This window comes from Malaclemys terrapin, chromosome 1 (assembly GCF_027887155.1).
Source record: "Malaclemys terrapin pileata isolate rMalTer1 chromosome 1, rMalTer1.hap1, whole genome shotgun sequence".
NCBI lineage: Eukaryota > Metazoa > Chordata > Testudines > Emydidae > Malaclemys > Malaclemys terrapin.
The window spans coordinates 351,907,864-351,979,952 of NC_071505.1; the positions used below are offsets into that span (position 1 = coordinate 351,907,864).

The window sequence follows — 72,089 nt, forward strand, 5'->3', positions numbered from 1 at the left end:
GGAGATGGTGTCCAACTCTGAGGCAGAATGGTGTCTCCTGCATGTACCGTATGTTCCCCTGACTTCCTGTATGTGCCAAATGCCTAGGGTTATGGTCGCAGTACAAATACCTAGATGGAGAGACAATGTTAATATGAGACACTACATGCACTACTGGAAGCTGTTCTCAAGGGTGAAGCAGATTTTTCACTCTTCACACATAGAAAAATGACATTTTCACAATTCAGAGAAATAAATTATGAACAACTGACCATACTAATGCCAATTCCATATTTTATGGTGTTCCGTACATTAAGAATTCCTACATATCTTGGTATGGGAAACCTTAATAGGCAGCAGTGGGAAACATGAGTGTGGATACTTGCTATTCATCATTGTTCCTTAATACAATGAAACCCAGGCTAGAGAGTCCATTCTGCAGGGCGTTCCCCATTCACCCTATTGTTCAAAATCTAACAGTGGAAAAGAAACAAAGCTTTGACAAAACATGTACCAGAGGGAAGAATCTAGAAAAAAGCGCAACTAGAAAGAAAACCCAACAAACAAAACCCCAAACAAACCCAACTAGAAACAAACTCAGGGAAAAGACCTGGGCGTCATTGATAGGAGCTCCATGAAAACAGTTACTCATTCACAGCCATGGTGAAAACAAAGACAATGTTTGTATGCCTAAGCAATGGGATGAAGAATAACCTGCTCTGGACACGTGCTCAGTCTCTATGAAGGATATAGTAGATAGAAAGGGGATTTCTGAGACAGGCTATGAGAAAGGGGGAGGCTGCCATATGCGGACAGACTGAAAAGTCTGGGACTGTTTAGTTTAGAGAAGAAACAAAGAAGGGGGTATATGATAGAAGAGAGCCAAATGAAGAAAGAACTGATTACATTCAAATGGACAAACACAGAACAGTTCCCAACCAGTAATATCTATAGACACTTAGTGTTTCAAAAGGGCTAATATTCCCAAAGGAGATGCAAAATAGCAATAAACTGATTGGGAGGAAAAAATTGAAGAGAAAAAAATGAGAATGAAAATTGGGAGTTCTTGAAGAAGAGTTTATTAGATTGACAAAAGGCCACTATTCCACTATCAGAAAGTAGAGAACTTTGGACAAAAACCCAGTTTACCGATAAAGTGAAGGCAGCAATTTGGGAGGGACAGGATGGGAAGCAATATATAACAAATGAGGAAAAGGGAAAATAGAATGAGAAAATAATACAAATTGGAATTTATGAAAATTAATAAGGGATGCTAAAAACATCTTGGAAAAATCCATGGTTTGCAGGTTTAAGGATCACAAAAAGGAGGTTATTAAAGTATATTAAGAAAAAAAGAAATCCTAGAAAAGGTTTAGGCCAACTCTTTGAGGGAGAAACAAAGTTTGTTAATGTTGCAGAAAAGGAGATGTGGTCAAGAAATAGTTGAGTTCTGCATTTGGGAAGAAGCAGTACAAGGTACTCATATCACATGAGGTGATGAAATAGTTTCCAGTCCATTAACAGTCAAACATGGCGATAAACAGCATCTACAATTGAATCTTAGACTTTCAATCACCAGAGTTGTGAACTGACTGATCATGTGCACATCTCACTCGGAACCAGAAGTACACAGTGAGGCAGCTGGAGAGACAAAAGGGAAAAAAAGGGTGGAGTGGGGAAACAAGGCAGTTCTGTGTTAAACGTAAAGTATTCAGTAAAAAGGGGAAGGTTTAAAAAAAAAGATTTTACAAAATTAAGAAAGAATGGAAAAGCTGGTCTAGGATTAGTTAAAAAAAATCATAGGATTATAATTAATGCCGGTCAACAACGTGGTTTATGGAAAACACGTCTTCTCAAATCAACCCAATTTCATCCTTAAATGAGAGTACACTTTTGATTGATCAAGGGAACGAAGCAGATGCAATAGAGTTTGATTTCTGTGAGGCATTTCTTTTAGTAGGGGAAAAAATAAGATAAAAAAATGCACACTATACAATATCAGTAGAGCACATGTAAAGTGGACTAAAAACTGGCTAATTGATAGATCTCAGAAAGCAGTTCAGTATATTCATCAATGATCTCGAAGCAAATGCAGAATCGCTGCAGATAAAATTTACAGATGACCCAAAGATTGGCAGATTGGCAAGCGACAACGATGATCAAAAGGATAGAAGGCAAGCCATATGAGCAAGGGCCGAACCAACCATATGTATTTTGTTTGGAAAAGAGGAGACTGAGCGGGAGATGGGAGCGATCTTCAGATACTTGAAAGGCTGCGATAAGAAAGATGGAGGAAAGTTATTCTCCCTTGCAGCAGAGCACAGGACAACAGGCAGTGGGTTCAAACTCCAGCATAGCAGATTTAGATTATATCTGAGAAAAAACTTCCTAACTGTAACAGGAGGAGAATGGACCAGATGCCTTGAGAGGCTGTGGAAGCCAAAGGTGGCAGGACACCCAATTTTCTGGGCTGGTTTAGACACAACACATCTGCATCTGGGCAGGGGGTCAGTCTAGCTGACGCTTGCATTCCTTTCTAACCCCATAGCTCTATGATTCTATAATGTAAAATCCTAGAGTGGAACAGGTCTTAGTCACACATAAGTTATGAAGCTCGAATCAGGGGTAGCTGGGTAAAATTGAATGGCCTGTGTTATACAGGATGTCAGGCTGGATGATAAAATGGTTCCTTCTGACCTTAAATCATATGAATCTATCAGCAAAGAAAGTAGATCCGGCATTTGTATTTACTCTGTTTCACAACCCACAAACAAGGGAACATTTAATTACATTGAAAATCTGACCATATAACACTGAGAAAAGAAAATTGTCAAAATACTTCATATTTGGCCTGTTGTACTCCTTGCCACTGACATTTTTTTGAGCAAACAGCTTAGCTGAATAGGATTCACAAATGGATCGGCCATTGTAGGTGGTTCTGGGGGCACCCTTCGTTAAATCTGTCTTGCACCTTCAATTAGGAGACCTCATTTTCAGTTGTTTATATGTTTGCAAACTTTAACCATGTGAACTTAAATTTGCAATGCTGGCTGTCTGCTTCTGTCTGAATTGTGTTTTGAAAATTTCAGGCATAACCGTTCAACTGACGTCTCAAATGAACCTAGGAGAGAAGATGTCTTGCCCATGTTGAAAAATTCTTATAGTTATTCCAGTGAGGAGCCCTAGCACCTCCATGCTTTCCAGCAGATAAAATTAAGGTAACTCCTCCCTGACCCCCCGCGTTAAGAGCCAGAGCCCTGAAATGCAAGAGGAGGAGGTAACAATTTCTCTGCATTAACACACAGCTGACTCCTGAGGTCTTTACTCAGTTCTTACTCCACGGAGAATTTTCCCTCAGTGGGGCCTGAGCAAAATACAGGGCCTGTCCTCCGAATTTGGCCTTGTATTGTACATCTACTAACACTTTTCATCACGAAAGATCCACTGTGCCTCTAAAATGGAGCCACCTCAGGGGTTGAGGCCATTGTCAGGGGCAGGTGGGTGTCCACAGAAAGGAATGACATTTTGGACAGTGATAAAGGAGCAAACTCACCCCTGTGGCAAGGACGTTTAATGGCTGTGAAGAACAGAAAGGAAAACAGACCTATTCTCTATCCCATTATGCCCATGTTACACCGGGTTTGTCGAGCAGGTGAGCTCCTCAGCAAGAGATGGGTACCTGGGAATCCTGAGACAGAAGTGTCTTTCCTGGGAATCCCCCTCAGGTAGCCGTGTCCCACACCTCTCTCACCCCACCATCTGCATCAACATCCCATGCCGAAGCCAAACACAGGGTGTGCACCATTTATAATAGAGCTCTGTGCAATCCCAGTGGGGTTCGTTCAGCCTCTAGGGGAGAAGCAGCATCTGGATGTAAACAGGCTGGAGACCGGAGACACTCTAGCCAGTGTCTCTCTTTCCATGTCTGCACTTCTGTGGGTTTTGTCCAGCTTTAGGAGTAAACAGTAATTAACGGACCTTCCCAAAGTGAGATGAAAACTGTGGGGCTCTCCGCGGAGTTAGAGAGGAATTGTCTGCTCTGTGTATTTGTGTATATTTAAAAATTATAGTTGATTAGGAAAAAAACTGGGGATAATAACTTGGCCTCCATAGAGTCTGATACCCTGTAAATGCCGACGATGTGTAGGTAGATAGTAAACAGACAGATCTGCAGACAGATGACTGAGGGGAGACATGAGCACTTTCTGCAGGCAAACGGGGCTGTCGCTAAGACATCAAAGATCAGTAATTCTCATCAAGAACTATCATCATACGGTGCTGCACCTTTCATTGACGGATCCTGAAAACACCTAGCTAGGTAAAGTCCTTATGAACATAGCCCCATTTTACAGATAGGTAAACTCAGGCAAAGGGAGATGTGACTTGGCGAAGGTCCCACAGAGAATGACAGAGAGAACTCATGAGTTCTGACTCACCTACTGTAACAACAACCTCTCCTTCAATAAATGAGCGCATGACAACTGGGAAATGGACTCATTGTCTAGGAGGATTGTTCGTTGGGTGGGTGTGATGGAATTCTGCGGGTGTAACCTGGAACTGGGATACCGCTGAGCCCTCTGGCTTACTAATCTGGGCTCCCTCTCACACTGTGAGGTTATGGGAAACCGCTATCCTCTCCAGGTCTTGCACTTACAGAATCATACACAGACAGGGACACACCCAGCTGCAGTTTCATGAAAGCTTTCACTAGCCACCCATGAACCAACAAGAGAAAGGTCCAGCCAGTTCCCCCCAGCTCCCCAGGCTCTGACCCCAGAGCTGTACTGTCTTGCCCTTCTCAAAAGTCTGACCAGTGTAAGTTTATTACCCAGTCTGCCCCTCTCTCAATGTAGAGAGGACAATGCACCAACTCCATTTCCTGAGGAGATTTCAACAACACTCTGTTTTAGGAATAGATTTTAAGTGACTATAAGTAAGAGCATACTGATCAAGGTTCGTTACCTCAGAAATAAAAAATATTACAATGTATGTTCTATACATTAGACTGAATTTTAATCAATCCGTGTCTCACCCTGATGGTGCAAACATCCCACCAGTCTTCCATACCCCTTCAGCCTGGGACCACAGCCACAGTTCAGTCCTTGTTCCTAAGATGCTTCCACATGTTGAGTTGTGGAGGGAGTGAGACCATGTGGAGGGAACTTCATTTTTAAAGGAAAAGCCCCTCAGCACAATTAGTGGGAAAGTACTGCATAAAATGGAGTCCAGTGTCACATGAGCTGGTCACATGCCCTTGCCTGCTTCGATGAGTCATAGCTGGGGCCATTACCGATATCCTGGCTAGAGTGTTCACAGGAAAGTCGGTCAGGTGCAGATTAACTTCTTCTAAGGCTTATTGTGATTCTTAATGGGCCATTACCCTGAATGGTACATCCACAATGTGCTGGCTAGACTGGACGTAAACTGCATTGTGAATGTTACCCAAGAGCAAACACACTTCAAATACTGGTACTACATCAATATTCATAACTTTTGGTACAAAAATGATACATGCACACAAATAGGGTAATCCTATTCAGCAAATCATAACTTTTCCATTGAAACCTTACATGACATACCTTAGATAAAACACATCATAATCATATCACCTTGGAAAATATGGAGGTACCAGGGTGCAGCTCTGGGGCACAGAATGTCACACCTCCTCCCGTAGTGTTAGACACTGATTTACTGCAGAGGCAGTGTGCCAAGCCCCCTTTAGCTTTTGACCATACAACTCCCAAGTTTTGCAAACATTGCAGTCAAGTATCAGAGGGGTAGCCGTGTAAGTCTGAATCTGTAAAAAGCAACAGAGGGTCCTGTGGCACCTTTAGACTAACAGAAGTATTGGGAGCATAAGCTTTGTGGGTAAGAATCTCACTTCTTCGGATGCAAGTAATGGAAATCTCCAGAGGCAGGTATAAATCAGTGTGGAGATAACGAGGTTAGTTCAATCAGGGAGGGTGAGGTGCTCTGCTAGCAGTAGAGGTGTGAACACCAAAGGAGGAGAAACTGCTTTTGTACTTGAATAGCCATTCACAGTCTTTGTTTAATCCTGATCTGATGGTGTCAAATTTGCAAATGAACTGGAGCTCAGCAGTTTCTCTGTGGAGTCTGGTCCTGAAGTTTTTTTGCTGTAAGATGGCGACCTTTACATCTGCTATTGTGTGGCCAGGGAGGTTGAAGTGTTCTACAGGTTTTTGTATATTGCCATTCCTGATATCTGACTTGTGTCCGTTTATCCTCTTGCGTAGTCACTGTCCAGTTTGGCCAATGTACATAGCAGAGGGGCATGGCTGGCACATGATGGCATATATAACATTGGTGGACATACAGATGAATGACCCGGTGATGTTGCAGCTGATATGGTTAGGTTCTGTGATGGTGTTGCTGGTGTAGATATGTGGGCAGAGTTGGCATCGAGGTTTGTTGCATGGGTTGGTTCCTGAGTTAGAGTTGTTATGGTGCGGTGCGTTTTTGCTGCTGAGAATATGCTTAAGGTTGGTGAGTTGTCTGTGGGGGAGGACTGGCCTCCCTCCCAAGGTCTGTGAAAGTGAGGGATCATTGTCCAGGATGGGTTGTAGATCACTGATGATGCGTTGGAGAGGTTTAAGCTGAGGACTGTAGGTGATAGCCAGTGGAGTTCCGTTGGTTTCTTTTTTGGGCCTGTCTTGTAGCAGGAGGCTTCTGGGTACATGTCTGGCTTTGTTGATTTGTTTCTCTATTCCTTGTGTGGGTATCGTAGTTTTGAGAATGCTTGGTGAAGATCTTGTAGGTGTTGGTCTCTGTCTGAGGGGTTGGAGCAGATGCGGTTGTACCTCAGCGCTTGGCTGTAGACAATGGATCATGTGGCGTGTCCGGGGTGGAAGCTGGAGGCATGAAGATAGGCATAGCAGTGACAATATATACCTCCAGACCAGTGGCACCGCCATGGGCACCCGCATGGCCCCACAATATGCCAACATTTTTGTGGCTGACCTGGAACCACACTTCCTCAGCTCTCGTCCACTCATGCCCCTTATGGAATACAAGCTGTCAGGAACAGTATCCCTGATGATGACACAGCACAGCTTGTTGCTGAGCTCTGTGACTTTATCCTCACGCACAATTATTTCAAATTTGGTGACAATATACACCTCCAAACCAGTGGCACCGCCATGGGCATCCATATGGCCCCACAATATGACAACATTTTTATGGCTGACCTGGAACAACGCTTCCTCAGCTCTTGTCCGCTCACGCCCCTTCTCTACCTACGCTATATTGATGACATCTTCATCATCTGGACCCATAGGAAGGAGACCCTGGAAGAACTCCACCATGATTTCAACAGCTTCCACCCCACCATCAACCTCAGCCTGGACCAATCTACATGGGAGGTCCACTTCCTAGACACCACAGTACAAATAAGCGATGGCCCTGTTAACACCACCCTATACAGAAAACCCACTGACCGCTATGCCTACCTTCATGCCTCCAGCTTCAATGACTCACCGGCATGATGCCACACCAGGGGAATTGCTCAACCTTGCCTGCTGGAAACCAAGGCCCCGAGACATGCCTGGACTTGTGCTCTCCAATCACATGGACTGAGGGTATAAAACAGGACACAGGGGCCCCATGCTTGGCCTTTCTCCTGCCCCCACCTATGCTACAAGAAACAAGGGCACTGAGAAGAATGAAGATGTCCACAGAGGGGACTGGGCCAGGTTTCAAGGGTGAAAACCTTTTCAAGGGTGGGCTGTATAAGTAGGAGATTTGCTAGCAGATGGAGGGACGTGATCATCCCCCTCTATTCAGCATTGGTAAGGCCTCATCTGGAGTACTGTGTCCAATTTTGGGCCCACACTACAAGAAGGATGTGGAAAAATTGGCAAGAGTCCAGCAGAGGGCAACAAAAATGATTAGGGGGCTGCAGCACAAAACTTATGAGGGCAGGCTGAGGGAACTGGGATTATTTAGTCTGCATAAGAGAAGAATGAGGGGGGATTTGATAGCAGCCTTCAACTACCTGAAAGGGGATTCCACAGAGGATGGATCTAGACTGTTCTCAGTGGTTCCAGATGACAGAATAAGTAACAATGGTCCCTAGTCACAGTGGGAGAGATCTAGGTTGGATATTAGGAAACTCTATTTCATTAGGAGCGTGGTGAATCAGTGGAATGGGTTACCCAGGGAGGTGTTGGAATCTCCTTCTTAGAAGTTTTTAGGGTCAGGCTTGACAAAGCCCTGGCTGGGATGATTTAGTTGGGGTTAGTCCTGGTTTGAGCAGGGGGTTGGACTAGATGACCTCCTGAGGTCTCTTCCAACCCTAATATTCTATGATTGTTTGATTCTATGATCTGTGTATTATGAACTGCGATATCCAGTGGGGTGAGAAAAACTGCTTAATCTAGATGTTGCCCAGTCTAATAAGGTTGAGAATTTAGACAGTGTGCTTATATTTTATTTTATTTTGGTAACCAATCTGACTTTTTGCCTATCACTTAATATTACTTAAAATCTATCTTTTGTAGTCAATACATTTGTTTTACTGTTTATCTTTACCATTGAGTTTGTATGAAGTGTTTGGCAAAACTGTCCACTTTCCATTGATGAAGTGCTGGAACAATTAATAAATTTGCACGGCTCATCTTGAGCAGTACAAGACAGTATATTCCTGAGGTACAGTGCTGGGAGCTGGGGGGATCTGGCTGGTCCCTTTCACTGTGTGATTCATGAGTGGCTCTGGGAGCATTCATGCAATCTAGCTGGGTGTGGAGCTCCACATGCAGTTGTGCTGAGTGATAACACCTGCGGGGGTTTCCTGCTGGTCAACAGCAAAGCATTGTGAGAGACCGGGGGCACAGCCTGACCAACCTGATTGCCTTCTATAATGAGATAACTGGCTCTGTGGATTTGGGGAAAGTGGTGGATGAGATATATCTTTCAGAGGGATAGCCGTGTTAGTCTGTATCAGCAAAAACAATGAGGAGTCCTTGTTACACCTTAGAGACTAACAAAGTTATCTGGGCATAAGCTAGAACCCACTTCATCAGATGCATGGAGTGGAAAACACAGTAGCAGGTATATTTATACACAGCATATAAAAGGATGGGAGTTGCCTTACCAGGTGGGGGGTCAGTCTAATGAGACAATTTAATTATCAGTAGAATACCAAGGGAGGAAAAATCACTTTCGTAGTGGTAATGAGAGTGGCCCATTTCAAACAGTTGACAAGAAGATGTGAGTAACCATAGGGGGAAATTAGTAAGGTAAAATTAGGTTTTGTAATGACCTATCTGTGATGGGTTGGATCACAGAAACCCCCTTGGAAACTGCCAACTGATGTGCCAAGACTACTTCTGCCCCTGCTTTCCCTGCCAGCTTGGGACTTCAGTGCCCTGCCTGGTTTGAGCCAGACCCACTAGCCTGCTGAAAGCCCAGACCCAGGTCTGAACAACATCTCTTAACAGCTTCAGGCTTAATTGAAAGCAGGTTAAGAAGTGTTCCTGTCTTTAACACTCAGATGCTCAGCTCAAAATGGGGTCCAAACCCCAAATAAATTTGTTTTACTCATAAATTGTTCGCCCTCTATAACACTGATAGAGAGATATGCACAGCTATTTGCCCCCCCCCCCCCAGGTATTAATACATACTCTGGGTTAATTAATAAGTAAAAAGTGATTTTATTAAATACAGAAAGTAGGATTTAAGTGGTTCCAATTAGTAACAGGCAGAACAAAGTGAATTACCAAGCAAATTAAAATAAAACACGCAAGTCTATGCCTAATACAGTAAGAAAACTGAATACAGATAAAATCTCACCCTCAGAGATGTTTCAGTAAGCTTCTATCACAGACTGGATGCCTTCCTAGTCTGGGAACAATCCTTTCCCCTGGTACCGTCCTTGTTACAGCTCAGACGGTAGCTAGGGGATTTCTCATAACTAAACCCCTTTTGTTCTGTTCCACTCACTTATATATCTTTTGCATAAGGAAGGGATCCTTTGTCGCTCTCTGGGTTCCACCCCTCCTTCTCAATGGAAAAGCACCAGGTTAAAGGTGGATTCCAGTTTAGATGACATGATCACTTGTCACTGTAAGACTTCATTACCCACTTGCCAGCACACATGTATACAGGAAGACTTACAAATAACAGAGCCATCTACAATCAATTGTCCTGGTTAATGGGAGACATTAAGATTCCAAATCACCATTAATGGCCCACACTTTGCATAACTACAATAAAACCTCAGAGTTATCTTTCATATTTCTAGTTTCAGATACAAGAATGATACCTTTATACAAATAGGATGAACACATTCAGTAGATTATAAGCTTTGTAATGATACCATACAAGAGACCTTTTGCATGAAGCATATTTTAGTTACATTATATTCACACTCAGCAGTATACTTTCATAAAATCATATAGATTGAAACGTCACACAATCCACTGCCAGTCTTTACTCAGGCCTAATTTGATGGTGTCCAGTTAGCAAATTAATTCCAGTTCTGCAGTTTCACAATGGAGTCTGTTTTTGATGTTTGTTTGTTGAAGAATTGCCACTTTTAAGTCCATTATTGAATGACCAGGGAGGCTGAAGTGTTCTCCTGCTGGTTTTTGAATGTTGTAATTTCTGATGTCAGATTTGTGTCCATTTATTCTTTTGCATAGAGATTGTCCGGTTTGGCCAATGTACATGGCAGAGGGGCATTGCTGGCACATGATGGTATATATCACATTGGTAGATGTGCTAGTGAACAACCCCTGATGGTGTGGCTGATGTGGTTAGGTCCTATGATGGTGTCCCTTGAATAGTTATGCAGACAGAGTTGGCACCGGGGTTTGTTGCAGGGTTGGTTCCTGGATTAGTGTTTTTGTTGTGTGGTGTGTAGTTGCTGGAGAATATTTTTTTCATGTTGGGGGGCTCTCTGTAAGCGAGGACTGGCCTGTCTCCTAAGGTCTGTGAAAATAAGGGATCGTCCTTCAGGATAGGTTGTAGATCCTTGATGATGCTCTGGAGAGGTTTATTTGGGGGCTGTAGGTGAATGCTAGTGGCTTTAGATATCTTGACTTTAGCAAAGCTTTTGATACGGTCTCCCACAGTATTCTACCCAGCAAGTTAAAAAAGTATGGATTGGATGAATGGACTACAAGGTGGATATAAAGCTGCTAGATCGTTGGGCTCAATGGGTAGTGCTCAATGGCTCAATGTCTAGTTGGCAGCTGGTATCAAGCAGAGTGCCCCAAGGGTCTGTCCTGGGGCTGGTTTTGTTTAACATCTTCATTAATGATCTGGATCATGGGATGGACTGCACCCGCAGCAAGTTTGCAGATAGCACTAAGCTGGGGGGAGAGGTAGATACGGTGGAGGAGTAGAGTCCAGAGTGACCTAGACAAATTAGAGGATTGGGCCAAAAGAAATCTGATGAGGTTCAACAAGGACAATTGCAGAGTCGTGCACTTAGGAGGGAAGAATCCCATGAAAGCTACAGGCTGGGGACAGGCTGGCTAAGCAGCAGTTCTGCAGAAAAGGACCTGGGGATTACCGTGGATGAGAAGCTGGATATGAGTCAGCAGTGTGCCCTTGTTGCCAAGAAGGCTAATGGCATATTGGGCTGCATTAGTAGGACCATTGCTAGCAGATCGAGGGAAGTGATTATTCCCCTCTATTCGGGACTAGTAAGGGCACATCTGGAGTAAGGGGTCCAATTTTGGGCCTCTCACTACAGAAGAGATGTGGACAAATTGGAGAGAGTCCAGCGGAGAGCAACAGAAATGATTAGGGGGCTGGGGCACATGATTTATGAGGAGAGGCTGGTTTGATAGCAGCCTTCAATTACCTGAAAGAGGGTTCCAAAGACGATGGAGCTCGGCTGTTCTCAGTGGTGGCAGATGACAGGACAAGGAGCAATGGTCTCAAGTTGCAGTGGGGGAGGTCTAGGTTGGATATTAGGAAAAATATGTCACTAGGAGGGAGGTGAAGCACTGGAATGGGATACCTGGGGAGGTGGTAAAATCTCTATCCTTAAAGGTTTTTAAGGCCCGGTTTGACAAAGCCCTGGCTGGGATGATTTAGTTGGGGTTGGTCCTGCTTTGAGCAGGTGGTTGGATTAGATGTCCTCCTGAGGTCCCTACCAACACTAATCTTCTAAACAAAGGGTAGGAGTTAATGGTCCATTTTCACAATGGAGTGAGGTAAACAGCGGGGTCCCCCATGGATCTGTACTGCGACCAGTGCTGTTCAACACATTCCTTAATGATCCGGAAAAGGGAGTGTACTGTGAAGTGGCAAAGTTTGCAAGGATAAAAAATTATTCAAGATAGTTAAATCCAAAGTTGACTGAGAAAAGTTACAAAGGGATCTCACAAAACTGGATGACTGGGCAATGAAATGGATGATGAAATTCAGCATTGATAAGTGCAAAATGATGCACACTGGAAAAAATCATCCTAACTACACATATAAATAGGGGTTTAAATTAGCTGATACCACCCAATAAAGAGATTGTGGAATCGTCATGGGTAGTTCTTTGAAAACTTCTGCTCCATGAACAGCAGTCGTCAAAAGGGCTAATAGATTGTTAAGAACCATTAAGAAATGGATAGAAAATGTTATACTGCCACTATATAAATCCATGGTACAGCCACACCTTCAATAGTGTGTTCACTTCTCGTAGCCCCACCTCAAAAAGGACATAGTATAATTTTGAAAGGGTCAGAGAAGGGTAACAAACATGATTAAGCGTATAGAATGGCTTCCATCTCAGGAGAGACTAAAAAGACTTGGATTGTTCAGCTTAGAAAAGAGACAACTAAGGGAGGATATGACAGAGGTCTATAAAATCATGACTGTTGTGGAGAAAGTGAATAGAGAAATGTTATTTACTTATGCACACAATGCAAAAGCCAAGGGTTACCTGATGAAATAAATAGGCAGTATATATAATAAATACAAGAGAAAGTATTTTTTTCATGGAGCACAGAGCTAACCTGTGGAACTCATTGCCAGGGGATGTTGTGATGGCCAAAGGATTAAAAAAAGAATTAGATAAGTTAATGGAGGATAGGTCCATCAATGGCTATAAGCTGAGATGATTGGGGTGCAAACCCATGCTGCTGGTGTCCCAAAACCTCTGACCGCCAGAATCCAGGATGGGACGAGAGGGGATGGATCACTTGATGATTGTCCTGTTCTGTTCACCCCCGTGAATCACCTGGCACTGGCCACTATCGGAAAACGGGGCACTGGGCTAGGTGGACCTTTGTCCTGACCCAGTATATACCGTTCTTATGTTCTTATGAGACATTTCTTCTCAACAGCTGCAGGAATGGAAGGTGAGTATAAAAGGAAAAAAGATTCCCACAGCATTTCTGCTGGATGTTGTGTGACGTTAGCAGAAGGTCAAACAAGCCTCCGAGCCCCAGAAGGAGTCGTCATGTTATCCTCAGCGTCAATACATTCCTTTAGCACAGAGTAAGACACAGCTAATCGCACACACACGATTCTATTCTCCCTCTCTCTCCCACAGTCGGGAGGAGTGAAGAGCATGGGCAAATGAGCCCCTCGCCCAATGCACCAGGCCACAGCACCCCCGATCTCTCTCCCACCCTGCCACCCCCACAAAGCCACGAGTGTAGCGAAGAGTGCGAGATCAGCCTGGGGAAGCCGGGCTCATCCATGCAAAATGTGTCATAAGGCAGCAAAACACAAGGTCCATGGGACGCAGGCCTTTGCTACGGAATGGGGGACTGAGGCCGGCAAAGCAGTGACCCTGAGAAGTGGGGGAGTAAATAGCTTTCATTGGACCCAAATTCTGTTGGTGAGAAAGACCAGCTTTTGATTTTACACAGTGTAAGTACATAGTAAAAACACCCCTAGAGTTGCAATGAAAACCTGGCTTTAATTTCCAAGTCCCAAAGCATTTTCTGTTGCCTCCTTTAGCTGAGCAGGGAGCTTCTGCTGCAGCATTGATAAAACACATTGATCACCCGTTTCAGGATCTCTTTTGTTGTCACCCCATAAACGATGGGGTTTAACATGGGGGGAATGAGCACATAGAGGTTGGCCAGTAGGTTGAAAATATAACGTGGGATGATGTACCCAAACTGGTGTGGTAAAGAGGAGAAAACAGCCGGCACGTAGAACATCAGTATGACACAGACATGGGAGCCGCAGGTGCGGAGAGCCTTGAGTCGGGCTTCCTTGGAGGGGAGCAGGAAGACGGCCCTGAGGATCAACCCATATGATACAGCAATGAGCACAATATCTAAACCAATTACTAAAATAGCCACAGCTACACCATACCAGACGTGGACTGTGATGTCATTGCAGGCCACCCGGGCTAGGATCATATGCTCACAATAGGCGTGAGGCAGGAGGTTGGTTCTGCAGAACTTCAGCTGCTTCACGAGAAAGATGAGAGGAAAAATGATACAGAAACTTCTTGTGACAACTGCCAGCCCCATCTTCACAATCACAGACTTGGTTAGCACAGCGGTATATCTCAGGGGGTTGCAGATGGCAACGTACCGATCAAACGCCATGGCCAGCAGGATGGCCGACTCGGCAATAAAACTGGCATGGATGAAGAACATCTGGGTCAGGCAGGCAGCAATAGAAATTTCTCCCGCTCTAAACCAGAATACAGCCAGCATCTTGGGCACTGTAGTGGTAGATAACAGCAGATCAGCAACAGCCAGCATGGACACGAATAGATACATGGGCTCATGGAGGCTTCGTTCTGTTACTATGATGATGAGTAGGAGAGAGTTCCCAACAAGTGATGTAACGTAAATCAGACAGAAGGGGATGGCAATCCAGAAATGAGACTCCTCCGTACCCGGGATGCCAATCAGGATGTAACTAACAGGGTCAAAAACAGTGTGATTGTCAGCTGGCATCATGTACTATCACTTGGATCTTCTATTCATTTTCCTGTAACTCACAGCAAAAGAGAAAATCAGTGAGAACTGTAGTGTCAGCTAGGACTGGAATGCATTTGTTGAGAGAATCATAGATACCATCAAAAACTTCACTGTGTGACAACTGCCTGTCGTGTGTGACCGTAAATCCAGAAACACTCTCATAATGCGGAACTGTAGTAGGAAGACACCCTGAGAGATAAGCCCTTGTATTAGAGGCCTAGCATGAGGCCTGAGGCCTGGGCTAAAGTAACGGTCAAAGTCTTGTTGATATAAAGCATAATTAGTCTTGTAGCTAGAGGCAGGCCCTGCTCACAGAATCTGGCAAGCACAGGGCTGATATTTCAAAACCACATATTTCTACGACGTGCTGGCCACAGAGCACTCACGCAAACACAATTTCAGAAGGGTTGTATCAGAACACCTCGATATCAGCCCATTCCCTAAAGATAACAGGAACATGGTTACCCATCCTAAAGATATGGTCAGGTTGACAGTGTGATGGATAGAGGTGTACGAGGTGATGGGTGGTAACCGGCTACGTCAGAGGGTGTCAGTTAACTGCGTTAGAGGGTCAGTATGTAACTTTTTTGTATTGATGTATAAAATGGAGCCTGAAAGTGAGTTTCTCTGTCTAGCCTAGGGAGGAACGGAAAGTGCCACTGTTCACTGAGCTGGTTCATTATTACTGGCATACATGTATTAGTGTTCGTCTATAGTCTTCAGGATACTAGTACCATGTTTCATCGACAATAAACCTGGCTGTTTGCCTTCGTACCTTAACGGATCTTGTGGTCATTGTGTGGTTCACTCGAGGTCTGCTATGCCAACTGTCTGTTCAGAGCTGGGACAGGACACAGAGAGAACACACACACATGCAGCTGAACATTTTTCCACATTGGTGACACACAATAAGTTATGTACTGCCCCTCTGACAGAACATCTCCATTCCAGAAGAGGGAAGATGGTTTGGATGGTTCTGGCCCCAGGAGAAGCAGGGCGTGCCATCCTGGTGTTGCTGTCCACAGCAGAATGTCTCCTCCGCATGTTTGCTACAGTCGCTCTCAGGGCTCAAGCAGTGACTGTGAAAGTGAGTTAAAGCAGCTACACGACTGGTTCTTCTGGCACTTACACTGGTTTCACACTCACTACTGTGCAGTCACTCCCAGTTAGTAATGGTGTGAGAGCAGAAACTCTTTTAGTCACAATCCCCGCGCTGGATCCTACTGGCTCTGAGGCCTTGACCCAACCAACACTCAAGCACACGAGTAAATTCATTCACAAGTAACTCCCACTGATTTCATGAAAATGCTCACCTGAGTAAAGTTGCAAATGTTTTCAGGATTTGGTCCTAAATATGTGGGACAATCTCAATTAAGCTCTGGTCTACACTACAGACCTATATTGGGGTAACTACGTTGCTCTGGGTTGTGAAAAATCCACACCCGTGAGCGACATAGATACACCGACCTGATGTCCTGTGTAGACAAAGCTACCGCCTCTTGGGGAGGAGGATTCACTACTGTGCTGGGGGAGGTCTCTGCCATCAGTGCAGAGCGTCTCCAGTAACGCACCACAACGGTGCAGCTGCGCTGACGCAGTATTTTAAGCCTAGCCGAGCTGGTAGCTCTGCTCCAGAGAACTACAGCTGCAGTAGTTGGAGGGGAACCAAACATCCCATTTTTAAAGGGGCAGTTCCATATTTAAGCCCTTGTGCAGGTGTCCCAACTTTTTCTTCAAGCAGGCAACTTGTCCCATATTTTCTATCTCCCCCCATCCATACTAGCAGGTCCTGATGCTGGCCAGATCCCTCCTTCCCAGATGCCTGCCTACCAACGGTGAGTGGGGGAGTCTAGGCCCAACGATGGGGGTGGGTGTGGAAGGCTGGTGGCAGGGCAAAGATGCAGCATATGGGGCCGGCTGTTCCCCCTGCTGCTCCCTCAGCTGAGCCCACCCTATGTGCCGGCTCTTGGCCATCAGGGCCCCATCCCCCGTCCCGTGTCCCACCATCACTGGCTGCACACTGTGAGCTGCAGTGGCCGGTGAGTGTGGGCAGGCACCAGGCCGTGGTTACGTGTCACCTCTGCTGCCCACCCGTCAGCCCTTTACATGCTCCTCCTCTCGCTGTCCTCTCCCTGCTTTGCCCCTTTGCCCTCCCCAACCAGCCCCACTGCTCCTCCATGTCCCCCCCAGCGGGGCACGTCCCGCTCCCAGCGCTGTGCGGAGAACCAGCCCCACTGCTCCTCCATGTCCCCCCCAGCGGGGCACGTCCCGCTCCCAGTGCTGTGCGGAGAACCAGCCCCTCGTCAGAGCACTCAGCTCACCAGCAGCCTGGCTGCCAGGCTCCTTCCTTCCCCCGCTGCCTCTGGCTGGGCCGGCGCCCCGGGAAAGCCCCAGATCCTCTGGCCCGGGGTGCTGGCCAGGAGGTGCTGAGACCTGCATGTGCCGAAGCCCCGCACAGCGCTGGCCTGGGGAAGCCTCTCTGCCCCTCAGCTCAGCTGTGGAGTGGGGGGGGGAAGCAATTTCCAGCCTGTTCATGCCCCGAACCTGCAGGTTTCACAGCAGCCCCAGGGCAGGGGCTTAGCACCACCTTCACACCCCAGCCTGGATCCTGCCCCTGGGGGTGCTGGGCTGCTCCATCCTCTAGGCATCCTCCCCTGCTGAGCCACCTCTCTATCCTGGAGCACTGAAGCCCCTGCAGTCAGCTTCCCTGGGTCCTGGTGCACAATGCAGCCTTAGGGCTTAACCCCTTCCTGCCCACACTGTAGCCGGGGGACAGGAGACTGCTGGGTTACGTCGGGTGGTCAGCAGCAGCCTGGAGGTTTAGATGCCTTTTGATACTGTGCGGGCAGGAAGGGACAAGCTGCTTCCAGCAAAGGGAACGCCGGGGGGCGGGGGGTTGAGGGGAGGGGAGAAGAGAAGAGACAAGCTCTGCAAAGACACAGGCCAGGTCATCTTCACAGCTGAGGATGTGAGGGAGATTCCCAACCTGAGCCATTCATTTAAGGTGAGGAATCTGATGAACTGTCCCAGATTGAGGTGTCATTAGAGGAGGTTTTGGAACAAATTGATAAACTAAACAGCAATAAGTCACCAGGGAGAGGTGGGATTCACCCAAGAGTTCTGAAGGAACTCAAATGTGAAATTGCAGAACTACTAACTGTAGTCTGTAACCTACCAATTAAATCACCTTCTGCACCAAATGACTGGAGGATAGCTAAGGTGATGACAATTTTTAAAAATGGCTCCAGAGGTGACCCCGGCAATTACAGTACCTGGCAAACTGGTTGAAATTATAGTAAAGAACAAAATTGTCAGACACAAAGACGAACATAATTTGTTGGGAAGAGTCAACATGTTTTTTCTAAAGGGAAATCATGCCACACCAATCTGCTAGAATTATTGGAGGGGCTCAACAAACATGCAGAAAAAAGGGATCCCGTGGATAGAATGTACTTAGATTTTCAGAAAGCCTTTGACAAGGTCTCTCACAAGAGGCTCTTAAGCAAAATAAGCCGTCATGGGATAAGAGGAAAGATCCTCTCATGGATTGGTAACTGGTTAAAAGATAGGAAACAAAGAGCAGGAATAAATGGACAGTTTTCAGAATGGAGAGAGGTAAATAGTGGTGTCCCCCAGGGATCTGTACGGGGCCCAGTCCTATTCAAGATATTCATACATGATTTGGAAAAAGGGGTAAACTGTGAAGTGGCAAAATTTGCAAATGATACAAAACTTCTCAAGATAGTTAAGTCCCAGGCAGAGTGCGAAGAGCTACAGAAGGATCTCTCAAAACTGGGTGACTGGACAAGAAAATGGCAGATGAAATTCAATATTGATAAATGCAAAGTAATGCACATTGGAAAACATAATCCCAACTATACATATAAAATGATGGGGTCTAAATTAGCTGTTACCACTCAAGAAAGAGATCTTGACATCATTGTGGATAGTTCTCAGAAAACATCCACTCAGTATGTAATGGCAGTCCAAAAAGTGAACAGAATGTTGGGAATCACGAAGAAAGGGATAGATAGCAAGACAGAAAATGTCATATTGCCTCTATATAAATCTATGGTACGCCCCGTCTTGAATACTGCATGCAGATGTGGTCACCCATCTCAAAAATTGATAAATTGGAATTGGAAAAGGTACAGAAAAGGGCAACAAAATGATTAGGGTTATGGAACGGCTGCCATATCAGGAGAGATTGATAAGACTGGGACTTTTCAGCTTGGAAGAGAGATGACAAGGGGGGATATAATAGAGGTTTATAAAATCATGACTGGTGTGGAGAAATTAAATAAGGAAGTGTTATTTACTCCTTCTCATAACAAAAGAACTAGGGGTCACCAACTGAAATTAATAGGCAGCAGGTTAAAAACAAAAAAGAGGAAGTATTTCTTTGCACAAGCCACAGTCAACCTGTGGAACTCTTTGCCAGAAGATGTTGTGAAGGCCAAGACTATAACAGGGATAAAAAAAGAACTAGATACATTCATGGAGGATAGGACCATCAATGGCTATTAGCCAGGATGGGCAGGAATGGTGTCCCTAGCCTCTGTTTGCCAGATGCTGCGATTAGGTGACAGGGGATGGATCACATGCTGATTCCCTGTTCCTTCTGGGGCACCTGGCACTGGCCACTGTCGGTAGACAGGATACTGGGCTGGGTGGACCTTTGGTCTGACGCAATCTGGCCGATTGTATTCTCTTATCCCTTCCCCGTCCCTCCTACTCCCCTGCAACTGGAAGCAGCTCCTGTCCCTTCCCTCCCGCTCTGTGCTGAAAGGCTGGTGCTGCACACATTCTGGTGTGACCCTGGCAGAAATCTGGGGGGGAGGTGGTATGTGACCTTGCATCCCCCTCCCCCACACAGGTTGCCTTGCAAAGATACGGCGCAAGTTAGCAGAAGAGGCAGGTCCATCCCAGGGTCCCAGGCAGGCCTGAAGGGCATAGCGTGCCAGAGAGAGAGGGTCAGGTTGGTTGGTCGGTAACTCCCCCTCTGTGAGAGAGGTGTACAGGTGTGTGTGTGTGTGAGCTCTCCCTGTCTGTGTGTGTGGGGGGGGGAGGGCTGTGTGTGTCACCCCTCCCTGTGTGAACCCTAAAGCCTTAAAGAGAAGAACTTAGTTAAAAAGAATCCAACTATGCCGTAGTTGTTTTTAACAGGGGCTCAGTCAACTTGTTGTTAATTTGAACGCTTGTACTGTATAGTTCTGATTGATTGAGGTGGAACTCACTTGAATATGGTTTCAGGGTAGCAGCCGTGTTAGTCTGTATCCTCAAAAAGAACAGGAGTACTTGTGGCACCTTAGAGGTGACCAGATCTCCCTACTCTGAATACGGGACACCTGGTAAAATTACTCATATTCAAGTAGAACAGGAGTACTTGTGGCACCTTAGAGACTAACAAATTTATTAGAGCATAAGATTTCGTGGGCTACATCCGAAGCCTTAAAGATAAGAAGGTAAATAAAAAGAATCCAACTACGCCGCATTTTTTTTAATGGGGGCTCAGTCAACTTGATGTCAAATTGAACGTTTGTACTGCATAGTTCTGATTGCCGTTGAACTCGCTTGAATACCAGAGTAGGGAGATCTGGTCAAACTAAGAAGCTGGAACATCGGTATCAAAGCAGCCCTTAGAATCGGCTGCCCCTGGGTCCTACAGTTCGGACATTCACAGCTATGCTCCTTGAAACCGGCTAATTTCTGCCAACCGGAATGGACCCAGTCCTGGGGCCCTTATGGCGTTAATGGAAATGTTGCCTGAGTGAAGGTCTTGGGATTTGGGGTGTAGAATATTACAGGGCCTGAGTAGGTTTCCAATGAGATTTACCCTGAACAGTCATGTAACCAAGAATGGCCCAGTCCAGGGCCCACTGAGGTCATCAGCAAGACCCCCAGTGATGTCCGTGGAAGTGGATCAGGGTAACCCGGCGACCTCTTCCTAACACTGAACCTCAGCGCGGTCACAGGAGCGTTATCTCAGTGACCCGGCTCCCGTCCTGCCCCTGCACTCAGAGTTACGCACCCCCAGTCTATCCAACCCCAGCTCAAACATTGCACAGATTTCATGTGTTTCCATTCGCCCCTTCACAGATTCATTCCATGCAAACGACTCACCAGGCTCCGGCCCCAGCTGCGGAGGAGGAATCTCTGTCTGTGACCGGGTCGGGGAGCTGCAGGCGACGGGGAATCCGCACTGACGGGGCTGAGGTACAGGGATATTTATACTGCTGCCCTGGGAATCCCCGGGGGGGGCTCAGAGCCAGCACAGAGCCCCTGGGACCTGCCTCTGAGACTGGCTCAGGTGGTGAAGAGCAGCAAAGAATTAACCCTTTCCTCCTCTCACTTGTTTGATCTGATCATTTCTCCTTTTGTACGTTATTTACAAATGTCCTTGTGACACTGAGGCCCCCGGCAAAGAGTTCCCTCTTCCTTGAAAACAGCTCACATCTCAGGCCTGACAAACTCACTACACCACACACAAGGCTTATGGAATATTTACCCATAAAGAGTAGCATGTGAGGTGTGTGCAGAAAGCTCGTAACTTGCCAAGCTTCACAACTATTGCAAAACTCATGTCTGGGTAATAGTTAACAAGTAACATATTGATATTGACAATGAGCTTTATGGACTTGGAGTAGAAGTTAGTCAACAGGTCATAGTGTGTCTTGGTGATGGCCATTCCAAGAGGGCATCGTCACCCCACCCTCGTTAGCTGGAGATGTAATGCCAGGCTCAGTTCTCCACCCTTGCTCCTGCCCAAGATTATCATTGGAAAACCATCCTAGACAACTGCAAACCATGAAGGAACATTACAACAGACAGGATTACCCTACCTATGAACAGAGACAAAAGACTGTCTCATGATAACACAGAGTGGGGAGCGGCCGTCTGGATCCTTTCACAGAGGAGACATCTCCTGGTGCGGGGACATCTCCTGGTGCGTGGATGTTCTTATGAAAAATGGGATCCCGGAGTCAGGGGGTAACAGGGTGACTCACAGTCCTGGGAGCCGTGAGAACCATCACAGTCGTTTTTACAGACAGCCTTTAGTGTCACTTAGTGCAACCATCCTGAAAACCTATATATGTGTGTGTGCCATTTCGTTGTAGCTCCGTCAGTCCCAGGATATTAGAGAGACAAGGTGGGGGAGAGAATATCTTTTACTGGACCAACTTCTGTCAGCCTGTTCACCTTGAATGGTCCCTTTGAACAGGTGCAAACTACTCAAACTAAACTATCTGTTCCACCTTGTATTTAGTAGGGACATCCCGAGTACCTTTCTCAGACCTGAATATCTGCTCCATGTAGCTCGATAGCTTGTCGCTCTCCCCGAACAGAAGTTGGCCCAATAAAATATATCACCTCCCCCGCCCCTTGTCTCGCTCTATATGTATGTGTAAGATAGTAGGTGGTAGAGAGATGGGAAATCAGGAGCTGCTCTACCTCTCATTACACAGGAACAAGAGACATGCAAGGAAAGTAAAAGAGGGCAAATAAAAACCAACACAAGGAACTACTTTCCCACAAAACAAGTAATCAAACTGTGGAACTCACTGCTGCAGGATTTTGTTGAGGAAAAAACTTTAGCTAGATTCATAAAGGCATTGGACATTTATCTGGATATCAAAAATACCCAGAGTTACCAGACCTAATGACAACACACATTTTGGAAGGGAGAGTGACCCCCAGGGCTCAGGGTTGAAGCCAATCTCTGTTAGAGATAAGGATGGGACGCAGGGTGTGAGGGGAAGATTATCCCATATCCCCCTCATGAGAGATTTTCACAGCTTCTTCTGAAGCATCTGGTGCTGGCCATGGGCTACTGGGCTAGATGGACCCAGCTCTGATCCAATCTGGTGGTTCCCATGTTCCTCTACCAAGGTGCAGAGTTGACCTGCTGCAGCCCCCAACCTGGGACTCACCTCAGCCAAGATTTCAAGAGGCGCTGAGCTCTCGCACCACCCACGCTCTGCCACTGGAGTTGTGGGTGCTCAGCGGCTGTGAAAAGCCAGATCCTGAATGACTGAAGCTCAGCATCCAAAGAGGAGGGGGAGAAGCTCCAGAAAGTGTGTGTGGCGGGCGGGCACACCGGTTCCTGAACTGTGGCCTGCCCACCTCAACTGCCCCTTTCCCCAAGGCCCCAACTCTGCCCCTGAAAACCCACCTCACCCTTCCTCCCCAAGCCGCTGCCTGCACCGCCCCTCCACCTGAGGCCCCACCCTCACACGGCCCCTTCCCCTGAGGCCCCATCCCACCTCTTCTCCCCGAGCCCCCATTCAATCCTCTCTGCCCCCTTCCCCGTCACTCGGCCTTCTGGCTGGTAAACATTGGGAGGACTTAGCCCTCCAACTTTTAAAAGCGATGGGGCTAAGGCCCTTGGTCCCCCTCATTCCAGTGCCCCGGCGTCCCATCCTGAAACCCTTTGAATCAGCAGCCTTCAGTGTAGGGGACTGGACTAGATGACCCGTTGAGGTCCCTTCCAGTCCTACATGTCTAGGATTATCACTGGGTAATGTCCCCTAGGGATTCCGGGTCCGGTGGGCTGTCCTGATTGCTTCTGTCTGTGAGGGGCAGAGTCAGAGAATTTGTCTTCTCAGTCCAGACTTGACTGGCAGCAATAGTAAAGGGCGCCAGGAGAGAAGGCTGCCATCGGCCTGTTTGACTCTGTCCATTACTGTCTGAGTGTCAGGGACCACAGGTCTTGAACATCAGTCTACAGGGCCCTTTGGCGCTAGTACGCACCTGTGACACAGTGGGTTTTTCCTCCTTATTATGTTGTACATTATCGTATTTGAGTCTTACGTATTTGCATGAATACTGTGTGTGCCTCAGTTTCCCTGTGTGCTGCACCAATGACTAGGTGGTGGGACTAAGGGTGTGTGACTTTTACAGAGGCCCTCTGGGCCAGGTGAGGCGGCTCCAGCTGCCTGCACGTAAGAGATGGCCGATGCCCTGTGTCACCTGAGACCAAAGAGGGGGTGTGATGTTGCACTCCATATGCTTTATGAAAATACACTTATAAATGTAAATATGATGTAACTGGAATATGCTTTATGCAAAAGGTCTCTTGTAAGGTATCATTACAAACCTTATCATCTACTGAGTGTGTTCATCCTATTTGTTTGCATGTATTAGTTCTATGTCTAGAGTTAGGAGAATAAGGCCTTGTCCACACTACACAGCTTTTAGTGACAAGACTTGGGGAGCAAACAGCTGTGCATATCTCTCTATCAGTGTTATAGAGGGTGGACATTTTATGAGTTTATCCCGTATAAGCTTTATACAGAATAAAACAGATTTATTTGGGGTTTGGATGCCATTGGGAAATGGGTGTCAGGGTGCTAGAGAGGTAATCTGCTGAGCTGTTTTTGGTTAAAGTCTGCAGCTTTGGGGGGTGGCCTAGACCTGGGTCTGAGTTGCAGCAGGCTGGCGTATCTGGCTCAACAAGGCAGGGTTCTGGAGTCCCAGGTGACAGTCCCAAGGAGGTCTCTGTGATCCAAACCATCACAGGGGGATGCAACCAGGTGACACTTTGCCCGGGAGGCGCGACAAACAACAGGAGGAGGAGCAACAGGCATGTCACACGTCAGGCCTTTGGAAGCTGGGCAGTCTGCTGTGGGGCACTCGGAGAGAGGGGAGTCTGGGGTGTCCAGCCCAGGGTCCCCCAAGATGGACTTTGCTGAAAGTCACTGATTTCTGCACTAACAAGTTCTGTTCTACATTCTGTTCCTTCGACAAATAAACCTTTTATTTTACACGCTGGCTGAGAGTCACGGCTGACTGCAGAGTTGAGGTGCAGGGCCTTCCCGGCTTCCTCACAAACGCCTCCTTCACCCTGGGGGTTTCCACCGTGACTCGGATGATGCAGGAGTTGGCGGTGATCACTGGCAGGAGAGGGTGATCTCTCCGCTCTCAGCCATGCTTAGTGAGGCTCAGGGATGGCCAAGGAGAGCCGGAGTGCCGGGGGGCTGGGTTTGCTTCACTGTGGTAATATTCTTAGTCTTGTTCTTGTTCTTGTGATCACAGATCTACGGGTGGGGAAGCAGAAGAAGGGAACTGACCTCCCCTTGCCCTGCGTAATGCCAGAATCCAGGCCCAAATCATGCATACCAGCCCCCACTTTTCTACTCCCCGCCATCTGGGCCAACTGTGACATCACTGATGACATCTTTGTGAGCAGCGATGGCATTGGCAGCCCCTACCTCCTGCTCCCCGAAATGGGCAGACCCCAGAAAGATGCTGATCCGTTGGAGAGGGCTCAGAGAAGAGCCACGGGAATGAGTAAAGGCTTAGAAACCCTGCCTGATAGTGACAGGCTCAAAGAGAACAATCGGTTTAATTTAACAAAGAGACAGTTAAGTCTGTTCACAGTGTGTAAGTATCTACACCGGGAACAAACATTTAACAATGGGCTATGCTCCCTAGCAGAGAAAAGTCTCACACTATCCAATGCTGGAAGTGGAAGCTAGAGACATTCAGACTGGAAATAAAGTGGAGATTTCTAACAGCGAGGGGAATTAACCATTAGAACAATTTACAAGGGTTGTGGTGGATTCTCTATCACTGACCATTGTTCAATCAAGATGGGATGTTTTTTCTAAATCTTCTGCTCTGGGAATTATTTGGGGGCAGGTCTCCAGTCTCTGAGGTGCAGGGAATCAGACTGAATGAGCACAATGGTGCCTTCTGGCCTTGGAAATAATGAATCTGAGAATAACGAGGATGTGAAGCCAGCAGTGGGCCAGCTCCCTGTGTTAGGCCTGGTCTACATTATGAGTTTAGGTCAAATTTAGCAGTGTTAAATCTAATTAACCCTGCACCCGTCCACACAACAAAGCCCTTTACTTTGAAATAAAGGGCTCTTAAAATCAATTTCTGTACTCGTCCCCAACGAGGGGAGTAGCGCTGCAATCAACATTGACATTTCGAATTAGGGTTAGTGTGGCCGCAATTTGACGCAATTGGCCTCCGAGAGCTATCCCACAGTGCACCATTGTGACCGCTCTAGACAGCAGGGATCTTCCCTGATACCAGCCACATGGTGGGGGGAGGGATAAAGCAATCATCCCAGAGTATTGGATGCGGGGGGTTAGTTTGGTTTCTGCTGCTGGATGTTAACAGGAAAACCACAGCACTCAATGGGCTTTGCTTGGTATGTGGGAAAAGAGGGCGCTGCTTTTAGGAAGGTTGCAGAAGCCGAAAGACAGTGGCTTACCATGGCTGCATGCAAGCCGAAATCTGTTGCCTGGACCTGGGTCTGTGATCTCTAACACGACAGGCACTCAATATTAAGATGCAAAATGCGACCTTGTACCAAAATCACATGTGCTATATAAGGTTAATAGTGTTGTTCACCGTGAAAGAGTATAAGCATTGTTCTGTAAAATGTATTTTTTTAAATACTTCTCTCCCTTTTTTCCAGAGCTGCAAATTTTTCAAGCCTCCCTCCTCCGTCCTGAAGGCTATCTCAGATAAGGCGGTGAAAAAAAAGGACGCGAGATGAAATGTTCTCTGAAATCATGGAATCTACCCGCAATGAAAGAGCTCATCTGAATGAGTGGAAGGATACGGTATCAAAGTACAGGAAAGATGCCAGAGAACGTGAGGCCATGAGGGACGCTCGAGATGAGAGGTGGCAGGCTGCAATGCTGGGGCTGCTGTGTGATCAAGCGGACATGCTCTGGCATCCGGTGGAGCTTCAGGAACAGCAGCAGGATCACAGAGTGCCTCTACAGCCCCTGTATAACCACCGTCCCCCCTCACCATGTTCGATAGCCTCCTCACCCAGATGTGTAAGAATGCGGGGGGGGGGGGAGGCTCCGTGCACCCGCCCACTCCACCCCAGTGGACAGCCCAAGCAAAAGGTTGTCATTGTTTTGAACGTTTTTAGTGGCCTTTTCCTTCCTTCCTATCCTCCTCCCAAACCCCACCCAGCCTACCTTGTCAGTTCTCTTCCTATGTTTATAATCAATTAATAAAGAATACATTATTTTTAAATGATAGTGACTTTATTTGAAAGCAAGCTGTGATGGAAGGGGGGGAAGTGGGTTGCTTACAAGGAATGAGTCAATCAAGGGGGCGGGTTTTCATCAAGGAGAAACAAACAGAACTTTCACACCGTAGCCTGGCCAGTCATGAAACTGGTTTTCAAAGCTTCTCTGATGTGCAGTGCTTCCTGGTGTGCTCTTCTAATCGCCCTGGTGTCTGGCTGCGCATAATCAGAGGCCAGGCAATTTGCCTCAGCCTCCCACCCTGCCATAAAGGTCTCCCGCTTACTCTCACAGAGATTGTGGAGCACACAGCAAGCAGCAATAACAATGGGAATATTGGTTTGGCTGACGTCTGAGCAAGTCAGTAATGTGCACCAGCGACCCTTTAAATGTCCAAATGCACATTCTACCACCATTCTACATTTGCTGAGCATGTAGTTGAACAGCTCCTGACTACTGTCCAGGCTGCCAGTGTATGGCTTCATGAGCCATGGCATTAAGAGGTAGGCTGGGTCCCCAAAGATAACTATAGGCATTTCAACATCCTCAGTGGTTATTTTCTGGTCTGGGAAGTAAATTCCTTGCTGCAGCCATTTAAACAGATTAGTGTTCCTGAAGACGCGAGCGTCATCAACTCTTCCCAGCCATCTCACGTTGATGTTGGTGAAACATCCCTTGTGATCCACCAGTGCTTGCAGCACCATTGAAAAGTACCCCTTGAGGTTTATATACTGGCTGCCCCGGTGCTCCGGTGACAAGATCAGGATATGGGTTCCATCTATCGCCCCACCACAGTTAGGGAATCCCATTGCAGGAAAGCCATCCACTATGACCTGCACATCTCCCAGAGTCACTAACTTTGGTAGCAGCAGGTCAGTGACTGCTTTGACTACTTGCATCACAGCAGCCCTCACAGTAGTTTTACTCACTCCAGATTGATTCCCGACTGTTTGGTGTTGCAAGCTTCCACAGGGCTATCGCCACTCGCTTCTCAACTGTGAGGGCTGCTCTCATCTTGGTATACTGGCGCTTCAGGGCAGGTGAAAGCAAGTCACTAAGTTCCATGAAAGTGCCCTTATGCATGCAAAAGTTCTGCAGCCACTGGGAATCGTCCCACACCTGCAACACTATGCAGTCCCACCAGTCTGTGCTTGTTTCCCGGGCCCAGAATCCACGTTCCATGGCTATAACCTGCCCCATTAACAGCATGATCTCCAAAGCCCCAGGGCCCACGGTTTCATAGAATTCCATGTCCATGTGCTAATCACTCTCGTCACCGCGCTGCCTTAGCCGACTCCTCCTCACCTGATTTTGCAGGTTCTGGTTCAGCATAAACTGCACGATAACGTGCAAGGTGTTTACACTGTTCATGATTGCTGTCTTGAGCTGAGCGGGCTCCATGCTTGCTGTGGTATGGCGTCTGCACAGTTCATCCAGGAAAAAAGGCACGATACGGTTGTCTGCCGTTGCTTTCCCAGAGGGTGGGGGACGATGTACCCAGAACCACCCGTGACAATCTTTTTGGGACCATCAGGCATTGGGATATCAACCCAGAATTCCAATGGGCAGAGGAGACTGCGGGAACTATGGGATAGCTACCCACAGTGCAACGCTCCGGAAGTCGATGCTAGCCTCGGTATATGGACGCACACCGCCGAATTAATGTGCTTAGTGTGGCCACATACACTTGACTTTATAAAATCAGCTGCCAAAAATTGAATTCTGTAAATGCGGAGTAATCCCACAGTGTAGACATACCCCTGAATACTCCTTGGCCTTGGTGAGATGTCTGGCCTAGTTAGTAAACTCCTCGGGGCAGGAATCACATCTGAGTTTGGGATATGCCTGGCACAGGCCTTTGGGCCCCAATGGAAACACGATTAAATAATAATAATTTTGAACTGGTTCATCGGTGGATCTCGAAGCACTCTACAAAGGACGTCAGTATCATTATTTCCATTTTGCAGATGGGGAAACTGAGTTACAGGGAAGCAAAGTGATTTGCCCAAGTTTCTCCAGCAGGCGGTGGCAGAGCTTGGGGATAGAATGCAGATCTCCTGAGTCCCACCCCAGATTCACAGCCTGTGTGGATGTCATACAGGGTCTATATCTCCCTGCCATGCAGACCCTTTACCCTGGGGTTATAGGACTGGCCTAGGGAGAAAGGAAAGATCCATTTTCTCTTGTCATTTAGTGATGTACAGCAGGAAAAAGAGGTAACTAACTGAGAGCCGGTGTATAACGTGGTCTGTAACTAACTCTCTGCCTGCCTCTTTCCTCCCAGAGCCAGAGGGTCCCCCATCCCCCAACCAGAAGCTACTGGAAAGATGGGGAAAATTAAACAGGTTGTGAACTTCCACTTCATTGAGTTACAAACCTGCCCCTGTCCTGCCTCCACTGCACACCCTGGCTCCACCCTTGCAAAGGTGGCAGCCCCCAGCCGGTATCCCCCCATCCCGAGGTATCAGCCCCCTTGAGCCCACTCTGCCCCCAGAAATTTCCTCGTCATAAAGTGAGCTGGATAAGTTGATGGAGGGGATGGTATAATGAGATTGCCTACAATGGCATAAGGCCCATCTGAGACTGCTAGCAGCAAATATCTCCAATGGCCTTAAAAGATAAACACAATATGTTGGGAAGAGTTAACACAGGTATTGTAAAGGGAAATCATGCCTCCCCAAGCTACTAGAATTCTTTAGGGCATCAACAAGAATGTGGAGAAGGGTGATCCAGTGGCTATAGTGCACTTGGACTTTCAGAAAGCCTTTGACAAGGTCCCTCGCCAAAGGCTCTTAGGGAAAGTAAGCTGTCATGGGATAAGACGGAAGGCCCCCTCATGGATCAGTAACTGGTTAAAATATAGGAAACAAAGGATAGGAATAAATGGTCCATTTCACAATGGAGTGAGGTAAACGGGGGGGGTCCCCCAAGGATCTGTACTGGGCAAAGTGCTGTTCAACACATTCCTTAATAATGCAGAAAAGGGAGTGAACAGTGAAGTGGCAAAGTTAGCAGGGGATATAAAATTATTCAGGATAGTTAAGTACAAAGCTGGCTGTGAAGAATTGCAAAGGGATGTCACAAAACTGGGTGACCGGCCAACGAAATGGCCGATGAAATTCAGCATTGATAAGTGCAAAACGATGAACACTGGAAAAAATAATCCTAACTACACATATGTAAGGATGGGGTCTAAATTAGCTGATACCACCCAATAAAGAGATTGTGGAGTTGTCATGGGTAGTTCTTTGAAAACTTCTGCTCTATGCACAGAAGTGGTTAAAAAGGCTAATAGATTGTTAAGAACCATTAGGAAATGGATAGAAAATGTTATACTGCCACTATATAAATCCATGGTACGGCCACATATTCAATAGTGTGTCCAGTTCTGATAGCCCCACCTCAGTAAGGATATAGTGTAACTTGAAAAGGGTCAGAGAAGGGTAACAAAGATGATTAAGGGTATAGAATGGATTCCATGTGAGGAGAGACTAAAAAGACTTGGACCGTTCAGCTTAGAAAAGGGACAACTAAGGGGGGATATAACAGAGGTCTATAAAATCATGAGGGGTGTGGAAAAAGTGAATAGAGAAATGTTATTTACTTTTTCATACAACGCAAAAACCAGGTCAGCAGATTTAATACAAAAAAGAGAATGTATTTTTTTATGGAACACAGAGCTAAACTATGGAACTCATTGCTAGGGGATGTTGTGATGGAAAAGGATTGAAAAAGACTCAGATAAGTTGATGTGGGGATAGGTCCATCAATGGCTATTAGCCAGCCTGGTCAGGGATGCAAGCCCATGCTGCTGGTGTCCCAAAAACTCTGACCACCAGAAGCCGGGATGGGAAGACGGGGATGGATCACTTAATGATTGCCCTGTTCTGCTCACTCCCCTGAAGCACCTGGCATTTGTCACTGTCGGAAGACAAGACACTGGGCTAGATGGACCATTTATCTGACCCAGTATATGCCGTTTTTATGTTCTTGTGAGACATTTCTACTCCAAAGCTCCAGGAATGGAAGGTGGGAATAAAAGCAGAAACAGTTTCCCGCAGCATTTTTGTGGCATTAGCAGACGGTTACACAAGCCTCTAGTCCCCAGGAGGACTCATCACATTATCCTCAGTTGCCAAAGGGTGACTAGCTGAAATTCTAGGGCCTACTTAAACACTGCATCACCGGTTTGCTCTGGGGTAGTGTGTGGGGGTCTGTGCTGCCCGAGCCATGTCCTCATGTGGTGGATCTCCAGGTTCAGGAGGCCCATGATGGCACATCAAAGCCACCCCTGCTCGGGTTCTGGGCTGTGCCATGCAATCCCTGCACTGTCTCCCTGAGGTGACTTGCTCCTGACTTCCATGCTGGCCCCAAAGTGTGCTCACTTTGCCAATGAGGAAAGTAAGGAGGAAAGAAACTCTCCCAAGGTGACACAGCGGGTTGGAAGAAGAACGAAAACTAGGGCCCCTGTCTCCCAGTGTGCAGCACAATGCACTTCCCATGGGTGTATGGCATGCTGCTTTCCTTTGCCATTAAAAGTCCAGCTCAGATGCAGCTTGTCACAGAAGAGATGCACACAACGTGCTCTCTCACAGGGTGATTTTACTTTTGTGCTTTCTTGTTTTGCTGTTTCCCTTCATCTTAGAACAGAGACTCACTCAGTCTGGCTGGTTTTTGTGGCAGTGCGCAGTGCTCTTGTAGCCATGTCAGTCCCAGGATATTAGAGAGACAAAGTGGGGTAGGAAATATCTTTCATTGGACCCAAATTCTGTTGACGAGAGAGACCAGCTTTCGACCTCATGCAGTGGAAGTACATAATAAAAACCTCCCTATAGCTCCAATGAAAACCTGGCGTTAATTTCCAACTCCCAGAGCATTTTCTGTTCCCTGATTTAGCTCAGGAGGAAGCTTCTCCTGCACCACCGCTGAAACACATTGATCACCTGTTTCAGGATCTTTTTTGTTGTCACGCGATACACGATGGGGTTTAACATGGGGGGAATGAGCACATAGAGGTTGGCCAGTAGGTTGAGAATATAACCTGGGATGATGTGCCCAAATCGGTGTGCAAAAAAGGAGAAAAAGGCTGGTGTGTAGAACATCAGTATGACACAGAAATGGGAGCTGCAGGTGTGGAGAGACTTGAGCCGGTCGGCCTTGGATGGGAGCCGGAAGACGGCCCTGAGAATCAGCCCATAAGATACAGCAATGAGCACAGCATCCAAACCAATTACTAAAATAGCCATGGCTACACCATACCAAACATTGACGGTGATGTCGTCGCAGGCCAGCCGGGCTATGGCCAGGTGCTCACAATAGGTGTGAGGCAGGAGGTTGGTTCTGCAGAACTTCAGCTGCTTCAGGAGAAAGATGAGAGGGAAAATGAAACAGAAACTTCTTGTGACAACTGCCAGCTCCATCTTCCCGATCACAGACTTGGTTAGCATGATGGTGTATCTCAGGGGGTCGCAGATGGCAATGTACTGATCAAACGCCATGGCCAGCAGGATGGCCGACTCGACAATAAAACTGACATGGATGAAGAATATTTGGGTGAGGCAGGAAGGAAAAGAAATGTCCTCCGCTCTAAACCAGAATACAGCCAGCATCTTGGGCACTGTAGTGGTAGATAACAGCAGATCAGCAGTGGCCAGCATGGACACGAATAGATACATGGGCTCATGGAGGCTTCGTTCTGTTAGTATGATGAATAGTAGGAGAGAGTTCCCAAAAAGTGTCACAACATACATCAGATAGAAGGGGATGGCGATCCAGACATGAGAATCCTCCGTACCTGGGATGCCGGTCAGGATGTAAGTTAAAGCGTCAAAAATGGTGCGATTGTCAGCTAGCATCATGTACCATCACTTGGATCTTCTATTCCGTTTCCAGGAACTAACAGCAAAAGAGAAAATCAGTGAGAACTCGAATGTCAGCTAGGACTGGAATGCATTTCTTACAGTGTCACGAGTTCCCCCATAGGTGCCACCTGGAACTGGGGTTTCATTGAGCCCTCTGACCCTGCACTCCCTCTCTCATTGTGCTGCTGTGACAAGCTGCAGACCTGCTCCCGATCTCACACTTACACCAGCACACCCACAGGTAGGGACACACCCAGCTGCAGTTACATGCAGGCTCTAACCAGCCGCTGCTTGGGAACCAACAATAGAGAGGCTGCAGCCAAATTAACTACCAGCTTCCCAGATTCATACCCCCCACTGGAGTATAAATCCAAAATGTTACAGTCTTACCCTGCACAGAGAACTGAACAGTGTAAGCTCATAGAATTCGCCCCCTCCCTGAATGTGGAAAGGAATATACAACAGCCTTTGCCCCTCGAGCTCTGATTTTCCCATGCACTTCATTCCAACTCACTAGTTTAGATAAATCAAAAACAAGTGTATTAACGACCAAAGAGAAATTTTAAGTTATTATAAGGGATAGCAAACAGATCAAAGCAGATTACCTGGCAAATAAACAAAAATGCAACCTAAGCTTAATGTAAAATCTTAAAATCTATCTTTTCTTGTTAATAAACTTGTTCTGTTATAATCGAAACCAGTGAGCTTTGACTGGAGTGCTTGGGGGAAATCTTGGCTTGGTTATCCCAAGTGTGCATGCTCCTCTTCACATTGAGTGAGAGGCGACCGGGTATTAAACACACACACTGCCCAGATTGGACCAGGGCAGGACGGCACTGCTCTGGGGTCCTACCTGGAAAGCTGGTGGTTAGAGAGCCTGCGTGTAATTGTAGCTGGGTGTGTCTCTACCTGTGTGAATGCTGGTGACAGTGCAGGCTCGAGGGCTTTGCAGCCTGTCAGAGCAGTACAGGGTGAGTGGGAGCCCAGGCTGGTGGGTCAGCGGGCTCAAGGGTACCCCAGTTCCAGACGGCACCATGGGGGGAACCCATCACAAACAGGATCAAAGCAGCCCTTATAATTTGCTGCTCCTGGATTATAGAGTTCGGACATTCACAGCTATGCTGCTTAAAGCCAGCTAATTTCTGCGAACCAGAACGGACTCAGTCATGGGGTCCTCATTCATTTTAATGGAAGTGTTGCCTGAGTGAAGGCCTTGGGATTCGGGATACAGAATATTACAGGGCCTGTGTAGATTTACTCTGAACAGTCACATTAACCACATGGCCCAGTCCAGAGCCCACTGAGTTCAACAGCAAGACCCCCAGTGACTCCTGCGGAGTCGATCAGGGTAACCCGGTGACCTCTTCCTAACACTGAACCTCAGCGCAGTCCCAGGAGCATTATCTCAGTGCCCCGGCTCCCATCCTGCCCCTGCACTCAGAGTTACACACACCCATTCTATCCAACCCCAGCTCAAACATTGCACAGGTTTCATGTCTTTCCATTCGCCCCTTCACAGATTCATTCCATGCAAACAACTCACCAGGCTCCGGCCCCAGCTGGGGAGGTGGAATCTCTGCCTCTGACCGGGTCGGGGAGCTGCAGGCGACGGGGAATCTGCACTGACGAGGCTGAGGTACAGGGATATTTATACTGCTGCCCTGGGAATCCCCGGGGGGGCTCAGAGCCAGCACAGAGCCCCTGGGACCTGCCTCTGAGACTGGCTCAGGTGGTGAAGAGCAGCAGAGAATTAACCCTTTCCTCCTCTCACTTGTTTGATCTGATCATTTCTCCTTTTGTACGTTATTTACAAATGTCCTTGTGACACTGAGGCCCCCGGCAAAGAGTTCCCTCTTCCTTGAAAACAGCTCTTGTCTCAGGCCTGACAAACTCACTACATCACACACAAGGTTTATGGAATATTTACCCATAAAGAGTAGCAAGTGAGGTGTGTGCAGAAAGCTTGTAACTTGCCAAGCTTCATAACTATTGCAAAAGGCATGTCTGGGTAATAGTTAAGGATGATGGCCATTCCATGAGGGCGTTGTCACCCCGCCCTGGTTAGCCGGGGATGTAATGCCAGGCTCAGTTCTCCACCCTTGCTCCAGCCAAAGATTATCAATGGAAAAACATTAGAGACAACTGCAAACAATCAACACCTCTTGGAGGTAAATGAGCGAACATCACAACAGATGGGGTTGCCTTGCATATAAACAGAGAGAACATATTGTTTCAGGATAACACAGAGTGGAGTGATGCCCCCTGTATCCTTTCACTAAGGAGACATCTCGTGGTGCGGGGACGTTTTCATGAAAAATTGGATACTGGTTCTTACGAATCCAGATAGCTATGCAACAGACTAAACTTGGGGGGGTGGGGAACCTACTTTATTAGCTAGCAAAGGGAACTATTGACCCGAGTTCTCATTTTGTAATTTTATATTGTAACCATTTGTTTCCACCTCTCTCTCGTTTCTAGTTAACTCTCCTTTCTTCTTAATTAAACAGTCTTTTTTATTATGAGTGCTCACAAGCATCATGTGTAATACAGGAGTGGTGATTTACAGCAAAACTGGTTGTGACATACTAGAGTGATGTTCCCCTGGTATTATCTGGACCGGTGATCGGATAGGGCTCTCCAATCCTCAACTCTGGGAGCCACCCTGACCCCGCTCCAGGTCAGTACAAGCACAGCCTCTAGCACGTAAGCTGCTCCCAGCTACATGAGTGAGCACTTTTGTACATGTGCTGCTTGCATTGTGCAACCAAATTACACTAGCCAATATCTGCAGTCCCAGACCCAACACTAGGAACCTCCCTCTTGCATTATCCAATTATGCACGCTGGACACTGCAAGCTTATGTGAGTTCATCTGTTTAACAAAATAATTGATATGTACCAGGATTGTTATCCCAAAGGGAGTCCCTGACACGCTTCAAACCAAACGCACTGCTTCAGGTAGAATAAACACACACATTTATTAACTACAAAAACTTACAACTCGGCTCTCTGGGCTGTTTCTCTGGCTGTTGTGGCTGCTCCCAGCATGGACCTTCTCCCTGGGATGTTTCTCTGACCGCACCGGCTCTGCCTGGCATGGCTCTGCTCCCAGCTCAGCCCAGGATTCTGTTTTCTCCTTAGCTTGGCCCGCTCTGGCCCAGGCATCCCCAGCTCACACGGAGGATGGGACCCTCCTGACCTCCTCATTGGCCTTCCTGTGCTGTCAATCAGGCTGACTGGGAGTGTTGGCCTCTCCCCATTGCCCTGGGGGTCTGTCACTCTCAGGGGCCTGGTTTCTCATCGGCCATTCATTTAAGTACTGAGAAAGGGCCAATCATAAATCCTCACTAAGTTTTACTGAGGGGCCAACAGTCCCCTTACATTCCCCTCTGCTAAAATTCTGCCACAGCCATTATATTAACACCAGCACATCTGGGCCCCATATTAACAAGATTAAGCAGCATCACTTTATATAAAAAAGCCATTAACAATCAATAAAAGAACATTTAACATCCAATGTCCACTTCTTTTTACTACACATGACAATATTCATTAAAACATCTCTTAGAACAAATAACCTAATCATCTCTAGGTTTAACAGGCAGTACACCACTGGTAGTTTTCTGCAACCTTCTTAAACCTGGTGGCTTGTTACCCAATTTTTCTATTCCCCTGTCCCTGAGTAACACCAGGACCATTTGTGGGATCTGTCCATTTTCATCAGGGTTTGGGTTTGCCCCATTGGTTTCAGTCTCCTTGGGACGCACTGCTCTATCCCTCCTATGATCCCTAATCAGACTATAAGTCCAATATTTAACTGGTCCCTATGTACAACTCTCTGAGGACCTCCTTGTCCAGTCTGGATAGTGTAAACCGGCAGTTTGGGATTGTTGTGGGTGACCACTGAACTGCTACATGGTTACCAGGTCTGTTGAGAGCCCCACTGGACTTTTCCTACTTTGGGCTGCAACTTTAGTTTCAGTGAGAGCAACTTTGCCGGCTGTTTTGGCCTGTCATGGACACCTTTCAGCCAGTCATGGAAATTGGTCACCTCATCATTAGAAAAAAAAAGATTTCTTGATGCTTCTCTGGCAGCACTCTTAAGTTAGCCATCTGCACAAGAACCAGCCCTTGGAGCACCGTTTGAACAGGAACTGGAAGCCTCATGCCATCCAGAATCATATCTTTTACCACATCAATAATCCACATCTGCATTTCCATGCATGCCAGGGCCAAGGAAACATTGCTCTGTAGGACACCAACAGCCTGCAAGAGGTGGAGGTGATCCTTTTCTTAGGATTGTTCTCATTCCCCTAAAACCTGTGCCACCCCATTCTGTATGGAAATTAACTGATCTAAGGATACCTTCAGGGGCACTGCTAAATCCTTTAGGTGTTGACCCATAGCTTTCATTTTATTTTCAGCCACCTCCTCATTTATATATAAAGAACTCCTACCCCAAAACCATCTGTTCCTAAAATATCCCTTTCCTTTCAGTCAATATGGGGTCCGGGAATATCATGAAGTTTTATCCAATTCCTCAAGCCCTTATAGTATGATTGAATAAACTTTCCACAGTGGGGTTCTATTACTGAAATATTTGATAAGGTAAGATCCACAATTACCTTCTTCAGGGTGTGGGTTGGATTAATTACCAATTGGTTCTTTATGTTGGTTTCAACCACATATGCTCCAGTTTAATTATTTACAAGTGGTTCCAAAATCCACACCTCCATGCATTTTACTCCATGGGGTTCCTGAAGGAGCCATTTTCTCTCATAATGGGTTACATAGAATCATAGGACATTAGGGTTGGAAGAGACCTCAGGAGGTCATCTAGTCCAATCTCCTGCTCAAAGCAGGACCAACACCAACTAGATCATCCAACACCAACTAGATCATCCAAAAACCTCTAAGGATGGAGATTCCACCGCCTCCCTAGGCAACCCATTTCGGTTCCTCAGCACCCTCATCGTGAAATAGTTCTTCCTAATATCCAACCTAGACCTCCACCCCTACCACTTGAGACCATTGGTCCTTGCTGTGTCATCTTCCACCACTAAAAAACGCCTAGCTTCTTCCTCTTTGGAAATCCTTTCAGGTATTTGAAGGCTGCTATCAAATCCCCCATCCCTGCTCGCTATTCTCTTCTGCAGACTAAATAAGCCCAGTTCCCTCAGCCGCTCCTCATAAGTCATGTGCCCCAGCCCCCTGATCATTTTTGTTGCCTTCCGCTGGACTCTTTCCAATTAGTCCACATCCTTTCTGTAGTGGGGGGCCTAAAACTGGACACAATACTCCAGATGTGACCTCACCAGTGCTGAATAGTGGCTGCCAACTAGATATCGAGACATTGATCACTGTCCATAGAGCCAGATGGTCTAGCCAGCTTTCTATCCACCTTATAGTCCATTCATCCAATCCATACTTCTTTAACTTGCTAGCAAGTACACTGTGGCAGACCGTATCGAAACTTTGCTAAGTCAAGATAAATCACATCCACCGTTTTCCCCATATCCACAGAGCCTGTTATCTCATAATAGAATAAAAACTTCCCTTGATCTTCTGGCAATGCTCTTACTAGTGCAGCCCAATATGCCGTTAGCCTTCTTAGCAACAAGGACACATTTTTGACTCATATAGATTTGTAGAATCATAGAATATCAGCTTTGGAAGGTGTGACTGGTTGGATCACAGAAACCCCTTTGGGGCTGCCAACTGATGTGCCAAGACTACTACTGCCCTTGCCTTTCCTGCCAGCTTGGGACTCCAGAACCCTGCCTGGTTGTGCCAGACACGCTTGCTGTTTACAAACACAGACCCAGGTCTGAACCACGTCCCACAAACTGCAGACTTAACTGAAAGCAGCTTAAGAAGTGTTCCTGTCTCTGACACTCAGATGCCCAACTCCCAATGGGGTCCAAACCCCAAATAAATCTGTTTTACCCTGTATAAAGCTTATACAGGGTAAACTCAGAAATTGTTAGCCCTCTATAACACTGATAGAGAGATATGCACAGCTGTCACCCCCCCATACATACTGTGGATTAAATAATAAGAAAAAAGTGATTTTATTAAATACAGAAAGTAGGAATTAAATGGTTCCATGTAGTAACAGACAGAACAAAGTGAATTACCAAGCAAACTAAAATAAAACATGCAAGTCTATGCCTAATACAGTAAGAAAGTTATTACAGATGAAACCTCACCCTCAGATGTTCCTGTAAGCTTCTTTTACAGACTATCCTCCTTCTAGTCTGGGTCCAGCAATCACTCAGACCCCCGTGGTTACTGTCTTTTGTTCCAGTGTCTTTCAGGTATCCTTTGGGGTGGAGAGGCTATCTCTTGAGCCAGCTGAAGACAAAATGGAGGGGTCGCCGAGCGTTTTAAATACACTTTCTCTTGTGGGTGCACACTCCTCCCTCCCCCTATTTAGAATCCCAGCTACAAGATGGAGTTTTGGAGTCACATGGGCAAGTCACATGTCTATGTATGACTCAGAACTTAAAGGTAGCAGCCATGGTTCACATGCTACCTTGAATGTCCTCAGGTAGACTTCTTATAGGGATTGGAGCCTTCCAAGATCCATTGTCCATTAAGTGTATCTTGACTGGGCACTTAACTTGCACATTCCTCTCTAAAGAAGCTGACCAAATGCCTTACTAAGGCTACTTAAAATCAAACCAATACACAGCCAATATTCATAATTCAAATACAAAAATGATATATGCATACAAATAGGATGAATAGATTCAATAGATCATAACCTTTACAGAGATATGTTACATGACATATGTAGCATAAAACATACCAGTTATGCCATATTTACATTCATAAGCATATTTCCATAAAGCCTTATGGGGTGCAATTAAATGCTACAGTGCTGGGCTGCTGTGGTGTTTTCCCTGCCACAGGGATGTTAAGTTTAATTATATTATGGTCACTATTACCAATGCTTCACTTAGGACTAAATCAAGAACTGCCTTTCTACTTGTGGGTTCCAAGGGCTAGCTGCTCCAAGAAGCCGTCCTTTAAGGTGTCAAGAAATTGTATCTCTGCATCCCGTCCTGAGGTGACATGTACCCAGTCAATATGGCAATAGTTGAAATCCCCAATTATTATTCAGGATTTTTTTAATAGCCTCTGTAATCTCCCTGAGCATTTCACAGTCACTATCACCATCTTGGTCAGATGATTGGTAATATATCCCTACTGCTATATTCTTACTATTCAAGCATGGAATTACCATCCAGACAGATTCTATGGTACAGTTTGTTCATTTAAGATTTTTATTTCATATGTTTCTATGCTTTCTTTCATGTATACTGCCACTCTCCCACCAGCACGACCTGTTACATCCTTCTGATATATTTTGTACCCTGGTATTACTGTTTGGTAATCCCATTGATTATCCTTATTCTACCAAGTTTTTGTGATGCCTAGTATATCAATATCCTCATTTAATGTGAGGCACTCTAGTTCACCCATCATACCAGAAGTCATCAAGAATGTTAGGACATGTGATATGGTCATGTGACCCTGGATTCCAACTTGGGCCAGTAACTGTCCACAAAGAGATGCTGTCAGCTTTGTTTGGTACAGTAAAATTCCAGACACAGGACAGAGGATATTAAAAGACCCCTCAGACATCTCCATTTTATCTTTATTTCTCTGGACTGGGTTTCCAAGAAGGAAGCTCTGAAGAAGGTCTGATGAACCCTGACCAGTTTGGGTAATTTCCAGAGATTCTTTTGCAAACCAACAGTTTATTCCATTATTGCTATGATCCTAAAAATATGAACTCTGAAAAATCACTTGTATGTATCATGTATTAAAAATGTATATCTCTTCTTCTTTTCTTTTATTACTAAACCTTTAGATTTTAGTTATTAACAGATTGGCAACAGCGTGATTATTGGGTAATATCTTAGTTATGTATTTGCCTTGAGATTAGAAAGACCCTATATATGATGAAATTTGTTTTCACTAACAGCTCATTATGGTGTCCAATGTCCGGATGGTGAGCCGAAGGCTGGGATGTCTAAGGAAATGGCATTTTTGGTTTCTAGTTAACCAAAGTGGTGAAACAGAACTTTACATTTGTTGCTGGCTTGGTATTATCGAATGATAGAATAACCAGCAGTCTGGGGTGAGTCTGCCCAATTTCTCAGCAGTTTGTCCTGAATTTCACATCCTCAGCTGTGTCCCACTGGAAAAAGGGGCAGGGCCTTGGAGGAATAAGCGGGGCAGGGCACAGGGCCTCAGAGGTCCAGTTAAAAGCAATTAGAAAGGAGGGAACCCCATGAGTTAATGAGCTGTACACAGACCAATTCCCCAGTCTGTCACATTGACACAGCACAGTAAGGCCAGGAAAGCATTCAATGTCACTTTGACTGTCCAGTAATTGATTCAGGGAAGAGGGCCCAGCACCGTCTCACCAGACAGCTCTGCATGGACGTCAGTCTGAGAGCCAGAGCACGAGAGAAAAATTTAGATGTCTTTACAAATATAGAGCCGGAGCAGCCTGTCCCGGATCTGTTTGGTCCTCACACCGTAGATGATGGGGTTTAGTGTGGGGGGCACCAGGAGGTTCACGTTGCCAATGAGAACACGGAAATGCAGGGCCACATTCTGGCCAAACCGGTACGTGAGGGAGGAGAAGAGAGCTGGGATGAAAAAGGCTAAGATGGAACATAGATGTGAGCTGCAGGTCCCAAAAATCTTGAGCCGGGCATCCTTTGTGGGGAGGCGGAAGATGGCCCTGAGGATCTGGGTGTAGGACAATGCAACAAAAACCATATCCAGACCCTTCACACAGAATAACACAAAGAGGCCGTAGTAACTACTTATGCGGGTATCAGCGCAGGCCAGCTTCACCACAGCTATATGTGCACAGTACGTATCGGGGATGATGTTGGTTTCGCAATATGGCCACTGCCTCGTCAGGATGATATAGGGCAGTATGAGCATGCCACCACGCAGCACCACAGCCATGCCAATCTTGGCCACCATGGGGTTTGCCAGGAGGGTGGAATGTCTGAGGGGATCACAGATGGCCACATAGCGGTCAAAACCCATGGCCACGAGGATCCCAGACTCCATCACTGAGAACGAGTGAATGAAGTACATCTGGGTGAGACAGGCACTGAAATCAATCTCCCTCAAATTGAACCAGAAGATGCTCAGCATTTTGGGCAGGATGGATGTAGAGAGCACCAGGTCAGTGACAGCCAGCATGCAGATGAAATAGTACATTGGGGCACGGAGGCTCCGCTCCCTCTTCACGACGAATAGGATGGTGAAGTTCCCCAAGATGGCTATGGCATACATGGCACAGAACGGGATGGAGATCCAGACATGGGCCGCCTCCAGGCCAGGAATGCCCAGCAGGATGAAGGTGGAGGGGTTGGTGAAGTCGGTTGTGTTAGAATTTGACATGGAGTAGGGGAGAAGGTGTCCAACTCTGAGGGAGAACAGTGTCTCCTGCATGTACTGTACGTTCTTCTGACTTTGTGTATGTGCCCAGGCTCTAGGGTGATGGTTGCAGAACCAATGCCTGAATGGAGAGGAAATGTTAATATGGGACACTACATGCACAATTGAGGACTGTTCTCATGGATGAAGGAAATTGGTCACTCTTCACACATTGAAAAATTACATTTTCACTATTCAGACAAATGAATTATGAACAACTGACCCTACTAATGCCAATTCCATATTTTATGCTGCTCAAAATCTAAGAGTGAAAAAGAAACAAAGCTTTGACAAAACATTACCAGAGGGAAACATCCCAATTAGAACTCACCTCATGGAAAACACCTGAGCGTCATTGATAGCAGCTCCACAGAAACAGTTGCTTATTTACAGCTGTGGCCAAAACAAAGACAATGTTCAGATGCCTAAGGAAGGGGATGGAGAATACTCTGCTCTGGAAACGTGCTCAGTTGTGGACACTCGGTCTGTATATAGTGTATAGCAGATAGAAAGGGGATTTCTGAGACAGGCTATGAGAATGGGAGAGGCCACCATATGCTGACAGAGTGTTGAGTATAGTGAAGAGACAAAGAAGGGGGCATATGATAGAGGAGAGCAAAATAAAGGCTGGAACTGATGACATTCAAATGGAGAAACACAGAACAGTTCCCAACCAGTAATATCCTGACATCAGGAATCAAAATACTCAAAAACCAGTGGGGGAACACTTTAACCTGGCTGGTCATTCAGTGACAGACCTGCGGGTGGCTATATTACAACAGAAAAACTTCAAAAACAGACTCCAACGAGAGACTGCTGAGCTAGAATTGATATGCAAACTAGACACAATCAACTCAGGATTGAATAAGGACTGGGAATGGCTGAGCCATTACAAACATTGAATCTATCTCCCCTTGTAAGTATTCTCACACTTCTTATCAAACTGTCTGTACTGGGCTAGCTTGATTATCACTTCAGAAGTTTTTTTTCTCTTAATTAATTGGCCTCTCAGAGTTGGTAAGACAACTCCCACCTGTTTATGCTCTCTGTATGTGTGTATATATATCTCCTCAATATATGTTCCATTCTATATGCATCCAAAGAGGTGAGCTGTAGTCCACGAAAGCTTATGCTCTAATAAATTTGTTAGTCTCTAAGGTGCCACAAGTACTCCTGTTCTTCTTTTTTTAGTAATATCTATAGACACTTAGTTTCAGGGTGTTAGTCTGTATCCGCAAAAACAACGAGGAATCCTTGTGGCACCTAAGAGACTTACAAATTCATTTGTGCATAAGCTTTCATGGGCTAGAACCTACTTCATCAGATGCATGAAGTGGAAAATACAGGAGCAGGTATAAATACATGAAAAGATGGGAGCTGCTTTACCAAGTGTGAGGTCAGTCTAACGAGAAAATTCACTCAGTGTTTCAAAAGGGCTAATTCCCCCAAAGGAGAGGAAAAAGATCAATAAAAGTGATTGAGAGGAAAAATTTAAAGATTAAAAATGAGAATGAAAATTTGGAGTCCTTGAAGAAGAGTTTATGAGATTGGCAAAAGTTCACTATTCCACAGTCAAGAAAGTAGAGAAATTTGGACAAAAACCCGGTTTACTGACAAAGTGAATGCAGCAATTGGGGGAAGGTTAGAATGGGAAGCAATATATAACATATGGGGAAAAGGGAAAAATAGAGAGCAAATAATACAAATTGGAATTTATGAATATTGATAAGGCATGCTAAAAACATCATGGAAAAATCCATGCTTCGCAGGTTTAAGGATTACAAAAAGGTGGTTATAAAAGTATATTGAGAACAAAAGAAATCCTAGAAAAGGTATGGCTCAATTCTCTGAGGGAGAAACAAAGTTTGTTAATGTTGCAGGAAAGGTAGATATCTTCAAGATATAGTTGTGTTCTGCATTCGGAAAGAAGCAGTGTGAGAAACATATATCACATAAGATGATGAAATACTTTCCAGTCCATTAGCAGTCAAGGATGGCAATAAACAGCATCTACAATTGAATCTTAAGTTCCAAACACCAGAGTTATGAACTGAATGATTAAACGCACATCTCACTTGTAACCAGAAGTACACACCGAGGAGCCGGAGAGACAAAAGAAAAAAAAATGGGGAGGGGGACAGGACAGTTCTGGGTAAAACGTAAACGATTCAATAAAAAAAGGGAAAGTTTTAAAGAAAGATTTTACAAAACTAAGAAAGAATGGAAAAGTTGGTCTGGGATTAGTTAAAAAAAACCCATAGGAATATAATGAATGCCAGTCAACAACATGGTTTACGGAAAACACGTCTTGTCAAATAAACCCGAGTTCATCCTTAAATGAGAGTAAACTTTTGATTGATCAAGGGAACCAAGCAGATGCAATACACTTTGATTTCTTGGAGGCATTTGTTTCAATAGGGGGAAAAATTCAGATAAAAAAATGCACACTATACAATATCAGTAGAGCACATGTAAAGTGGACTAAAAACTGGCTAACTGAAAGATCTTAGAAAGCAGTTGTCCATGGGCCACTGTCAGTGAATGGGGGTGTTTTTATGAGGTTCTGCAGGGATCTGTTTTTGGCCCAATACTATTCAATATTTTCATCAATGATCTGGAATCAAATAGAAAATCACTGAAGATAAAATTTACAGATGACCCAAAGATTGCCAGATTGGTTACAATGAGGAGGCCAGGGCAGGCATACTGATTGATCTGGAACATTTGGTGAGCGGGGTCCATGCAAACAAAATGTTTTATTACAGACAAATGCAAAGGGATCCTCTCAGAACAGGGAATGCAGTCTAGATTCACAGACTGGGGCACTGCATTATGGAATGCAGGGACCCTGGAAAGGATTTAGGGGTCATTGTAGACAACCAACTCATTGTGATCTCCCAGTGGTATGCTGTGGCCAAAAGGGCTGATGTGATCCTTGGATACATAAACAGGGGAATGGTGAGTCGGAGCAGGGGAAGGATTTTACCTCTGTACGTGGTATTGGTGAAACCGACCGTTTCCACTCCCGGGTTCCACATTTCAGAAATTATGTTGAAAAATTGGAGAGGGTTCAGAAAAGAGCCACAAAAATGATTGGCGACCGGAGAAAATGCCGCTCAGAGAGAGTGACTTAAGGGGCTTCATTTATTCATCTTAAATACCAATAATGTGCTCTAGTGAGGAAAGGCAAAGCAACACCCAATCCCTGGAATCTGAAGCCAAAAATATTACTGTTGGAAATAAGGGCCAAGTGATTACCACTCTGGGTGATTAACATTTGCAACACACTGTGAAGGGAAGTGGTGGATTCTCCAATTCCCCGTGCCAGCAGATCCAGACTGGATGCTTTTCTGGAAGATCTGCTTGAGGTCTCGTCTACACTTAAAAAGCTACAATGATCCTGCCCTAGTGCTTCAATGTTGACACTACTTACACAGACAGCAGAGTTTCTCCCATCAAAATAATTAATCCACCTCCCCAAGAGGAGTAGCTAGGTCCATTGAAAAATTCTTCTGTTGACCTAATGCCTTCTACACCAGGGTTAGGTTGATATAGCTACATTTTTCAGGGGTGTTGATTTTTTAAAAAAAAGCAAATGAAATCATGCGAGGTGATAGTACTCATCTACTTGACATTGGTTAGTCCTCAGCTGGAGTATTGTGTCCAGTTTGGGTCACCAATGTATAGGAAGGATGTAGAGAAACTGGAAAGGATCCAGAAGCAAGCGACAAGGATGATCAAAGGGATAGAAGGCAAGCCATATGAGCAAGGGCTGAAGCAACCATTTTTTTTGGTGTGGAAAAGAGGAGATTGACGGGTAGATCGGAGCAGTCTTTGGATACTTGAAAGGCTGCGATAAGAAAGATGGAGGAATGTTATTATCTTTTGCCGCAGAGCACAGGACAACAGGCAGTGGGTTCAAACTCCAGCATAGCAGATTTCGATTATATCTGAGAAAAAAACTTCCTAACTTTAAGAACAGGAGGACAATGAAACAGAAGCTTTGTGAGGTTGTGGAACCTCCTTCGCTGGAGGTATCCCAAAGGTGGCTGGACACCTATCTTTCTGGGATGGTTTAGACACAACACATTCTACATCTTGGCAGCCGGTCAACTCCATGGCTCTATGATTCTCTAAATTAAAATCCTAGAGTGGAGCAGGTCTTAGTCACACACATGTTATGAAGCTCGATTCAAAGATAACTGGGTAAAATATAATGGCCTGTGTTATACAGGATGTCAGGCTCGATGATCAAATGGTCCCTTCTGACTTTAAATCATATGAATCTTTCAGCAAAGAACGTAGAGCAGGCATTTATATTTACTCTGTTTCACAACACACAAACAAGGGAACATTCAATTACAGTGAAAATCTGAACATCTAACACCTAATACCTATTTAGCCTGTGGAAAGCATTGCTGCTGAAATTATTGGAGCAAACAGCTTAGCTGAATGGGACTCACACATGGCTATTGTAGGTGGTTCTGGGGGGCACCCTTAGTTAAGGCTCTCCAAGAGCTTCAATTAGGAGACCTCATTTTCTTTTGTTTTTAAGCTTCCCAAACTGTAACCATTCGAACTTATATTTGCAATGCTGGGGGTCTCCTCCTGGCTGAATTGTGTTTTCAGTGTTTCAGGCATAACAGTTCAGCCAACATCTCAAATGAAGCTAGGAGAGAATATGTGTTGCCCATATTGAAAAATTCTTATAATTATTCCTCAAGGCTTTGCAGCAGATAAAAGTCAAGTAACTCCCGCCTCCCCCCCACACACACACACTTTTAACAGACAAAGCCTAACATTGCAAGGGGAGGACAGTGACAGTGACAGTGACAGTGTCTGTGCATTAACACACAGCTGGCTCCTGAGGTCTTTATTCTGTTCTTACTCCAAGGGCAATTTTGCCTCACTGGGGCCTGAGAAAAATACAGGGCCTGGCCTCCGAATTTGGCCTTGCATTGTACCTCTATTAACAGCTTTCATCATGAAGGATCCACTGTGCCTCTAAAATACAGCCACCTCAGGGGTTGAGGCCATTGGCGGGGCAGGTGGGTGTCCATAGAAAGGAATGGCAGTTTGCACAGTGATAAGGGTGAAACTCACCCCTGTGACAAGGGCTCTGGGATGTTTAATGGCTGTGCAGAGCATAAAGGACAACAGACCTATTCGCTATCCTATTACGCCTATGTTGCACTTGGTTTGTCCAGCAGGTGAGCTCCTCAGCTAAAGATGGGTACCTGCGAATTGTGAAGTGGAAGTGTCTTTCTTGGGAATCCCCGTCAGGTAGCCGTGTCCCACACCTCTCTCACCCCAGCATCTGCATCAACATCCCACGCTGAGAGCTGACACAGGGCTGAACACCGTTAATAATATAGCTCTGTGCAATCCCAGTTGGGTTCGCTCAGCCTCTGGGGGAGAAGCGGCATCTGGATGTAAACAGGCTGGAGACTGGAGACACTCTTGCTAATATCTTTCTTTCCATGTCTTTGCTTCTGTATTTTTTGTCCAGCTTCAGGAGTAAACACTAATTAAGTGACCGTCCCGAAGGGAGATGAGAGCTCTTCGGCTCTGTGCTGAGTCAGAGAGGAATTGGCTGCTCTGTGTATTTGTGTATATTTAAAAATTATAGTTGATTAGAAAGAAAATTAGGGATAATGCCTAGGCCTCCCTAGGGTCTTATACTCTGTGAATGCCTAGGATGGCTTGGTAGATAGCAGACAGACAGATCTGGAGACAGATGACTGAGGGGAGACACAAGCACTTTCTGCAGGCACACAGGGCTGTCACTCATGGATCAAAGATGAGTAATTCTCATCAAGAACTATTATCATGCTGTGCAGCACCTTTCATTGGCGGATCTTGAAAACATCTAGCTAGGTAAAGTCCCCATGAACATATCCCCATTATACAGTTAGGTAAACTCAGGCAAAGGGAGACGTGACTTGGCGAAGATCCCACAGAGAATGACAGAACTCGTGAGTCCTGACTCACCTACTGTAACAACCACCTCTCCTTCAGTAACTGAGTGCATGACAACTGGGAAATGGACTCACGGTCTAGGAGGACCTGTTCGTTGGGGGTGTGTGACGAACTTCTCTGGAGTGTAACCTGGAACTGGGATACTGCTCAGCCCTCTGATATACCTGTGACACTGCACTCTATATGATTTTAGGAAAATATGCTAATGAGTGTGAATATAATGTAACTAGAATATGCTTCATACAAAAGGTCTCTTGTAAGGTATCATTACAAAGCTTATAATCTACTGAGTGTGGTCATCCTATTTGAATGTATGTATCATTCTTCTATCTGAAACTAGAAATATGAAATATAACTCTGGGGACCTATTGTAATTATGCAAAGTGTGGGCCGTTAATGGTGGTTTGGAATCTTGATGGCTCCCATCAACTAGGACAATTGACTGTGGGTGGCTCTGTTTGCTTGCAGGCCTTCCTGTGAGTCAGGCTGGGAGGAATGAAGGTTTGCGGTCTCACAGGACATGTGATCATGTCACCTGAACTGGAATCCATCTTAAACCTGGTGCTTTTCCATTTCGAAGGAGGGGGTGGGAACCCATAGAGGGACAAAGGATTCCTGCCTTGTGCAAAAGATATATAAGAGGGTAGAAGAGAACAAAGGGGGCTGCAGTCATGAGAAATCCCCTAGCTACCACCTGAGCTGGAACAAGGGCTGTACCAGGGGTTTTTTGTGATCCAACCCATCACAATACCAATCTGTGCTCCCTCTCACACTGTGAGGTTATGGAAGCTGCTATCCTCTCCAGGTCTTGCACTTATACAGCCTGTCAAGGCTGCTTCCCCACTCTGAACTTTAGGGTACAAATGTGGGGGCCTGCATGAAACTTCTAACCTTAACTACCAGCTTAGATCTGGTCTGGCTGCCACCACTCCCAAAGTGCTAATTCCCTTCCCTGGGTAGCCTTGGGAGACTCTTCACCAATTCCCTGGTGAATACAGATCCAAACCCCTTCGATCTTAGAACAAGGAGAAATTAACCATCCCCGCTCCTTTCTCCCACCAACTCCTGGTGTATCCAGATCCAACCCCCTTGGATCTAAAAACAAGGAAAAATCAATCAGGTATTAAGAAAAATGCTTTTAATTAAAGAAAAGAAAGGTAAAAGAAAACCCTCTGGGAGAGATTAGCATACCGGCTACTCTCACAGACAACAGATTCCAAACACAGAGGATGTTCCACTGGGCAAACCCTTAGTTACACAAAAAAAATACCCAAAATACCCAATTTGATTATTCCTCTAATTGCACAAGACAGATTACAAAGAAATAAACATACACCTATTTATTGCCTTCACTAATAGTCACTACTTAATAAAAGGCTGAATTCTGGAGCTTTCCCACTCCGGTCCAAACTGAAACTTAACAGACAAAGGGAACTTTCCTCCTTCCCTTTGAACCATCTGGTCCTCCCATTGGTTCCTCTGGTCTGGTGTCAGCTAGGCTAGGTGAACTTCTTAACCCTTTACAGGTAAAAGAGGCATTAACCCTTAACTATGTGTTTATGACATGCCCCCCAAATCTCAGACAGTGTTGGACCGCATTGGCTGTGATTTCTTTCTAAACTTTAGAATAAACAGATTTATAAAACACATGCACCCTTACATATCAAGGACGATTTTAACCAGTTGATTCTGGGAAACTTTCATGGGAGAGTGCATCAGCCACTTTGTTAGAAGCCCCTGAAATGTGTTGAATTTCAAAGTCAAAGTCTTGCAGAGCTAAACTCCACCGAAAAAGTTTTTTTTTTTTTCCCTTGGCGGTATGAAGCCACGTTAGCGCAGCACGGTCGGTTTGTAGTTGGACACGCCATCCCCAAACGTACGGGCGTAGCTTTTGCAGGGCGTACACAATGGCATAGCATTCTTTTTCGCTGATTGACCAGTGGCTTTCCCTCTCAGGCAGTTTCTTGCTGAGAAACATGACAGGATGGAATTCTTGATCCAGTCCTTCCTGCAATAAAACTGCTCCCATGCCTCGCTCGGACACATCTGTGGTTACTTGGAACGGTTTGTCAAAGTCTGGGGCCCTTAGCACAGGGTCAGACATGAGTGTTGCCTTAAGCTGGTTAAAGACCTTTTGACACTCCCCAGTCCACTGAACTGCATTTGGCTGTTTCTTTCTGGTTAGGTCTGTCAGTGGGGCGGCGATTTGACTGTAGTGTGGTACAAATCGCCTAAAATATCTGGCCAACCCTAAGAAGGATTGGACCTGTTTCTTTGACTTTGGAACCGGCCACTTTTGGATAGCATCCACTTTGGCCTGTAGGGGATTTATAGTTCCTTGACCCACCTGGTGCCCCAGGTAAGTCACTCTGTTTTGGCCTATTTGACACTTTTTAGCCTTAACAGTTAGTCCTGCCTGCCTGATGTGCTCGAAGACTTTTTCCAGGTGCTCCAGGTGTTCAGCCCATGAATCAGAAAAAATGGCCACATCATCAAGGTAGGCAACTGCAGATTCTTCCAATCCCGCTAGGAGACCATCTACAAGTCTTTGGAAGGTGGCGGGTGCATTTCGCAGCCCGAAAGGGAATACATTGAATTCATACACCCCTGCCTGGGTGACGAAGGCTGACCTTTCCTTAGCGGGTTCATCTAGTGTTACTTGCCAGTACCACTTGGTTAAGTCTAAGGTAGAGATGAATTGGGCATGTCCCAATTTCTCCAATAGCTCATCTGTGCGTGGCATTGGATAGTTGTCAGGACGAGTTACAGCATTTAGCTTACGGTAGTCCACACAAAAGCATATTTCCCCATCTGGTTTGGGAACTAGAACCACTGGAGATGCCCATACACTGTCAGAGGGGCGGATTATGCCCATCTGTAGCATGTCCTGGATCTCCCTTTTTATAGCAGTTTGGGCATGAGGTGACTCCCGGTAGGGTGGGGTTCTAATTGGGTGAGCATTACCTGTGTCAATGGAGTGGTATGCCCGTTCGGTCCATCCTGGGGTGGCTGAGAACATTGGCACAAAGTTAGTGCACAGCTCCTTGATCTGCTGTCGCTGCAGACGTCCAAGGGTCACAGAGAGGTTCACCTCTTCCACGCCACCATCCTTTTTTCCTTCGTAGTAGACACCTTCAGGCCACTCAGCATCATCTGTTTCCTGGGCTGTAAACTGGGAGACCTTTAATTCTCTGGAATAAAAGGGCTTAAGACAATTAACATGGTATACCTTAGGCTTTATGTTGGAGGTGGGGAAGGCTATGAGATAGTTAAGAGCTCCTAGGCGCTCCTGGACCATCAATGGTCCTTCCCACGATGCTTCCATTTTATGGGCGTGGAGCGCCTTTAAGACCATGACTTGGTCTCCTACTTTGAAGAACCGTTCTTGGGAATGATTATCATACCAGGCCTTTTGCTCTTCCTGAGCATCCTTTAGGTTTTCTTTAGCAAGGGCTAAAGAGTGTCGGAGGGTGCTTTGTAGGTTGCTTACAAAGTCTAGAATGTTAGTTCCTGGAGAGGGCATAAACCCCTCCCATTGCTGCTTCACCAACTGTAATGGCCCCTTAACCTCGCGGCCATACACAAGTTCAAATGGTGAAAACCCTAAACTGGGATGTGGTACAGCCCTGTAGGCAAAAAGCAACTGCTGAAACACTAGGTCCCAATAACTGGAGTGTTCATTTATGAATTTACGTATCATGGCCCCCAAAGTTCCATTAAACCTCTCCTCCAGGCCATTGGTTTCATGGTGGTAAAGGGTGGCAACCAAGTGATTCACCCCATGAGCTTCCCAAAGGTTTTTCATGGTCCCTGCCAGGAAATTAGTTCCCGAATCTGTAAGGATGTAAGAGGGTCAACCTACTCTGGCAAAAATGTCTCTAATGCCTGGCACACACTTTTAGCCCTGGTGTTGCTTAAGGGTACTGCTTCCGGCCATCGGGTAGCAAAATCCATGAAAGTCAGTACGTACCGCTTTCCTCTGGATGTCTTCTTTGGGAAAGGACCCAGAATATCCACAGCTACTCACTGAAATGGGACCTCAATTATGGGTAGTGGCTGGAGAGGAGCTTTGACCTGGTCTTGGGGCTTTCCCACTCATTGGCACACCTCACAAGACCAGACATAATTGGCAACCTCCTTGCCCATTCCCTCCCAGTGGAAAGACTTCCCCAACCTGTCTTTGGTTCTGTTCACCCCTGAATGGCCACTGGGATGATCATGGGCTAAGCTCAAGAGCTTTACCCGATACTTAGTGGGAACTACCAACTGTCTTTGTGGATGCCAGTCTTCCTGGTGCCACCAGAAAGAGTCTCCTTGTATAAAAGTCCTTGTTCTACAACAAACCAGGATTGGTTAGAAGAGCTGAGAGGTGGTGGGGTGCTCTGTGCCGCCGCCCAAGCTTTCTGAAGGCTGTCATCTGCTTCCTGCTCGGCCTGGAACTGTTCCCTTGATGCTGGAGACATCAGTTCCTCCTTGGACTGTGGACTGGGGCTTGGTCCCTCTGGAAGCGATGCAGGTGCTGGGGCTGTTTCCGTTGACTGTGAACCGCTGTCCACTGGTGCACTATGTGGTATCTCAGGCTCTGGCAGAGCCTCTTGGGTAGGGTTATCTGCTGCTTCTGCCAGTTCAGGCTCGCTGGTGTCCTCTGGCGTTGGAGTTGTAGACGGGTTTGCAAATGCTGTACTCAGTGCTGGCAATGGTTCTGGCGCTGGTTGTGTTGCCAATTCCGGTTCTGGGACTGGCTTTGGCTGGGACTCTGGGATTGGATCCACTACTGCTGTTGCAGTCGTTGGCAGGGGATCCGGTTCCACCACCTCTGTCTTTGTCTGATAACCCAGACGGGGCCCTGGTGGACGGTTCAGGAACAGGGATGGGTGTGAAAGCTTGCTTAACCTGGCTGCAGGTGACCATTCCCACCCTCTTGGCTAGCTTCACATGGTTGGCCAAGTCTTCCCCCAGCAGCATGGGGATAGGATAATTGTCATAGACTGCAAAAGTCCACATTCCTGACCAGCCCTTGTACTGGACATGCAACTTGGCTGTAGGCAAGGTTACAGAGTGTGACATAAAGGGTTGAATTGTCACTGGAGCCTCTGGGTTGATGAGTTTGGGCTCCACTAGGGATTGGTGGATAGTTGACACTTGTGCGCCAGTATCCCTCCACGCAATAACCTTCTTTCCGCCCACTCTCAAGGTTTCCCTTCACTCCGACGGTATGAGAGAGGCATCTGGGCCTGGGGATCTTTGGTGTGATTGTGGTGTAATGAACTGTAATTGGTTGGGGTTCTTGGGGCAGTGGGCCTTTATATGCCCCAGTTCATTACATTTAAAACATCGCCCTGCTAAGGTATCACCGGGGCGATGTTGGTTGGTGGAGACTGGTGTGGTGGGGTGAGAAGGCATCGGGGGTTTCCCTTGGGATGTAGGTGGGGCCTTGGGTTGTCCCCGGTGGTAAGGTTTTGTTTCGGCTTGCCCCTTCTGATATTCGCTCCAACTGCTACTAGTTTTTTTTTTCTTTTCTGCCACCTCCACCCATTTGGCTCCAATCTCTCCCACCATGGTTACAGTTTTGGGATTCCCATCCAGGATGTACTTTTCTATTTCCTCAGGAACACCCTCTAAAAACTGCTCCATTTGCATTAGGAAGGGCAACTCTTCTGTAGATTTAACACTTGCTCCTGATATCCAGGTATCCCAATTTTTCCCAATGTGGTAGGCATGTCGGGTAAATGACATGTCTGGTTTCCACCTTAGGGCTCTGAACCGCCGACTGGCATGCTCGGGTGTTATCCCTATTCTGATTCTGGCCTTGTTTTTAAAAAGTTCATAACTGTTCATGTGTTCCTTAGGCATTTCAGCCGCCATCTCTGCTAAGGGTCCACTAACCTGCGGTCTCAGCTCTACGTCGTACTGGTCGGTAGTGATGCTATACCCAAGGCAGGCCCTTTCAAAATTTTCTAAGAAGGCCTCAGTATCATCACCTACCTTGTAGGTGGGAAATTTTCTGGGATGGGAAGCAGTACCTGGAGAGGGGTTGCTAGGGTTGGCTGGTATATCCGGCCTAGCCCTTGCTAATTCCAGTTCATGCTTCCTCTCTCTTTCCCTCTCCTCCATAGCTCTCTTGTGGGCAGTCTCCTCTGCCTTTATTTCTAATTGTTTTAATTCCAGCCCTCTCTTATGTTTGTTTTCTTTTTCTGTTGCTTCCAGTCTAGCCAGTTCTATTTTGTTAGCTGCTTCACTGGTAGTCATTTTCCTGCTTTCTTGTGCTGGGCCTCTCCCCTCTGCAATTCACTAAAACTGGGATGCACTCAGCTCAGGCTGCTTAGGTAACAGAGACTTTTTAACTAGCTATACCCGAGAGGTAGAAAGAAAAAACAAACAATTCAGCTTGTAAATTCCTTTTGCCAGCTGCTTGCTCACTGCGTGAACCCTTCTCTTAACAAAGACCCTTGTTAAAAAAAAAAACTTAACACCTCTGCCTTCATGCAAGGATGAGATAAGATACGCATCTACCTTCAGCTCTGCTAGAAAGCAGCTAGAAAGGAGAAAAAAAATCTTACTGGCTTTTGGTTTAAAATGATCCCACTGCTCTGCCACCATGTCAAGGCTCCTTCCCCACTATGAACTTTAGGGTACAGATGTGAGGGCCTGAATGAAAACATCTAACTTTAACTACCAGCTTAGATCTGGTCCGCTGCCACCACTCCCAATGGGCTAACTCCCTTCCCTGGGGAGCCTTGAGAGACTCTTCCACCAACTCCCTGGTGAACACTGATCCAAAACCCCTTGGATCTTAAAAAAAGGAGGAATTAATCATTCCCCCCTCCCCATTCCCTTTCCCCCCACCAATTTCTGGTGAGTCCAGATCAATCCCCTTGGATTTTAGAACAAAGAAAAATGAATCAGGTTCTTAAAAAGAAGGATTTTAATTAAAGAAAAAGGTAAAAACCATCTTTGTAAAATCAGGATGGAAAATAACTTTACAGGGTAATCAAACTTAAAGAGCCCAGAGGAATCCCCTCTAGCCTTTTGTTCAAAGTTACAGCAAACAGAGGTAAGCACCCTAGCAAAAGGTACATTTACAAGTTGAGAAAACAAAGATAAAACTAACACGCCTGCCTGGCTGTACTTACAAGTTGGAAATATGAGAGACTTGTTCAGAAAGATTTGGAGACCCTGGATTGATGTCTGGTCCCTCTTAGTCCCAAGAGCGAACAACACCAAAACAAAAAGCACAAACAAAAGCCTTCCCCACCCCCAAGATTTGAAAGTATCTTGTCCCCTTATTGGTCCTTTGGGTCAGGTGTCAGCCAGGTTACCTGAGCTTCTTAACCCTTTACAGGTAAAAGGATTTTGGAGATTCTGGCCAGGAGGGATTTTATAGTATTGTACACAGGAGGCTGTTACCCTTCCCTTTATAGTTATGACACATGTCTTACACAATTTTGGATACAACACGAGATTAACTGAAAACATACAAAAAAGTTATGATTCCAAACAGGATAGTCAGGGCTCCCTGAAACAACCAGCTTTCTATGCCAAAGAAATTGAACAGGTTACTTAGCCACTTCCATAAAGAACTCGGCTCTTCATGGGGAAGATATGTGATTTGTTTTAAGTGGCTAGCACGATTTATTACTTCATTGGTGTTGTCAGGTATATACACACAACATTATTTTCCAGTGAGTGCACAGATTCCTTCTTTGGCCACCAGCACTATGTCCAGTGCCTGATGATTTTGGAGGGCCATCTGTCGGACCACCCCTGTTTCTTTGGCCAGGGCTCTTAAATTTTCTTTGGTTTTATTTGCCATTATTTTAACTACTTCTTGTAACCTCAAGAGCCTTTTTGCATGGTGTACTTCTCCCCCGGTGGGATAAAGGAACTGCCAATGGCGTTTTTCCAAGTTAAGGGGTTTATGTTATTTACATACCATTGGGCATCGGATAAGTCCCTTTTCTTTTGCCTGAAATTACAGAGGCGTTCTCGTGGGAAGGACCCTAGCACTCGGAATTTTGGGAAGAGTCAGGTGGGATAGCTGATACCTGACCAGTTAGCTGGTAACGCAGTATAAGCTTTCGTCCCACAAATCCAACGATGGCCTATTAAGACTGCAAAGAATCGGTTGCATTCATTTGTCACATAGGTGCCTGCAAAGGAGGAGTAATATCCCCCAAAGGGCACATGGTAACTCTCCTTAGAAGGAGTGGTGTTATTTGAATGGCATTGAAAGACTGTATTGTTTTCACTAAGGTTACTGTAGGGGGAACATGAGATTGATTTCTCTTTTTGATCCCAGGTTGAGAAAAAAGTCATATCCCCATACCTGACCCACCACTTTTTAGTTTTGTTCTAATAATCCCATACACCATTGGCCACAATATGCTGAAGGCAACAGCTCCTTCCCAGATCCAGCCCTGTCCCATTACACACCCAAAACCAATGACCTTTTCCCTCCACCACACTTATACATTTAGGTACATTTATTCCCACCGCTTCCCAAGTGTCATTGCTGTTCCATGTTTTGTTAAATTGACGAGGTCCTCCAGTGAGGTCTGGGGAATTGAGTGGGATTGCCAGGACAGTAACACCAGCTTGAGAGTGGGCTGGGATGTGGCGGCAGACCCAGCAATTAGAGATATTAAGGGTCTGAGCTATCCACACTTATTGCTGGATAAAAGAATTTTCATTGTGGACTCCCCAGACCTTAAGACACCAGCTGCCGAGGAACAGGCACCACCAGAGGCACACATTAGAGGCAAGGCCCTTCTGTTTCTGACAACCTGAACTGAGGGAATCGCAGTCACAGTTTCATGTCCACCAGGCAGCAGGCGCTAGGCTCACTAGTGCTTCTTCTTGCGCCTTGCTTTAGGTCATCGTCTGCTTCTGACATCGCTTACGAGAGCGTAGATTGTAAGGTATTGCAGACTGTTTCTCTACGTCTTCTTCTGGAGTCAGAATTGACTCTGCGTGGTCCTGAGGTGATGATTGGTTCACTGGGGGTGGTGCCTTCTTACACTGAGAAGCATGTATCCACGCTGCGATGCCAGATAGTTTAACAGCTGTCTGGGTAGTAAGCAGTACCTGATGAGGACCCTTCCAGCGGGGTTCCAAGGTGTTTTCGATGATGGTGCCGTATGTAGACCCAGTCACCTGGTTCGAGGTCGTGGCAAGCATCAGAGTTAGGTTCCGTCGGCCAGGCGACTCGAACCTGTGAATGAAAGTGACTTACGGCTTGCTTTAGTCCCTTGCAATATTGAAGGAACGTACTGTGAGTTAAGTTCAAGTCTGGGACTGGAGTAATGGTAGCCATAGCTCACATAGGGCATTCCATAACAATTTCAAAAGGACTCAATTTATGTCTTCGGGATGGAGTGGATCGCATTTCCATAAGGGTCAGTGGTAAAGTTGCTGGCTAGCTTAACCCTGTAGAGTCACAAATCTTAGCAAGCTTATTCTTAAGTACACCGTTTCGTCTTTCAACTGCACCTGCGCTCTGTGGGTGGTAGGGACAGTGCAGCAGATGTGGGATATGTAATATACGATTCAAGTGCTGAACAATTTGTCCAGTAAAATTTGTACCCTGATTACTGGACAGAGTGGCAGGAATTCCCTTGGCAGGCATAATATGATTAACAAACATTTGGGAACAGACAGTGAGTCAGCCTTGCGACAAGGAAAGGCTTCAATCCAACCAGAAAATAAACATACCGTAACCAAAATAAATTCATATTGTTGACACTTAGGCATTTGTACAAAATCAAGTTGCCAATGCAAGAATGGTGCCTGGGGCAGGCCCCGGAACCCCTGAGCCACTTTTCCAGGTTTACCAATATTGCGGCTTTGGCAAGTGGTACAGGCGGCAGAGTGGCAGGCTGAAAAAGAGCTGAAATGGGGGGCCCACCATCCTGCCTTAGTTACAGCAGAGACCATCCCCTCCTTTCCGACATGCGAAACACCATGTAGCAGGGCGGACAGAGACAGGTAGAGTGAAAAGGGGGACTCAAAGGCGACGGTAGGTGAACGCCAAAGGGAATCAGGATGTAGAGAGCAACCTTGGGCAGCCCAAGAGTCTTTTTCAGCTTGTGGGGCAGAGACTTGGAGCAGGGTGAGGTTAGTGAGGGACGGCGGTGGTATAGAAACAGAAAGGAAACCTAAAAAATACATCTGGGGAAGGTTCTATGGCAGCAGCATGTTTAGCAGAGGTGCCAGCAAATGTGTTACCTGTACAGTTCTCCCAGTCATCGCAAACCCAGCCATCTATGTTTCTAATCCCCCAAAACTATTACCTGTCTCCCCCTGTGTAGAATCCCCTCTACAAGATGGAGTTTGGGAGTCACCTAGGCAAGTCACATGTCCATGCATGACTTAGTTCTCTACAGGAACATTCCCAGGAAAACTCAGATGAGGATTAGTGTCTATTAAAGTCTATTGTCAGCTTAAGTGATTCTTCATTGGGCAATTACTGAGAAAAGTCTTTTCTCAAGAAGCTCACCAAATGCTTAACTGATCCTACTTAAAATCAAACAAGTACACAGCAAATATTCATAACTTCGAATACAAAAATGACACATGCATACAAATAGGATGAATATATTCAGTAGATCATAACCTTTGCAGAGATATGTTACATGACATATGTAGCATAAAACATATTCCAGTTATGTCATATTTATAATCCTAAGCATATTTCTGTAAAGCATTGTGGGGTGCAACGTCACAGCCTGGCTCAGGTCAAAGGTCTCCCAGCCCATCCCCATTGCAGGGACCCTGCCGGACTTTGTAGCTGAGATTTAGGGCCCACAAGCTGTATGATGCTCAGGCTTGCTCACCTCCCACCCAACCCTGCACCCAACCCTCAGTTGCTTTTATAGGTCTTCCTGGATTCCCGCTCTGCTCCTGATTGTCCTATTGGCCCCAGTGCTGCATAAACTGCAGGCTACATGTCAGGCTGCAGCAGCTCCTGTCCCAGACCCGGAGCAGAGGGAACTCAGCTGGGGGCTGGAGGGAGGGAGGTGGATATGATCCAGTGAGTGAGTGGGGATGGGGAGAAGAGCAGTGAGCAACAAAGGTGAGCTTTTGGGGAAAATGCAGAACCGAGGCAGGGCCTTGCTGGAAGAAGTAAAAGGGGGCAGGGCCTTGGGGGAATAGGCAGGGCCAGGCACGGGCCCTCCGGGGTCCAATTAAAATCAATTAGAAAGGTGGGAACCCTTTGTTAATGACACAGACCTATTCCCCAGTCTGTAATGTTGACACAGCGCAGTAAGGCCAGGAAAGGATTCAATGTCACTTTGACTGTCTAGTAAGTGATTCAGGGAATAGGGCCCAGCACCATCTCACCAGCCAGCTCTGAATGGAGGTCGGTCTGACAGCTAGAGCGCCAGGAGAAAAATTCAGATGTCTTTATGACTAAAGAGCCGGAGCAGCCTGTCCCGGATCTGTTTGGTCCTCACTCCGTAGATGATGGGGTTTAGCGTGGGGGGCACCAGGAGGCTCATGTTGCCAATGAGAACATGGAAATGCAGGGGCACATTCTGGCCAAACTGGTATGTGAGGGAGGAGAAGAGACCTGGGATGTAAAAGGCTAAGATGGAACAGAGATGGGAGCTGCAGGTCCCAAAAGTCTTGAGATGGGCATCCTTTGTGGGGAGACTGAAGATGGCCCTGAGGACCTGGATATAGGACACAGCAATAAAAACCATATCCAGACCCTTCACACAGAATAGCACAAAGAGGCCGTAGTAACTACTGATGTGGGTATCGGCACAAGCCAGCTTCACCACGGCTATGTGCGTGCAGTGTGTGTCAGGGATGATGTTGCTTTTGCAATATGGCCATTGCCTCGTCAGGAGGGGATAGGGCATTACGAGCATGCCACCGCGCAACACCACAGTCAGGCCAATCTAGGCCACCATGGGGTTTGCCAGGGTGGTGGAATGTCTCAGGGGATTGCAGATGGCCACATAGCGATCAAAAGCCATGGCCAAGAGAATCCCAGACTCCACCACTGAGAAGCAGCGAATGAAGTACATCTGGGTGAGACAGGCACTGAAATCGATCTCCCTGGAATTGAACCAGAAGATGCTCAGCATTTTGGGCAACATGGATGTAGACAGGACCAGGTCAGTGATGGCCAGCATGCAGAGGAAATAGTACATGGGGGCACGGAGGCTCGGCTCCCTCTTCACGATGAACAGGATGGTGAAGTTCCCCAAGACGGCTGTGACGTACATCGTGCAGAAGGGGATGGAGAGCCAGACATGGGCTGCCTCCAGGCCAGGAATCCCCAGCAGGATGAAGGTGGAGGGGTTGGTGAAGTCGGTTGTGTTGGAATCTGACATGGAGTAGGGGAGAACGTGTCCAACTCTAAGGCAAAATGGTGTCTTCTGCATGTAGTATACATTCCTCTGACTGCCTGTATGTGCTCAGGTTCTAGGGTGATGGTCGCAGGACAAATACCTGGATGGAGAGACAATGTTAATATGAGAAACTACATGCACTATAGAGGGCTGTTATGTAGAGTGAAAAAGAAACAAAGCTTTGACAAAACATGAACCGAAGGGAACCATCCCTAGAACTCACATCACGGAAAAGACCTGGTCATCATTGATAGCAGCTCTATGGAAACGGTTGCTCATTCATAGCAGTGGTCAAAACAAAGACAATGTTCGTAGGCCTAAGCAATGGGGTGGAGAATAACCGGCTCTGGACACACGCTCAGTTGTGGACATTCAGTCTCTATAAAGGATATAGCAGATAGAAAGGGGATTTCAGAGACAGGCTATGAGAAGGGGAGAGGCCGCTATATGCCGATAGACTGAAAAGTCTGGGACTGTTGAGTTTAGAGAAGACACGAAGAAGGGGGCATATGATAGAGGAGAGCAATATAAAGAATCAAACTGATTACATTCAAATGGAGAAACACAGAACAGTTAACAACCAGTAATATCTATAGACACTTAGTGTTTCAAAAGGGCTATGTAGTGAGGCGATGACTCACCGGAGTGGTGCCTCCTGCTCGTCGTCTCGGTAATTAGCTCTCCAGAATATGGAGCGCCTCCTCCTGGACTCTGGCCCCCATGTCCCTTCTGGACCCCGGTGCCCCTTTACCTTGGGGTCCTGCCCCACGGAAATGCCCCCACATTCTGGGTCTCCCCTCAGAGGGGAACCCCCAACCCTCTATCCCCACCTTGCCTCATGGCTACTGCCAGTCATCATCTAGTCCCCGCTCACTGGGGCAGACTGCAGTCTGTCATGGCCACTCATCATTGGCAAGGAGGTTGGACCAGTTGCCTCTGCCTATTCCCAAGCTGCACCTCTGTAGCCCCAGTACCTTCACCAAGGCCTTCAGCCTGGTGGTTTACCAGGCTGGAGCTCCCCAGCTCCCTTTGCCCTTTTCCCCAGCACTGCTCCGCTTCACGTACCTTGCTGCCAGGCAGCTAAGCCTTCCCACTCCAGGGCTAGAGTGACACTCTTTCAGCTCCTGGCCCCCGGCCCTCTTATCAGAGCTAGCTGAGCCCTAACTGAGCTGTCCACATCTGTGGTCAGCTACCCAGGTGCTTTCACTTCTTTTCCCAGCCACAGCCCACTCCAGGGATGCTTTTCCTATTGGCTCCCTGGGGCAGCCCTCTCCCAGGGCTGTTTTAACTCCTTCAGGGAAGGACGGGATGACTACCCCGCTACAGGCTAATTCCCCAAAGGAAAGGCAAAAGATCAATAAAACTGATTGTGAGGAAAAATTTCAAGAGAAAAAATGAGAATGAAAATTTGGAGTTCTTGAAGAAGAGTTTATTAGATTGGCAAAAAGCCACTATTCTACTGTCAAGAAAGTAGAGAACTTTGGACAAAAACCTGGTTATTAGCCGTCAAGGGTAGCGATAAACAGCATCTACAATTGAATCTTAGAGTTCCAAACACCAGAGTTACGAACTGAATGATCAAGTGCACATCTCACTCGTAACCAGAAGTACACTCTGAGGCAGCCGGAGAGACCAAAAAAAACGGGGGGGAGGGAGGCAAATACAGCACAGTTCTGTGTTAAACGTAAAATATTCTATAAAAATAATGAAAGTTTAAAAAAAAAGAATTTACAAAGTTAAGAGACAAATGAAAAGCAGGTCTGGGATTAATTAAAAAACAAGTCATAGGAATATAATTAATGCCAGTCAACAACGTGGTGAATGGAAAACATGTCTTGTCAAATTAACCCGATTTCATCCTTAAATGAGAGTACACTTTTGATTGATCAAGGGAACCAAGCAGATGCAATACACTTTGATTTCCCTGAGGCATTTGTTTCAGAGAGGAAAAAAATTCAGATAAAAAAATGCACACTATACAATATCAGTAGAGCACATGTAAAATAGACTAAAAACTGGCTAACTGAAAGATCTTAGAAAGCAGTTGTCAATGGGCCATTGCCAGTGAATGAGGCTGTTTCTGTGGGGTTCTGCAGGGATTCGTTTTTGGCCCACTGCTAATCAATATTGTCATCAATGATCTAGAGGCAAATAGAAAATTACTGCACATAAAATATGCAGACGACCTAAAGATTGGCAGATTTGTTACAATGAGGAGGCCAGGGCAGGCATACTGAGCAATCTGGAGCATTTGGTGAGCTGGGCCCATGCAAACAAAATGTTTTAATACAGACAAATACAAAGGGATCCTCTTGGAACAGGGAATTCAGGCTCAACCCACAGACTAGGGAACTGTATTATGGGACACAGGGAGCCTGAAAAAGATGTAGGGGTCATTGTAGACAACCATCTCATCGTGATCTCCCAGTGCGATGCTGTGGTCAAAAGGGCTGATGTGATCTTTGGCTACATAAACAAGGGAATGGTGAGTTGGAACAGGGGAAGGATTTTACCTCTGCACATGGCATTGGTGAAACCGACTGCGTCCAGTCCCTGGGTCCACATTTCAGAAATGATGTTGAAAAATTGGAGAGGGTGCAGAAAAGAGCCACAAAAATGATTGGAGACTGGAGAAATGCTAGTCAGAGAGAGAGACTTAAAGAGCTTCATTTTTTCATTTTAAATACCAATAATGTGCTCCTTAATCTAGTGAAGAAAGACAAAGCAAGACCTAATTGCTGGAATCTGAAGCCAGACCAATTCCAGTTGGAAATAAGGGCCAATTTTTTAGCACTCAGGGCGATTAACATTTGGAACACACTGAGAAGGGAACTGATGGATTCTCCAACTCCGCAAGTCTGCAGATCCAGACTGGATGCTTTACTGGAAGATCTGCTTAAGGGCTCGTCTACACTTAAAAAGCTACAATGGTGCTGCCATAGAGCTTCAATGTAGATACTACATACACCGATGGCAGAGGTTCTCTTGTCAGCATACTTAATCCCCCTCCCCAAGAGGTGGTAGCTAGGTCAATTGAAGAATTCTTCTGTTAACCTCATGCTGTCCACACCAGGGCTAGGTTGATATAGCTACATCTCTCAGGGGTGTGGATTTTTTCAAAAAAGGCAAATGCAATGTTAGGTTGTAAAAATGAAAGCATAACATGCAAATCATGGCTGGTGATACTTCGCATCTCCTCGGCGCTGGTTAGTCCTCAGCTGGAGTATTGTGTCTAGTTTGGGTCACCAATGTATAGGAAGGATGTAGAGAAACTGGAAAGGATCCAGAGGCAAGTGACAACGATGATGAAAGGGATAGAAGGAAAGCCATACGAGCAAGGGCCGAAGCAACCATTTGTGTTTTGTCTGGAAAAGAGGAGACTGAGGGGGAGATGGGAGCAATTTTCAGATATTTGAAAGGCTGCAATAAGAAAGATGGAGGAAAGTTATTCTCCCTTGCTGCAGAGCACAGGACAACAGGCAGTGGGTTCAAAGTCCAGCATAGCAGATTTAGATTATATCTGAGAAAAAAACGTCCTAACTGTAAGAACAGGAGGAAAATGGACCAGATGCCTTGGGTGATTGTGGAAACTCCTTCGCTGGAGGTACCCCAAAGGTGGCAGGACACCAGTCTCTCTGGGATGGTTTAGACACAACACATCCTGCATTTGGGCAGGGGGTCAGACTAGTTGACACTTGTATTCCTTTCTAACCCCATAGCTTTATGATTCTATAATGTAAAATCCTAGAGTGGAACAGGTCTTAGTCACACACAAGTTATGAAGCTCGATTCAGGGGTAACTAGTTAAAATTTAATGGCCTGTGTTATATAGGACATCAGACTGGATGATCTAATGGTCCCTTCTGACCTTAATTAATATGAATCTATGACAAAGAAAGTAGATGAGGCATTTGTATTTACCATGTTTCACAACACATGAACAAGGGAACATTCAATTACATTGAAAATCTGAACATCTAACACTGATAAAAGAAAATTGTTTACATTATACCTATTTGGCCTGTGGAACTCATTGCCAATGACATTATTGGAGCAAACAGCTTAGCTGAATGGGACTCACAAATGGATTGGCCATTGTAGGTGGTTCTGGGCGCACCCTTAGATAAGGCTGTCTGATGTCTTCAATTAGGAGACGTCATTTTCTTTTGTTTATAAGTTTGCCAAACTTTAACTGTTTGGACTTATATTTTCAATGCTGGGTGTCTGCTTCTGGCTGAATTGTGTTTTGAAACACAATACAAGGCATAACAGTTCAGCTGATGTCACGAATGAAGCTAGAAGAGAAGATGTCTTGTCCATGTTGAAAAATTCCTATAATTATTCCAGTGAAGTGCCCTTCCACCTCAATGCTTTGCAGCAGATAAAAGTCAGACAATGACCTCCTCCCTCCTCCCCCCCCCCCCCCCCCGTTGACAGCCAGAGCCTGGTGATGCAAGAGGAGGAGGTGACAGTGTCTGTACATTAACAAATATCTGGCTCCTGAGGTCTTTACTCAGTTCTTATGCGAAGGGAAATTTTGTTCCAGTGGGGCCTGAGCAAAATACAGGGCCTGGCCTCCGAATTTGGCCCTGTATTGTACATTTACTAACACCTTTCATCATGAAGCATCCACTGTGCCACTAAAATGCAACCACCTCAGGGCTTGAGGCTATTGGCAGGGGTGGGTGGGTATCCACAGAAAGGAATGGCATTTTGGACAGTGATAAAGGAGCAAACTCACCCCTGTGGCAAGGGGCCTGGGATGTTTAATGGCTGTGCAGAGCAGAAAGGATGACAGACCTATTCTCTATTCCATCATACCCATGTTGCACTGGGTTTGTCGAGCAGGTGAGCTCCTCAGCTTCAGATGGGTACCTGTGAATTGTGAAGTGAAAGTGTCTTTCCTGGGAATCCCGGTCTGGTAGCAATGTCCCACACCTCTCTCACCCTAGTAGCTGCATCAAGAAAAGCCAAAACAAGGGTGTGCACCATTTATAATATAGGACTTTGCAATCCCAGTGGGGTTTGCTCAGCCTCTAGGGGAGAAGCGGCATCTGGATGTAAACAGGCTGGAGACCAGAGACATGCTAGCCAGTGTCTTTCTTTCCATGTCTGCGCTTCCCTCATATTTATCCAACTTTAGGAGTAAACAGTAATTAAGGGACCTTCCCAAAGGGAGATGAGAACTCTTTGGCTCTGTGCTGAGTCAGAGAGGAATTGGCTGCTCTGTGTATTTGTGTATATTTAAAAATTATAGATGATTAGGCAGAAAACTAGGGATAATAACTTGGCCTCCGTAGAATCTGTTACCCTGTAAATGCCCAGGATGGCTTGGTAGCTAGTAGACAGACAGATCTGGAGACAGATGACTGAGGGGAGACATGAGCACTTTCTGCAGGCACACAGAGCTGTCACTAAGATATCAAAGATCAGTAATTCTCATCAATAACTATCATCAGACTGAGTGGCACCTTTAATTGACAGATTCTGAAAACACCTAGCTAGGTAAAGTCCCTATGAACATATCCCCATTATACAGATAGGTAAACTCAGGCAAAGGGAGACATGACTTGGTGAAGGTCCCACAGAGAATGACAAACAGAACTCATGAGTCCTGACTTACCTACTGTAACCACCATCTCTCCTTCAGTAACTGAGTGCATGTCAACAAGGAAATGGATTCACAGTCTAGGAGGGTGTGTGTGTGGGTGGTGTGTGACGGACTTCCCCGGGTGTGACCTGGAACTGGGATACCACTGAGCCCTCTGATATACCAAGCTGGGCTCCCTTCCACACTGTGAGGCTATGGGAAGCCGCTATCCTCTCCAGGTCTTGCACTACACAGCCATACACAGACCAGGCCACACCCTGCTGCAGTTCGATGAATGCTTTCACTAGCCACTCATGAACCAACTATAGAGAGGTTCCAGCCAGTTGCCCCTAGCTCCCCAGCCTAGGACCCCAGAGCTGTACTGTCTTGCCCTTGTCAGAAGTCTGACCAGTGGAAGTTTATTATCCAGTCTGCCCCTCTCTCAATGTGGGGAGGAGAATGCACCAACTTGATTTCCTGAGGAGATTTCCCTTTTGCATTTCAAACAGCACACATTTTAGGGGGAGGGATAGCTCAATGGTCTTACCTTTGGCCTCCTAAACCCAAAATTGTGAATTTAATCCTTGAGGGGGCCACTTAGGAATCGGAGGCAAAAATCAGTACTTAGTCCTGCTTGTGAAGGCAGGGGGCTTGACTCAATGACCTTTCAGGATCCCTTCCAGTTCTATGAGATAGGTATATCTCCATATATTATATTATAGTTTTAGGGAAAATATGTCAAACAGATTTATTAAGCACAGAAATATTTTAAGTGACTATAAGTAATAGCATACAGATCAAAGTTCGTTACCTCAGAAATAAACAAAATTGCAATGTATGTTCTATACACTAGATAGGATAACATGAGGGGGAAAGGAGTCCAAGAGAGCTGGCTGTATTTTAAAGAATCCTTATTGAGGTTGCAGGAACCTCCCGATGTGTAGAAAAAATAGTAAATATGGCAGGCGACCAGCTTAGCTTAACAGCGAAATCCTTGCTCATCTTAAATACAAAAAAGAAGCTTACAAGAAGTGAAAGAATGGACAAATGACCAGGGAGGAGTATAAAAATATTGCTCATGCATGCAGGAGTGAAATCAGGGAGACCATATCACACTTGGAGTTGCCGCTAGCAAGGGATGTTAAGAATAACAAGAAGGGTTACTTCAGGTATGTTAGCAACAAGAAGAAGGTCAGGGAAAGTGTGGGCCCCTTACTGAATGGGGGAGGCAACCTAGTGACAGAGCATGTAGAAAAAGCTAATGTACTCAATGCTTTTTTTGCCTCTGTTTCACGAACAAGGTCGGCTCCCAGACTACTGCACTGGGCAGCACAGTATGGGGAGGAGGTGACCGGCCCTCTGTGGAGAAAGAAGTGGTTCAGGACTATTTAGAAAAGCTGGACGGGCCCAAGTGCATGGGGCCAGATGCGCTGCATCCGAGGGTGCTAAAGGAGTTGGAGGATGTGATTGCAGAGCTATTGTCCATTATCTTTAAAAACTCATGGCGATTGGGGGAGGTCCCGGATGACTAGAAAAAGGCTAATGTAGTCCCCATCTTTAAAAACAGGAAGAAGGAGAAACTGGAGAACTACAGACCAGTCAGCCTCACTGTAAGCTAGAAATAGGAGGGAGTTTTTTGTTTTTGTTTTTGTTTTTTTGCGTAATGTCAGAGATACGTTTCCAACTTACGCAAAATTCGAGTTACGCAAGGCATTCCAGAATGCAATACTTGAGTAAGTTGGGGAGCATCTGTATATAACTTTAGGTACAAAAATGATACATGCATACACATAGGGTTATCATATTCAGTAAATCATAACTTTTCCATTGGTAGCTTACATGACCTACCTTATATAAAATACATCATAATCATATCACTAAGGTAAATATGGGGGTGTCAGGGTCCAGCTCTGGGGCACAGAATGTCACACCTCCCCCTTAGTGTTAGACACTGATTACTGCAGAGGCAGTGTGCCAAAGCCCTCTTTAGGTTTTGACCATACAACTCCCAAATGTTGCAAACATTGTAGTGTTACCCACAGGTCTCGTTGCAAAGGTCTGTGTACCTTTTAACAGTTTGTAGAGCAGCCTAGTGATCGGAAGAGTCAGGAAATGTGCCTTCTCTGCATCGCTAGAAAACATCTCTTTGTGTCTGTGCAGCATGGTTAACCATTGTGTTTTTCCAAATGGGGATAACTCAATAGAGATATTCACCAAGGCCATGAGGTGTACCTCAGTTTCCCCTTCCACAAAGAAGACCAGGTTTATTATGGTTTCCCTGCTGTGGCAAGCTTTGAGCCTGCTTACAGGTGTTAGCTGAGAAGCAGTATCCCCATAAGGCTTTTTGTTTACTACTCCTATTATGTCAAAAACTTTCCCAAAACCATGCATATAACACTTTTCAGAGGGTTCAGCATCAGTACCAAATTCTTTGTTATAAGAATAACCATTAGCTACAAACTTTGCAAAATGAGATTTCACAACAACACTAAACCCATGTTAAGGTTCAGGAAGGAGTTGAAAGACAGAAAAGGTATTGAACAAACCAAACTGTCTGAGCAGAAAGTGCAGAATAATAACAATTCTTTGGGACTTTGCATGTTGGCTAGCTCTCTGTGGAGCTCCTTCCCAGCCCCAGGGTTATGTGCATGCAAAAAATATATGCACACACCTTCAGTCATTCCCTGTCATCTCTACTCCAAGCACTGGGACCTTCCCCACCCTCTAAGATGTGTGTATATTCTCAGCAACCCTTACACAGCTGCTTTCTCTGTCTTACCAGCCCATGGAATTACCTCCTCCCCTCTCTCTGTTGGGGCATTAGCATTTTCAAAAACAATTCTCTTCTGTAGGATCTACATTCTGTCCTAAAGAGACTGAGTTAGTTTTCACAAGCGCATCAGGAACAAAATCCTGCAAAATTGGGACCTGCATTGGGGTACCCTCCATCATCCCCCTCTCTATCGCTGAGAGGTCAGTTGTGTGACTGTTCCCAGCTGGGAAGTCAGCTACACAGTTCCATCTCACAGTGTAAGCCAGAGGTTGGGTGCTTGGGTGCACAGATGCTGAATCATCCATTCTGTTCTGGGCATCCTCACCCATGTGATCAGTGAGGAGACATTCCTGTACCCCCACTATTCCTCCCCCAGTTACCTTCTCTGGCCCCACTCCCCAGATATCTTAATTATGTATTTGCCTTGAGATTAAAAGGACCCTATATGTGATTACATTGGTTTTCACTAACCGCTCATTATGGAGACAACTGGCTTGGTACAATCTAATCTATCTAGTGCAGGGAATCAAACCAATTTTCAGTGGGGCTGCACCCACTTGCACCAGCAGAGCATTTGTCCCAAGTCATTGAAGTAAAGATAAAGCATCAACAGAGACCGGTGAGCTGAGAGTGAAGAGTCCCAGCTCTGCCACGGATTTGCTGGGTGACCTTGGGCACAGCCTCTCCATGCATTAAATGGAGATTATTATTTATTATGTCTAGTGTGCTGCTACTGAAAGGCCCTAATCAGAATCACAGACTGCAGTGATTTGGTTCCTTGCAGCACATAGTTGGGCTCTGTGCTCTGTGTAGAGTTCAAGGCAGCGTGTGGTCCCTTGTAAACAAGCAAGACAAGGCTGAAGACTGAGCTGGGTGGAAACCTGTTTTTGTGGCTGTAGTTTTTAGCTGTTTCATAAATTCCTCCTGCTTAAGAAGGACGGCAACTCCATTGACCGTGACACACAAATAAACTCATTGCATCTAATACAACCCAGAGGAGCAATGCCAGTTCATGGCCAGAGCAGTGGTGCTGCTGGGGACGGGAGGGCAGGACTCCCATTTCCTATTCTCAGGTCTGGCATTGACTCATTGTGTGGCCTTGAGTAAATCACTTTACCTCTGTGTAGCTCAGTTGGTTCATGTCATGGATAGAATGCTGCCTTCCAGCAAAGATAAAGAGCTTCTACATGTAGAGATCAAAACCACCATGCAGAGCGTATGTTAGACTCAACTTCACTGTTCAGCTTCAGCCCCTGGGCAATGGGTGCCCTGTAGTTCCAAATAAGGTGCTGTGTACGTGTGTAAATAGGTGACTAATTGTAGGTGTGCCGTTTATCTCCCTCCCTATGAGCTACCAACGCCACCCCAGCCTCTGTCCAGCATCCTGCCTTCCCAACTAATCGAGGGGCTTTTTCTTGAGCCTCTTTCAGCTGTTATTACCCTAGCTTCAAAGCTGACCCCTTGCCCTACCCCCGAGGTCAGGCTCAGGGCAAAGGGCTCCCAGCCCATACTCATTGCAGGGATCCTGCCTGCTACAGTCTCCCAGCAAAGAGGAACAAAAGGGAAATGAAAGCTAAAGAAATGAGCCAGGCCTTGGGGGAATAAGCGGGGCATGGTGCAGGGCCTCGGGGGTTCACTTAAAAGCAATTAGAAAGGAGGGAAGCCTTTGTTAATGAGCTGTACACAGACCGATTCCCCAGTCTGTAACATTGACACAGTGCAGTAAGGCCAGGAAAGGATTCAATGTCACTTTGACTGTCTAGTAAGTGATTCAGGGAAGAGGGCCCAGAACCATCTCACCAGCCAGCTCTGAATGCAGGTCGGTCTGACAGCTAGAGCACCAGGAGAAAAATTTAGATGTCTTTATGACTAAAGAGCCGGAGCAGCCTGTCCCGGATCTGTTTGGTCCTCACACCGTAGATGATGGGGTTTAGCGTGGGGGGCACCAGGAGGCTCACGTTGCCAATGAGAACACGGAAATGCAGGGGCACATTCTGGCCAAAACGGTATGTCAGGGAGGAGAAGAGAGCTGGGATGAAAAAGGCTAAGATGGAACAGAGATGGGAGCTGCAGGTCCCAAAAGTCTTTAGACGGGCATCCCTTGTGGGGAGACTGAAGATGGTCCTGAGGATCTGGATATAGGACACAGCAATTAAAACCATATCCAGACCCTTCACACAGAATAGCACAAAGAGGCCGTAGTAACTACTGATGTGGGTATCGGCACAAGCCAGCTTCACCACGGCTATGTGCGTGCAGTGTGTGTCAGGGATGATGTTGCTTTTGCAATATGGCCATTGCCTCGTTAGGATGAGATAGGGCAGTACGAGCATGCCACCGCTCAACACCACAGCCAGGCCAATCTTGGCCACCATGGGGTTTGCCAGGGTGGTGGAATGTCTCAGGGGATCGCAGATGGCCACATAGAGATCAAAAGCCATGGCAACGAGAATCCCAGACTCCACCACTGAGAAACAGTGAATGAAGTACATCTGGGTGAGACAGGCACTGAAATCGATCTCCCTGGAATTGAACCAGAAGATGCTCAGCATTTTGGGCAGCATGGATGTAGACAGGACCAGGTCGGTGATGGCCAACATGCAGAGGAAATAGTACATGGGGGCACGGAGGCTCGGCTCCCTCTTCACGACAAACAGGATGGTGAAGTTACCCCAAGATGGCTGTGACGTACATGGTGCAGAAGGGGATGGAGAGCCACACATGGGCTGCCTCCAGGCCAGGAATGCCCAGCAGGATGAAGGTGGAGGGGTTGGTGAAGTTGGTTGTATTGGAATCTGACATGGAGTAGGGGAGAAGGTGTCCAACTCTGAGGTAGGTCAGTGTCTCCTGCACATACCATACATTCATCAGACTTTCTGTATGTGCCCAGGCTCTAGGGTGATGGTTGCAGCATAAATACCTGTATGGAGAGACAATGTTAATATGAGACATTACATGCACTACTGGAAGCTGTTCTCAAGGGTGAAGCAGATTTTTCACTCTTCAGACATAGAAAAATGACATTTTCACTATTCAGAGAAATAAATTATGAACAACTGACCATACTAATGCCAATTCCATATTTTATGGTGTTCCGTACATCAAGAATTCCTACATATCTTGGTATGGGAAACCTTAATAGGCACCAGTGGGAAACATGAGTG

At 46.2% G+C, this 72,089-nt stretch overlaps 3 protein-coding genes and 2 pseudogenes across 3 annotated transcripts; all 5 read right to left on the bottom strand.

Annotated features, from left to right (window-relative positions):
• Positions 1–13,904: 13,904 nt before the first annotated feature.
• Positions 13,905–14,870, bottom strand: LOC128833116 (olfactory receptor 52B2-like). Its single transcript, XM_054021056.1, has one exon. It carries the CDS (start codon positions 14,868–14,870, stop codon positions 13,905–13,907), a length of 966 nt encoding a protein of 321 aa, XP_053877031.1.
• Positions 14,871–31,782: 16,912 nt separating this feature from the next.
• LOC128833122 (olfactory receptor 52B2-like) lies at positions 31,783–32,748 on the bottom strand. Its single transcript, XM_054021068.1, has one exon. The coding sequence runs from the start codon at positions 32,746–32,748 to the stop codon at positions 31,783–31,785; it is 966 nt and encodes a 321-aa protein (XP_053877043.1).
• An 8,492-nt stretch (positions 32,749–41,240) lies between these two features.
• On the bottom strand, positions 41,241–42,188 carry LOC128833128 (olfactory receptor 52R1-like). The gene has a single exon (XM_054021079.1). The coding sequence runs from the start codon at positions 42,186–42,188 to the stop codon at positions 41,241–41,243; it is 948 nt and encodes a 315-aa protein (XP_053877054.1).
• Positions 42,189–59,596: 17,408 nt separating this feature from the next.
• Positions 59,597–60,595, bottom strand: LOC128833136 (olfactory receptor 52R1-like; annotated as a pseudogene).
• Positions 60,596–70,778: 10,183 nt separating this feature from the next.
• LOC128847224 (olfactory receptor 52R1-like) lies at positions 70,779–71,727 on the bottom strand (annotated as a pseudogene).
• Between the last annotated feature and the right edge of the window lie 362 nt (positions 71,728–72,089).

Excerpts from the sequence above, each read along its gene's own strand:
- LOC128833116 (XM_054021056.1), bottom strand. The coding sequence starts at position 14,870 with ATGATGCCAGCTGACAATCACACTGTTTTTGACCCTGTTAGTTACATC.
- LOC128833122 (XM_054021068.1), bottom strand. The coding sequence starts at position 32,748 with ATGATGCTAGCTGACAATCGCACCATTTTTGACGCTTTAACTTACATC.
- LOC128833128 (XM_054021079.1), bottom strand. The coding sequence starts at position 42,188 with ATGTCAAATTCTAACACAACCGACTTCACCAACCCCTCCACCTTCATC.